Source organism: Catharus ustulatus, chromosome 4 (assembly GCF_009819885.2).
Source record: "Catharus ustulatus isolate bCatUst1 chromosome 4, bCatUst1.pri.v2, whole genome shotgun sequence".
Classification (NCBI taxonomy): domain Eukaryota; kingdom Metazoa; phylum Chordata; class Aves; order Passeriformes; family Turdidae; genus Catharus; species Catharus ustulatus.
Genome location: NC_046224.1, coordinates 60,979,464 through 61,040,864, shown reverse-complemented (window position 1 = coordinate 61,040,864; position 61,401 = coordinate 60,979,464). Strand labels below are relative to the sequence as shown.

The following is a 61,401-nucleotide window of genomic DNA, read 5'->3' as shown; positions in this document are numbered from 1 at the left end:
CTGGAAGGTGAGAGTTCACAGCTCTTGAGACAGGCTGGGCAGACAGGGCTTGTATCAACAGCCTCAAGCATTTAAACCAACAGCAAAGAATCCAACCAAAAGTATCCCCTCTCTATCACCAACAAAACATTTTTGGTCATTATCAGATTTCTCATCTTACAGCTCTTGTGTCCTATCCTTGTGTCCCACAGAGCCAAGTGTGTGTGTGTCCATGCATGAGAGACAGCAAAATGACAGTTGAGATCCTTTGAGAATTGTCAAAATCGAACATGATTTCAAAACGATATTTTAGAGGGGAAAGAATAATAAAAATCCCCCAAAGAAATTCAGCTCTTTGTTCTTCTTTCCCACCCTCAGTTTGTCTGCACTCTGAGCAGGGTGAGAGCGGCTCTCTCAGAGCACATAATTAATATTTTCTGCCTGCATCTGCTGTACCCAGGCAAAAACTGCTCCCAGCCCTGCCCCAGCCTCACATCCCCCAGTGCAGTTAATGTGCTGAGAGGCGCTGGTTTGCCCTACTAATCTTGTTTACACACGTTCCCGCTGCATTTTATTTTCTGCGTGCCTGTGCTGTAATCTCATTTACCAGCCTGAATGGTAAAAACAAAACAGAACGAGCTCCCAAGAACAAAAAAGAAAAGGCAGGAGGCTCGCAGAGGAATGCCCCTGCTCATCTCACGTAGGCAGGAATGTGCTTTTCCACCGCTGCCACGTGAGGAATGGCACCTCAGTGCCCAGAGCTCCCCGGGTGCTGCCTGAACTCCCGAGTGGGCAGCGCAGAGTGCAGGGATTTGCGGGCAGTTCATTCAGATAATTGTATTTTCCTGCTGCCCATGGTACGGAGCGTGGAGCTCCGGGGGCAGAGGATTCCACGTGCGCTCGCCCGCCGTATGTAGTGCACCGTATGCCTGCAGCTGCCCTCCTCCAGTCCCATCTGTTGGAGATTGATGTTGGTTTTGCTCATCCTGCCTCCTGAAAAGCCAGCAATAATAATGAATGAACTCGGCGTTCAGCAGAGTGTTGGCAGCCGGACCGGGCTGATGGCAGGCACGTGCGCTGCAAGGTTCCTCTGCTGCACACACGCTCCAGGGATGTGGGAATGGATCCTGGGATTGAGAATCCTGCCCTGGACAGGTCTTTGCACCTTCACCTCGGTGGATTTCAGTCTATCACTCTTCTTAGCATTAGGAGGCTTCTGTTGTGTTTCCTGACTGCCTTGGACCTTTTTTCCTGTAACTACAGGCACAAAGTTCAAGCACTGAGCTAGGAGCTGGTTAAGGACAATCGACTTCTAAGCAAAATCCCCTTTTCAGGTTGAAGATATTATCATCTAAATTTAATCTTTTATTACAAATTAGAAGCTGATAAATAGAATTAAAACGATTTGCTTAGCCCAGTCTGAAACTCAAGCTTATTAAACCACGAGCTTGCTTCCCATGCTCTAATAATGACAAGGAGAAGCTGGAAAGAAATTAATGAACATGCTTTTGGCAAAACAGCAGCAGCAGCTCACCTAAATGAAGACAATGTCCTATTAATAGAAGCTGTAATTATAAGCCAGCCCCAGCTGTTTGTTTACAGGAACATACCTTGTTTCTGACTGGAGATGTCTAGATGTGTGTACTATGCCTCCAAGATGTGAGGGGAGTCAGGAGCTGTCATTTTGGGGTAGGTGAGCAAATGGACCAAATGCACTCCACTCAGTTCAGCGATGGAGGTGTAGGTAAGTCAGACAAGTCACCTGTCCCCATCACCTCTGTCACCACTCACAATCCTCAGGCTTCTCCCTGGAGGGCCTATTGCCTGTTCCCTGTGGTAAACAGCCCATAGCTTGAGCCGGTTCAGCTTTCATTCTATTTAAATGGAATATTTTGCAATTTGTATGATTTAAAATTCTGAACAGTGGCTTGGCATACAGCATTAAACAGACAAGGACAAGAAATGTCCTTCTCTCTCTGCTTTGTAAACAGCTGTATTTGATGGAGTCTTACTTCCAGCAAGGACATGTTCCCAACACACTGAAAGTGATAGAAGTGACTTCACTAAACCTTTGAGACCCAAAGGAATTTTACAGCAGTAAGAAGCCAGCACTGTACAATGGCCTCGAGTTCCTCCCGCCAGTGAATGTCTTTTCCAAAGAAAGCCAAAAAAAGTTGAATCTCCCCAAAGCAGGAGAGACATTGAATGGTTTCATGTCCTTGCTCTGAGGGACTTTAATGTCCATGAATGCTCAGAGCACTCAGAATTTTGATAAGTTCACTCTAAGATCAAAGCCTGTTCCCAGAGACTCAGAAATCGCCTCATTAAAGCCTCAGTCCTGCATCCATTTGTGCAACTGTTCATGTCAGTCAGGACTATGCCTCAGCACAGAACTGAGCACCTCACTGGATCCATCCTGAAAAAGAAAATCAAGGGAGTTTGAAGGAATGGGAAGATTAATGTGACAAGGGTGAAGTTCTCCAGTTAAAGGTCTAAGGCTTGCATCAGCCCACAGATCTCCCAGGTCATGGCACTCTTTTCCTTAGTAGAGAAGTGGTTTTTTTTTTTAAAAAAAAAACAAACTACAACCAAATTCCTTTAAAACAATTTGTGATTCACAGAAACAAGTTTCATTTAAATGCAGGTAAGCTCTGAGGTGTTCAATGAGCAAAAACCAGAGGAGCTCCACTAATGTCAAGGAAATGCCAGCTGAGAATCCGCCTAAAGGACTCTCACGAGGCAGGGCCAGGTCCTACAGCATCCACTTCCAGGAGCTGCACAGGGAAATACTGTCCTCACACAAACTTCTGGTGAAATGGCTGACACTCTACTGATTCATGCAATATCAGTTCTAAATTTAGCCATGGATGAGAACTGAAATAAAGAACATAAATCTTTATGGAGCAGAAAAATTTACCTTTCAAGTCTAAACAGACTTATGAAAAATTATTCCTGAGCTGAGCTTACCACTCACTGGCAATTTTTTCACCATCTCAAATCCCACATCTGAAGAATTTCAGGCTGTGACAGACAGATATAGATATAGATACAGATATAAATATAGGTTAACACATCTAAAATTATCAGTCATTATTATTCAGAAACTGTTATCAGTGTCACGCACACGTGATATGGTTCTGAAGAACAGGGACGTTATTTTATTGAGTTATAGATGGGGAAAAGGCATAAAGAATACAGGTAATGCACATATTTGAAATAGCAATATAAACATAAACAGAAAAATGTTCAAGTCAAAGTCACATGGAAAATCAGACTAATCTTCAGATGCATTCTAGACTTGTATGTACAGCATTTTTATGCTAAAAGTAGAAATACAAACTCCAGAGATGCAGCACATCTCAAGAATACAAAATAAATAAACAAAGATGAGTGCCAACAAAAGAAAGAATCTTCTTCCAGAAAGATGAGAAAGTTCGATATGTAAGAACCACGGGAGAAGATGCCCAATCTATGACAAGAACTGAATTTATTTCCAAACAAAAGCTCAAATAACAAAGACTTGTGCCTGGGAGTGAGCCCCAAAGCATTTAAACTTTGCTCACTCCTGTTGTGAAGCTGAACAATTCCTCTATGAGAGAAACCTCAGAGCAAACCAGTGTTTCAGCAATCCCAGTGAGGAAATCCGCTTCTGGGGATGATGGGGACATCACAGTTATTTATCCAGAAGGAAGTTTTTCAGCAGCTTCCAACCCAAGATGACCTGAGAACAAGGAATAGGCTGGTTTGGTTTCAGAATCTGCAGCAGGGTCTTCCTGATGGTCAGTGTCTGCAGAAGGAAGGCAATCAGGAGAGTGTCATGCAAAAAGCTGCAGCAATTAAGGAGGAAAAATCATTAGGCTCCACACTGGACACAAAATTATGGCTTAGAACAAAGTGCAAGGTGTCCTTTCCCATGGCAGGGGGTTGGAACTAGAGGATCTTTAAGGTCCCTTCCAACCCAGGCCATTCTATGATTCTCTGATTCTCTGAAAGATTCACCATAATTTCACTTTCCTTTGCAGAGTGTTACAATTAATTGAGTGACACTGAGCACCACCAGCGGTTTTCTTGCTGGAAGCTTCTCCCTCATCAATTTGTTTGCATAACCAAATATCCTAGAGAAAAAAAAGCAGCCCTGTTTCCACTCCCACAATCCTTGCAAATTAGATTTTTATGGTAGATTTTTCCTCTCCAGAAAAATAGGTCAGCTCCCCCTGCAGTAATGCACACAATCTGAGGCCCCGTTTCTGCCTGGAATGAGCGCACATGGAATGCAAGTGCCCCTTGGAGCTGGGCATCTGCACATGCCACCCTCCACTCCAACTGGTCAAGTGACTATTTGCAGATTTCCCCTGACTTCAGAGCTGAAGTGAGGCCTAAATACTTAAGCCTTTTTCTACTTCCAATCTCCCTCTCTGAAAATATGGACCATAAATATCCTCTCCCAGGAGATTAGTCCTGGAACCTTATTGGGCTTAAAGTTACGTTCAAACAATGTCCTAATAAAAACAAATAGTAAATAAAGTGCGTTCCAAGGACATCAAATCATGATTACAATGACTTCCATTTTTGTAGAACTTCCAAAATAAGTCTTTCTTTCCTTACGCATTGGAAAATAAAAAAGACTTGGTATACGGGAATAAGTTAAATAGATGGAAATATAAAAGTAAAAAATAACAGGAGGTTGCTTAAGAAGAGTATTTTAAACCAGAAAAGTTATTCCCAAGTAGCTTCCCAGGCAGCTTCTGTAAGACAAAATAGAAAAGAAAAAAAGCAGGGGAAAAAAAAGGAATTTTTCAGCTTAGTGGGATCAAAGAATTTGGTTTCAACAGGGTCTGAAAGGGAGCAAGGAGTACTCTGACCATAACTGCACACCCGAACCCCATGATTTTACACACACCCCCCTTAAATCCATCCCAGTTGAACGGTGCCTTCTTTCAGTGTGGGTGGAAATGCTCCACTTCATAAAGTAGCCCTGAAAGAGGAGAGGGAGCCCTGCAAATACTGTTCATCCACCCTGTGAGCCCTGCAGCGTGGGGACCGCACAGCCACCTCCCTGCCTGTCTCAGAAGGCTGTTCCTCAGTTCTGGCAAAATCTTACACACTCTTGAAGGTGAAGTTAAGCACAGAGGTGACTTACACACAAAAAAAAACCCAACAACAACACAAAAAAAGCAGCAAAATGAACTCCTTTGGCAAGGTTTTGAAGCGAATCTGTGTGCAATGAAATAAACAGTTCTCCCCACTGTGAAATACCAAAGGCAGTTTCTGTCGAAGAGCTCCCCACGTGTCAATCTGCAGTGAAGCCTCAGTGCCAGAGCTGGCACCCTTTGAAGTTAAAGCAAAAGCTCTGGGTGTCTTTATGGTGCCCAGATTCCTGACTGGATTGAAAAATACCAGAGCAAGAGGCTTCCTAAGCTCCCAGGAGTTCTCTGAAGATCACTGCCCAGTGCTTAGAGGCGATGCCAAGGGGACTGGGTTAGAAACCTCACGCTGGCTCCCTAGAAGGGATCCTGATTTTGCTGTGAGTGATCTCAGAATGAAGCTCAGCAAATCTGATGGCAGATTCGAGCAAAAAAAGAGAGATTCACATCTCAAAATAAAATACTTGGGGTTTTTTTTATAATTTTATTTTACCAATTCTACTTTTCCTACTTTTATTCCCTACTGATTTATGTTAGCTAGAATCAAACTTGAATTTTATGTGGCTTTTTCATGGTATTTTCTTTTCTCCTTTTGAAGAAAGAAGGAGAGAGAAGAAAAAAAAAGAAGGTTGGAAAATGAAAGGCACTTATTTAAATTTTGAAAGAAATTTTTTTTCAGCTGATGTCAAATTAACTAAAATTGACGTTTTCACGTAAACATGAAAAACACGAGCACAGCAATTTTGACGCTCTTTGATTACGTATTTTCTACAGCAGGAATTTCTTGATTAAGAATTTTCAGCCAACTTAAAGGCACGAGTATTAGGAGTCCCTGCAATCTGGCATCCTGAGCCATAATCTTTCTGAGTAGCACTGAGGGATCTGTTTGGAGCAGCAGAGCATCTACGCTACAGCAGAGCGGTGCCTGTAATACAAGCGAGGATAACACAGGGCAAGGATTAATATTCTGCATCACACTGGGCTCTGTTATTTTTATCCTGCTGTTTCCTTCACTCACCGTCTCATGACTCACACCCTCCCCACACTGGAATTTCTGCCTCGGTCTCGTGGCTCACTGGTGTTAGGGAAGACGTGGAGAGCTGTGTGGAGAACACTGCTCCTGCTTGAGCTCCAGGTCGCTCTGGAAAACATAGAGAGGCAACAGAATTGAGTGGTTTGTCACACACCTGCTCTGGCTGGTGCAGCCTCCTTGGCAAGTTGTCTCCAGCACTTGTGAGGGTTGCAGTTCTTCCGTGTTTTTACAGCCTTAGTGATGTGTTGGGATGCAAGTCCCAGTTCCAGACAACCTCCTGGAAAGCTGGCACTGCACCAGCCTTTAGTGAAAGTTCAGGGCTCAACCTGTGAGGTGAGAAAGGGTTCTTGAGAGACAGGTGAATGTAATGCAAGATGAGTAAAGAGCTGCTCCGTACACATTTCTTGGTTATCACCTCAGGGATATGGTCCTCAATGCCACACCAGGCAGAACATCCAGGGTCAATGCTTCCTAAGGCCAAACCACAGTTCACTGATGTGGGATGGGAAGGCCAGGTCACAGGAGGAATTAAATGTCAAAATCCTTGCTAACTGCACATATAGCTACCATGATCCAAAATGCAGAACATCTAAAGCCCAGTACAGTCTGCTGCTATGGAATCCTGCACTCACATTCCCAGTGCATTCAGTTCCCCAATGCCTGGACTCTGGCTTCTCTTTAAATCCAGAAGTAACACAGAGTTTGCTAGTTAGGAACCTAAATTCTAGGTCCTCCCAGAAATGAGGCTGATCAGAGCAAGCATAATTACTTTCTCTTACCTCCTCATTGAGTGGCAACAGCCCCTGCTCAAGAATCACAACTCGCTCCTTTTCCTGTATCTGAACTTCCACCTCCATCTTCCTGGGGGCATTTCCCAACCAGTCAGAAGCCAAGAGCACAGAAGTTTCTCTCTATATAAACAAGCAAATATTCTCTAGGCTAGAGGGAGTACTTCAAGCAGCAATTGGACACCATGTCACCCTTCAATAAAAAATATTCATACCAGAAAATAATGGATAAATCTCACTCTAGGTAGGAGTCAGCCGGTTCTGGAGTCAGTTTAGCAGAAGGATCACTTGTGATCCATTGTGTTATTCCAGCTTCCACAGGAAAACTTAGCAAAGGACATCAACTAGTGTTGTCTCAAAAGCTTTCAGATCCCCTAGCCTCCTGTTTTTTCTTTTTGCTCCAATCTGGCGCTCCAGGTAACACCGGAAAACATAAAGCATGTTTTATTTCTGTGGATGTTTTGTTCTCCAGATTTGTCCTGGGGCAAACTTCCTACCCCATCACATCAACTCAAGTGCTTCACATGGACTGGTGATGACTCAGAGCAGTCAATGAGCCTTTTGTTGGTGAAACAGCCTCATCCAGCAGAGACTTTGCTGCTCAAACCCAAACACCAGCTCAAGCCACCCGTGACATGCTCTGCCCTCTGCTCTTGTCCCTCCCCAGCTGCCTGGAGGGGGGCAGATGTGCACCATGGAGCAGGAAGGCTGACAGCTTGCACATCCACACCACATCCAAATGTCAGGTCTCCCCCGAATCCAAAGGGCAGAAGCTTCCCTCAGTCTAGAAATGTCTCAGCACAACAGTCATGCCCTTCCTCTCAGACAATTCCCCCAGCTGGAGGATGATCAATGTGAGAGCCCCAGGAGAGGCTGAGGAGGATGTGACTACTGACCTGAAATGAAGCACACTGCGGGAGAAGCTTCCACTAAAATCTCTTCCACTGGAGTCAGCACCTCAGGACAACAAATGTTGCTGCAGTTTGAAAGACGATTACCGAAAAAAAAAAAAAATTAAAAAAGCTAAAGGGAATTGGAGCAGCCAGAGAAAATCTTGTTAATGCAGCAGTGTCCTGCTGTGAGCTTTCTGTTTAAGAGAGGCTCCTTGGTACTACTGAGTTAAACAAGTTTTTGCTGTCAAACACCTGTCAGGAGTCCTTTAGAGTAAGGTTCGTCCTGAGCTGCAATCTCCTGTTCTGAACTTTGCAGCTGCTCTAAGCAGACTCTATGAATCCAGAGGAACCCTTTCCATATCTTACTTCTCAGCTCTGTCTTATCACCTGAGGTGCACAGAAGGTCAGGAAAGGACACATAAATATCTCAAAGAGGGTGTCAAGAGGATTGTGCCAGGCTCTCTTCAGTGGTGCTCAGTGACAGGACCAGGAGCAATGGTCACTAATTAAAAACAAGAAGTTCCACCCCAGCGTGAGGAAGAACTTCTTTCCATTGAGGGTGGCAGAGCACTGGAACAGCTGCCCATGGAGGGTGTGGATTCTCCGTCTCTGGAGGCATTCCAAACCCACCTGGATGTGTCCCTGTGTCACCTGCCCTTGGTGACCTTGCCTGGACAGGGGGGTTGAACTGGGTGATCTCCTGAGGTCCCTTCCAGCCCCAAGGATTTATTCAGAACAGTCAGGAAATGACTTGCAAAGAGCAGCTTTCCATTCACATGGAGCTGGTCTCTGCACTTCCTCCTACTCTTCTCCAAACACAAGGAAAGAAAGATGCAGGGACACTTTGTCTACTGGAACATGGGCTAGACCAAGGCAAGGGACTTCCTCCATGAACTGTTTTTTCTGGAGGATGTTAGGTGGAAGAGACAGCTTTTTTGTGGAAACCTTCCTGATTCAATCCTGAGTTCTCTGGTAAAGGTTTCCTCAATCATAGGGGAGATGAGCTCTTTGCCACCTCTCACAGATGGTAACACGCAGTTCCTACAAGTTGGAGCAGGGTGGTTCATTTTAAATAAGACTTCTAATTTTAAAAAAAACCAAAACAAAACAAAACAATCCCCCCCAAAAAAAGCCCCCCAAAAAACCTAGTGTGATTTCCTTCTAGTGATTCAGAAGAAGGAGTTGCAATCCAGAGGGTAAGCTAAATGTTAAAATGTATATAGTCGCTATAATTTCTAGAGAGCAATGATCAAAATTGCCTCACATCTGTACACTGCATTCCTGGAACTCAATCTGCATGGCAAATGGATGCCTACCATTGGATAAAAATGTCATCTGGCACTGAAAACAACAAAGGATGGTAGTTCCTCACTGAGAGCATCACTGAAAAGCACTTAAAATTACTGATGTAAGATTAAAGCCTTAAAAATAAAACCACATCATTAAAGAGCAGGAATTTTGCCTTGAACACAAAGTGTCACCAGCTTCAAGACAAGTACAGTTCTACATTTGGAACAAGAATTAATGGGAAAGGAATCTGAAAAACCCAAACACCACTACTCAATATTTTGTCATGAGAAACTTCTCCATCTCACAAAGCGTTTCTGTCCTAAGAGGAAAGGTTCACAGTTTGCTTTTTCAAGAAACTACAAGTTTTGTACTTTCTAATATTAACTGATTTATGCAAATTTTATACTTATCCTGCCCATGAATTAATGAGTTGCCAATCTTGCTGTATTTCAAGTCAGATCAGCACCAGATGGAGAGCAGACTTGCTTAATAAGGAGTTTTATCAAAAGAGTAATTAAGCAAATACATATCTGAAATCCAGTGTCAATACTGACAAGTCTAACAAACTCTCCTAAGGAACTGCCTGATTCTGTGGTGCCTGGATTCAGTTTTAAGCTCTTGGCAGAGATCAGTACCCTTTACTTGTCCAAATGTCTAAACTGAGACCTGAGCTCAGTTCTGACCCCTGTGAAGTCAGTGGCACCACACCAAGTGTCTTCCACTGCATCAGGACTGGGACTCACTGTTTTTGAGTCAGACACTGGCAATCACTCAAAGTGCACCCTTTGGCTGCCCTGGCAAGGCCTAGATTAACTCTTTCACCTCCAGCTTAATTAAACCAGCCTTGGTATGTTCAGCAGTATTAGAGCAATCTTTCTGTAGCACTGCCTTTCCTCTCTTCCTGCTCCTACACAGGCTCTGTGAGCACAGACTTTTTCTCTGTGAACTGAGAATGCAGACCAGGAGCACCTTCCCATCAGAAAAACACAGGTTTTACTGAAACGACAGCAAATCCCCCCATAAACTGCAGCATCAGGTCAGGTTTGCCTATGGCAAAGGCAAATTTAGGCTGGCACAAGGCAGTGTTGAGTCTGGCAGTGTGTGACTTCCACAGGTGTTGCTAGAGCTGGTGGGAGGTGTTGCTGTGACTCATGGAGGCTGGCAGAACTAACAGGGCAGCCTGGGAGACAGTCCTGCTAATGATTCCGGTGCTTGTAAGAAGAACCAGACCATTCACAAACTGAAAAGGAGCCACAGATGTTTCAGCAGCAGCCACAGCTTCTCTGGGCACCCTGTGCCAGGACCTCCCCATCCTCACAGGGAACAATTTATTCCCAATATCCAATCTAACCCTGCTCTCTGTCAGTGTGAAGCCATTGCCCCTTGTCCTGTCACTACACTTGGAAAAAAAATCCTCTCTATCTTTGTCCCTTCAGGTACCAAAAGGGATTTGCTCCTGTGCAGCCTGCACCTCTTCAAGACAGGCTGAATGTCCCCTCCCAGTGAGTGACACCCCTGGTGTAGCCATGGGAGAAGACCAGGCAAGGCTCCCTGGGGCTCATGTTCCACTGAATATTTAAATTTTCTTTGGAAAGGTAGAAATGAGACAGTACCTTTACAGTAGCTGGGACAAAAGGAATGTTGAGATTCTTCAGAGAAAGAGGAAAAAGCTGGGTGAACACACAGCAAAATGGCCAGTAAAACCTGCAGCTGCTTAATGAGTAAGAAAAAATCCTCGGTATATTACAGAGCTCTAAACTTTTGTCTGTATTTTGCAAAACCACATTCTGGGTATTTACAGTGATGCTGGTTAAAAAGAAGCCAGCCCAAATTGAAATCTGACTGAAGCCTGACACTTAAACAGCAGTGAATATTCAAGAGACCTGGCTGCCACGACTTAGAATTTAGAGTCAGTGCTCTAAATTCTACTTGTGAGAGACTCCAGTGAAGAGTTTCACTGCCTGCAAAGTGAAGGCTTGAGTTCACCACACAGCTGTAACAGTGACAGGGTGTGTGAGAAAAAGAGTAAAAGTGAAAATATCCTTACAGTAATATATGGATCAGCCCATTTTAGGACCCAGCTTTAGGTGCTGGAGCTGAAAACTGACTAAGAAGCCTTACAGGAGATGTGTGAATGATCCACAGCAGAAAATATGAAAGCAGAAAAGGAATTACTTTTTAACACGAGATGTTATTGGGCTGTGGAACTTAGTGACACAGGTAATCAGAGAAGCCACAAACTGAATTGGATTCTAAAGGGCCAGGACACTGAAGGAAATATCCAGATTATAAATTACAGAAAATAAAAACATGGAACAATTGCTATTCCAGATATCTTTTCAAATAATAAGCACTAATCTGGCATTCTGTGATGCCACACAAGGTCTTTACACATCAGTTCAGTACTTACAACCCCCCAGATAAGTTTTCTTACGGAAAGTCCAAAAGACCTAGAATTGTTCCCACCTACTCCCGCTCCATTTTTCCCAGTGTAATCATTATGGACTGACAGTGATACCCAGCCTTATATAAGAGACCACAGAACAGACTGATTCATAATTTAGGCTCCAAGCTGACAGCGAGGAGTAACTTCCCCAAAGTGATTTTTGCCACTAGTTCAAAACGACTCAGACCAACCCCTGCTCCATCCAACCAGCAGTGGGAAAGTTCACCAAAACCAGCAACAGCTCTATTTCATCCTCTCTCTGTCTGCTGAAGCCAACTGCAAAACCTCCACTCAATTCTACAGCAGAACAGATCGTCAGAGTCCAAAACCAATTTGAATCAAGTAAGGGTGACATGGGCATCTCTCTGGTCCAAATTCCAGTCATAGAATCACAGAATGGTTTGGGATGGTAAAGCCCATCTTATTCCACCTCCTGACATGGGCAGGGACACCTTCCACCATCCCAGGTTGCTCAGAGCCCCATCCAACCTGAGCTTGGACACTTCCAGGGATGGGGCAGACACAGCTTCTCTGGGAAACCTGTGCCAGGGCCTCAGCACCCTCACAGGGAACAATTCCTCACCAATATCCAATCTAACCCTGCCCTCTGTCAGTGTGAAGCCATTGCCCCTTGTCCTGTCACTCCAGGCCCTTGTCAAGAGTCTCTCTCCATCTTTCCTGTGGCTCCCTTCAGGCACTGCAAGGCCACAATGAGGTCACCCCAAAGCCTTCTCCTCTCCAGGCTGAACAATCCCAGTTCTCTCAGCCCTTTTGTAAAGACATTTATCATTCCTGGGATCCTGAATTGATCCCAGGGGTTAATGCTCTGCAAGTAAGAATGGAAAAGGTTTTTTCATCCCTTTCAGGATTAAGTTACTCTTCATTCAATGCCCATGAAATTTGATACCAGCTATGACATAACTGGTATTGAGCAGCACAGGTCACCCCCAATGCCACCTGTACTTCACCATGGGTGATACCAATGGCCCTCAACACCCACAGGCGATAAAAGGAATGCAGCACACCAAAAAATTGCTGCTCAGCACCTTGATGAAGTGTTCCCTTTGTGGACAGCAAATTCTGGACAGATCATCTCTGTCTGCAGTGACATCAGTGTCCTCCCTGATTTCTGAGATGACTTTTAAAAATGGGGATGATCTACGTAGGAAAAAGTCATCTTTGTCCTGGTTAGTCCCTGCAAAGCCATTCTCCTTCAAAATAATAAAGATTAAATTTGTTTTAGTATTCCAAAGTGGACTCAGTTATACATAAGACAGGCCTATCCTTATTCCAGATGTGATTACCCACAAAGGAGTGTGCAACAATTTGAGTCATCATAATTAAGAATGATTTTTTTTCTAATTCCCATTCAGATTACACTCCCCAAGTGTTCCCAGGTAGGTGAAGCCTTACAGATTTAGAAAAAAATCCTCTCCAATCTCTGGTCATTCTCTAGAGAAGAGAAATTGCTGTAAATTCTTGCCTGTAAAATGTGAAGAGTCACAGTAGTGTCCTGTTTACATGCACTGCATCTTCCCCCAACAAATGCAGCAGGAGCAAAATAGGTCAGAATTCTGCAACAGGAACTACAGGATGATTTTCAGAACTTACATGTGCTGTGGCAAAGCCCCAGATACACCTCTGTTCTCAAATACCTTTTGGTTTATCACCTAGGGTATAACAAAAGGTAAGGCTCAGTTATTGCAGATTTTGCCTTTCCTTTTTTCTATTTTCTTTTCTCCCCCCCTTTTTTTTTTTCTTCTGGAAAATATGCTTTTGTAAGATGTTTCTTGCTTTTAGCCTGTGTACTTATAGCATTATTTTGAAAAGCCACTGGGCAGATGGTCCCCAAATATGAGTTAATAACTTGTAGGTAGCTTTTGGGGAAGCTTTTTGAAATCCCTTCATGCAAAATGATTTCACAAACTGCCTGCATGCCATTCTTTGGCTATTTGAACAGACTGTTTCAAAATGGTCAAGAGAAAAAATGGCAGATTACGTTCCATTTGTTTTGCAGCGAGCTCCTACACTAATTTTACCATGGTAAAAGAACATAAAGGGAAAATAAAGCTTTCACTGAAGATTTTTCTAGACCTGGAAGGCATGACAGACTTGAAGGTGAGGATGTTTGGGCTCTGCCTCTCTTCTGCAGCAGTTCTTACCTTTCAGAATCAGGCTGTTTTTTGAGAGGCTGAGTGTTCAACGATGATGAGTCAGACTTCACAGCATCGTAAGATCAATGTAAAAATCATATTTCCACCAGGAGGTTCTTCCTGTTCACCACTGCTTAGGTAGAGACACCGTGGGCTTTGCATGGTATAAAGTCAGCGAGCATTTCATCACTGGTTTGGAACAGATTTCACCAGAAATCCATCCCTGACAAAATTCTGCAACCTTTCTTAACAATGGCAGCACATCAAACGCCCTCTGATCCTCACCCTGCTTTGCCTGTGTGTGCACCAACCAAGCAAGACTGCCCTCTCTCCAGGGTGAGTCACAGCTTTAGAAAACAGAACAAAAAAATATAATATTTTCAGTTGGAAAGGTCCAACTGTCTGAGCACTCCTCTTCAGTGTATATTGAGCCCAGCACTGCTCTGTTCCAGGTGCAGAATCCAGCATTTGTTGTTAAATTTCATCCCATGGCTCACAGAGCAAATCTCCAACCTCTCAAGGGCTCCTGGCCCTTACAAAGTCAACAGCACCTCCCAGTTTGGTGTCACCAGCAAATTCCTCATTCCTCATCCTCCTGCATCCAGGTCCTTCATGGATAACTAAACAGGACTGGCCCTAGACACGTTTTATACGGCATCACTGGAAGGTCTCATCCAGAGGATCTGTGATGAGCACAGCCTAAGAATGTGAACATAGATCCATTCTTCTTGTGAAGCCTTCCCTGGCAAAGCCTTCCTTCTCTTCCTCCTGCCTCTCCAAGCTCAGCTCAGCACTGCAGTGAAGCAGAAAAGAATATGAGCTTTCATATGAGCTTTAAGCTCAAGGTGTTCTTTCCTTGGTCTTTAAAAGAGGGAGGGAGGGAGGGAGGGAGGGAGGGAAGGAAGGAAGGAAGGAAGGAAGGAAGGAAGGAAGGAAGGAAGGAAGGAAGGAAGGAAGGAAGGAAGGAAGGCAGGAAGGAAGGAAGGAAGGAAGGAAGGAAGGAAGGAAGGAAGGAAGGAAGGAAGGAAGGAAGGAAGGAAGGAAGGAAGGAAGGAAGGAAGGAAGGAAGGAAGGAAGGAAGGAAGGAAGGAAGGAAGGAAGGAAGGAAGGAAGGAAGGAAGGAAGGAAGGAAGGAAGGAAGGAAGGAAGGAAGGAAGGAAGGAAGGAAGGAAGGAAGGAAGGAAGGAAGGAAGGAACTCTGCCTCAAGATACAAGGCACTGTTTGCCTTATTTCTAAGCAAAACTCTACTTCTTGCTGATACCTTGTAAATCCCATCTAATTAGCATTTGCAGCACCTCAGAGAAGTCTGTGAACATTCCATGGTCTCTCCTGTGCTGGTAGAACAACAGTTTAGGACAGGTCATGCCACAGCTTTTGCCCAAGAGAAGCAGTTTTAATTCCACTCTTTCTTTCCCCCAAGCAGCCAGCTACCCTTCCAAAAGCTGTAAAAAGAAGTTATCCTCTTCAAGGCCAGTGTCCTTTTGCCAAAATTGGTTGTAAATGACTAATGAGTTCAAAAGCTACTGATGAACTAAAGAGTGACTAAAAAACCACCAAACCCTTCTCCAGACTGAACCCAGCTCAGTCCAGTGTCTGATATAAATCTATTTCTGCAGTGCTTCACAGAGCCAACCATGTGTGAAAATAGCTGCACCTGAACTTCCTGCTGAGAGGAATGAGGGATTTGTTTTTACAAACAAGCTGTGGATCTGCTGGTAGATAAGACTAGCACTGAGAGATAAAAGAAACAACGCGATTGATTGCACTGATTGATAAATGGAAAAAAAAATATATTTGCCTTTACAAACTGTGGGTTTGCTGATAAATTAAATTGGATATTGAAAAAATGAAAGAAACAATGGGGAAAACCCATGAATTTTATAAGAATTAAAAATTAAAAGGGAGGGTTGTGCATTAGAGGGGAATCTCAGGTATCAGGTGTTCTGGGAAGTCTGTGCCTCTCATACCTCAGCCAATGGGGAAAGAGAGAGGGAAATGTGGCCGGAAAAACAGGATAAAAAGGAGGCCTCCAAAAATTTGAGAGACCCCAGGGGAATGCCCCATGACCTCTCCCTTTATTTGAATAAAGTAAAAGGACTCTTCTGCCTCCTTTTTGGATATAAACCTGTGGTGTTTGTGGCTTAATTTTCCTGACACTGCTAAGGCCACCACTAAGCCACATCCCCAACAGGAGCCAGCCCTGGGGGCCCTGCTGAACCCCTATCCATGGCACCATGGCATCCTGCCACCCTTCTGAGGGTGATTTCAACTCCTGCATCCAGGTGGTTGACAAATAGAAGCCAACTGTTCCATAAGGAACACCAGGCACAGCCCCATCCACCCAGCCTGGAGTATGGAAATCAGGAGGGAGATGACGATGAGGCAGAGCTTGCTGAGCCTGCAGAAGAGACAGAGGGATGGGACAAGGGTGGTGTGCACAGCAGCAGGCAGCCACTGTGCTGGGATGGCTGATGTGCCCACCCAGGCTGTCTGGAGCGCAGAGCCAGGGGCAGCTCGGCACATCCTCATCCTCCTGGACAGCAGGAGCTCAGCACGGGGCTCTGCAGGACCCTGCCAGCCCCTGCCAACAAGGCATCTGCTCTGATGAGGCAGCAAACACAAGCCCCCACCATGCCCATAAAAATTGCTGACATTCACAGCACCGGCAATCAGCTGCACTCATCCTCCAAATTCCACCGGCTCGCCGGGAATTAGAAAAGCTGCAGGTTTGGTTTGCTGCAAACCAGCTCAGCAATAAGCTGGCTTGTCCCAGTCATGTCAGCACCAAACTGGAGGGAACAGCCACAGGTCAGGCAGATTTGTCTGCACCTCTTCCCAGTTAAACCTTGAAAAATCCATTTTTTTGCCAGGAACTCCTCCTGTCTCTGTACTTCTCTTTGGGAAAGATGCTAATTGGCTGTTTGTCATCTGATCAGAAAGGGGAATTGAATAGTGCCTGGCTGAGTCACAGCCTGCTGAAATTCACTCCTGCCCTTTCTTTAAGTTGAGAAGGCAAGTCTGGTACACACCTGAGCACGACACTTTATGAGAAAGGCTTCTTTTCAGTACAGGTACATCATGGTTCCTATCCAACAGAGACTAAAACTTTACAAAATCAGCCACTGGCAGCACTCCCAGGATATTTTTCCATTCGCACATATTTCTAAAAATGTCAACGTCAGTCTAACCATTCTCATCTGGGGAGCCTGACATCAGATGTACATTAGCTCGGGAAAAAAAATACCCAAAATGCAAGCCCCTTCTAAAAAGGAAAACAAATTCCAAGTATGTTACACTGGCTCCTGCCTCTGGGCTCTCTGCAAAGAGAGGAGGAAATTTTACAGTGTGATTTTACGCCCATGACAGTTCAATTAAAATCAGACAATAGAATGGGGATGGGTTTTACAGGGATGAGAAGTGGATGACATGTGAGACTCCTGTTGAAGCCTGACTTCCTGTTTGTTTGGGTTTGCTACCCAACAGCAGACAAAAAGTCCCAGGCAGGACCTCAAGAGCCACGTGCAGTCCTGGAATGAAATCCAGACAGCTAAACAACACTGCATCTGGCTGTGGGAGAGCTTCCCTAGGGAGAAAGCATTTTGGCTTGAGCATTTTGTTCCAGTCATCAGTCTCTGATTATTTTCTCTTCCAAATTCGGACCCTTCACACCCCTCCCCAGCACCACCTGCCTTGCCTGACAGACAGTGCAGCCAGGACGTGCCACGCTGCCATTTGGCCACGCTGAGTTCACGCAGGAAAATGATTGTTTGCACACCGTGCCCACAGCACACACTGCCAGCATTCCCTCCCTGTTCAGAGAGATCTCCCTTTAATTTGGGCTGTCAGGAGTCAAGCAAAACAAAGGATGTGACTGCAGAGCTCCAGTCTATCTGAGCAGGATTCCTGGAGTGGAATCCAGTTGACTTCAGTAGGACTAATCCTCAGCTACAGAGTGAGCAGAGTGCAGAGTGTGCTTCTGAGATATTTTAAATATATATTTCCATGAATGCTGCAAAAATGACTTCACAACTGCTCTCCCTTGGGGAAATAATTACAAATCCCTCCTCCCCTTACTGACACTGATGATTGCTCACCTTCAGGATGTGTTTTGCACCTGAATTACACTTTTGCTTGCTTGCAAATCTTCATGTTTTCTACATGTGCATTTCTCTTTGTGTCCTGTCTCTAAATATTAACTCATAAATGCAATAAACAGAGTTTTCAGCCTTACTTGACAAACCAGACCTCAAGGAGTGATACCATGGCACAAAAAGTTCCATCCTTTTTTCCCAGGTGGTGCACCTCAGCATTCCAACCTCCACATTCTGGTGGTCTTTTCCTTATGACACCCACACTAAACCATGTGCCCACTCATCTGTTGAAGGAAAAATCCCATCAACCTGTCCTTAGTTGCCCCTTCAGAGGGATTTACTTCTCACCCCCTTCTTGGGGTGGTTGACAGCATTAACATCTTAAACTATTGTAGTTAGAGCTGTCAAGACCCACGGATTACAGAAAAGATCTTAAGTGGAAGTTCACTTCTAGACACACACCCTTTCTTCCCCCTCTGACTGAATTTCACTCATGTTCCATTCCCTGGGGACTACTGGCATGTAGACTCATCTTGAAGCCCACAGAAGAATTCTAGTGCTGATCCACTTTCTGCCTGTGCTGGGTGGTCTGTGGTTTCTTCAGCCCTAGAATGCAGTGTGTCCCCACTCCTTCCTTGTATTTTAATTGGTTTTTTGTTTTTTGTTTTTTTTTTTATTTTAATGTACAGTCATTCCCTGATGCATCCTGCTGGATAGCATGACCAGGGGATGTGCTTGGCCACCAGGGCCTCAACTGGAATTCCAAGCGGAGTTAAAAGATGCAGCAACTGAAACACACGATACAGCCCACACTAGGGCCAGGCAAACAGGAAAATCAGCCAAAAACCAAAGCAACAGCATCCCCCTCCCACTGTCAGACCCACTTGTGCTCCTCTGTGTGCAGTTGGAAGAGTGTAGTGATTTTTAGTCAGAGTTGCATATAGATGAGTGCAGGTGGAAGCAGAATTAGATGAGAACACATTTTGGCAGGAAAAACCGTTCTCACTGAATAGAGACTGATTATTGTTTAAGAATGTGCCAGTAGGGGGAAATGTGTAAAGCTTTTAAGATACCCCAAAAATTGCCTGAGGGCAAGAGGCATCAAAGCTGTATCTACACTTGCCACCTCAAGAGTTGGAGGGAATGTTCCCAAGCAATTAATCACAATCAACCACACTTAAAGGCTGGTCAGGCTGGTAAGTCTGCAGCCAAACACCCTCTCCCAAAATACTTCCTGGGCAGGATGTGGGAACGAGCAGAGGGCAGAAGGGAGCCCAGCAGGCTGAGTGCTGAACACCTTGTTTCAGAGCGAGCCTCTGGCAGCAGGAGCTCAGCCTGGCTCCTGCCAGCTGGCCTCAGTGCCAGGGAATGGTCCTGGGCACATTTCGTTTTCTAATATAGATGCAGTCAGGATGTCTATGAGAATTTCTGTCTCCTCCTCAGTGCAATACCCAGCTTCCTTTTTAAGAACAGAGCTACCCCGTTTTCCACTAGCAAGAAGCGGTGCAAATGCTATTTTGAAATGACCCGTGTTCCCAAGCCTTCCAGAGAGATTTCTCCCTTGAGCTCCAGAATTCTGCACTTCTCAGCTTCTGCTCCATTGCAAGTGTGTGTCCCTGAGATGGAGATGCTCTGGGAGACAAGTGGGAAAGGGGAATCTGACCACAATTTTGTTGGTTACTGGAACACAGCCTGCCAGACTGCAGGAAGATGCCAGTGCCTGCTTTGGATCCACACTTGAGCACATTCTCCCAAAAAGCAGGTACCTGCATCCTTTCAAGGCACAGAGTTTTAAAGCATGATGCTGAGAGATCCTGTGCAGGTATTCTGCCCAGTGGCTGAAATCCAGAGACAGCTGTGGGAGCCACCATCCCCTTCTCAGTCAAATGCTCTGACAGCTCAGCTGTGGATTCCTGCTCTCCCCTTTGCTTCCTCTTTGGCTCAAGGAACACTGTCTGCTCCAAAGCACAGAGGCTAAGCTTAAGCTAGAGGGCATTCCTTCCCAGAACAAGCTTTGTCACCCTCCAGACTCCCTGCCTCTTTGCACCATTCTCTTGCATAATAAAACACCATGTATTTTCACAATACCCTTCCTTTAAACAGCCCCCTTGAAAATTACTGTGTTTGCTGAACTGAGAAACTCATACAATTTGCTCTGCAAATTCATGTTAAATGAATCACATTCAAGCACACCCCATTAGATTTTTCAAATCATTTTAAACAAGACAGAAAAAAATATAAGGCTATGTTGCTTAAATAATTAAAATAATTTTTCACCTCTCCACTTGCAGGCATTTGTGCCTATAATTAAGCAGGGAGGAGGGAGAGGCTTTACATGTGTTGAACTTGCTTGAGAGAATTAAGCATGGTATAATGCAACTAACCTCTACTAAATGAAGGGAGCAAAGCAAGCCCTGGTATGGATTTTGTGATATTTTCTGGGGGAATTACCTCGTGCTAGGACACCACCACTGGAGTGAAATCATGCAAAGGAAGAAATTCTACCTGCTCCTTGTACACACCAGACCATTAGATCAGTGTAGTCTATTTAAATCACAGCTTTTCCTCCAGCATCTTCATGGAAACATCAATCCTGACATGAGTATTTATTAAGCAGCTGTATTGTCATGAGGAGAGCTGCAAGGTTTCACTGCACTCCTCACCCACAGGAGTCAGGAAAACCACTCCTGGCTAGGGCTGGACAAGGGATTTGAGAGAAGAGACCTTGTATTTTAACATTTATGTCCAAACTCACTTTGTCAGAAAACCAGAGAAGGTCAGAGTAACCATTGTCTTGAGAGGGAAATTATTACCTGTTTCCATCCAACGTGGCTCCTCCAGCAACATTCTTTCCAATGTCAATTTTAACACTACCCCAGCCGTTTTCCACAAAACTGCCAATGACAATCTCCATAGCACACCACAGTTGAAGCACAGAAATATCTTTCTTTTTTCTTTTCTTCCTGTCAATCAAGTGTTAAAACCTACACTGATTTATTTGGAAACATCTCCCCGATGACTGTGAATAATTTATATAGAAGATAACTTGCAGATGACTTTTGGTAAATTCTAAATTCTATCAGGAAAATTATTAATTCTGCAGTAGCATAAAGACTCTGCTAGGAAGCCCAAGCTCTACTGAAAACACTTTTTTGCCATCTCGGAAGGATATTAATTTTACTATTAGGTCAGGTTATTTCTGGGGCATCCACAGCTTCTCTGGGCAACCTGTGCCAGGGCCTCAGTACCCTCACAGGGAAAAAATTCTGCCTAATATCCAATCGAAACCTACTTTCTGTGAGTTTGAAGCCTTCTTTTTCTTTAAACAAGTTGGTATTTCTTTTTAAAACTTCTAATTCCAATTAATTCCTCAGTCATACATTATCAGCTTTATTTTTTCCGATTCCAATTAACATAAAAGTTTTTATTTCATATTATTTCAATGGTTACTATAACCACATTTTCACAGTATTTCATTATACAAACATTAGGTATGTTCTGGTCAATGGGCTCACAGAGTTACTGGAGAATTTCCAAGTTTATTCCTCCTAGGAGCTGACACACTGAGGACAGGTGGCAGACCTAGGTCCACTGAAGAGCACCCTGAGGTCCCAAATTCAGGCCAGAGAAACAGAACTTTAACAAGCTGACCAGGAGAACTGGGGACTAGTTAATGCATACAGAATGAAAGTAAAAAAACCCAAAAAAACCCAACAAACTACAAACAAATCATCCAAAAACCAAACATTACAGAACCTACAAAAAGACTAAATGGCACAATCTAAAAAAAAAATACTTAATGGTCCTGGATATAGCAAAAGTCATGGCAGAATGATTTTGGGACAATGATTTTAATAGGTCATAGGCTATATTATTATAAAGACCTTTTCTATTTAATTTTTTGGATATCTGTAGCTGTGGAGTGAGGCTGGTGGCCACACAGTGACATGGCTAAAGCTGAACCAAAGGCAGGCAGATGCTGTCAGAGCTTCATCTCCCAGTTTCCTTGCTGCCCCTCTGTCCTGCATGGGATCAGCTATTCCTGAGGCTTCCCCCACACCCTGCCTGCCACACAACATTCCCATCCCACTGCTGCCCAAGTGGCAAGGCCAAAGTCTTGATGAGGTGCTTAAAGCCCTCCTTCTGTTATTCCCTAAATATGGCAGCAACCACCCTGAGGCCCCTGCCAAATTCCACTCCTGTCCATGGCATCTTGCTCAGTGGCTGCATCAGATGCCACTGAATGCTCTCCTCATTTGACCTCAGCTTCACTGGCACTGAGCAGGAAGCAGAATTTCTTCACAGAAGAGATTGTCAGGCATTGGAGTGAGTTGCCCAGGGAGGTGGTGGAGCCACCATCCTCAAAGGTGTTCAAGAAGCAACTGGATGTGGCACTCAGTGCTCTGGCTCAGCTGACAAAGTGCTGATCAGCCACAGGTTGGACTTGCTGACCTTTGAGGTCTTTCCCAACCTCAGTGATTCTGTGAGAGGTTTCAGAAGAGCCAGACCTGCCAGCACCACCTCCACCAGAGCAGCACTGTCTGCAGGGAGCAGCCAGCAGGAGTGCCACCTTCTTCCTACAGAGTACAAATGGAAAGAGCACACAGAAGAGGGATCTGTTCGTGCTGCTCAGAGCAGCATTAAGTCCCCTCTGTGTTCAGTGACCCCACCAGATGGGTCATGGTGCACAGCTGCTGTCCTTGCCTGCAGAGCCCCCCAGAGCCATGCAGCCCACAGCAGGAATCTCTCTTCCCTGAGATCCACATTTCAGATCTCTCTATTTGTGCCTCTCTGAGCCTTCTCCCCCTTTGAAAGGCTTGGTCTTCCCTTCCACAGCCTTTTCTTCACTCTGCCTGTACAGAGAGCATGGTGCAATTGTTCCCAGAGCTCTGGCAGATGAATGGTGTTATATAACTGCTTGCTACTGTTTTATCGTTTTTTAGGATGATGGAAAAGTAAAAGGGAAATGTGGACTCCCCTTGGGGCCAGGCTAAGCAAACGAAAGTTACATTACCAGTGACCCAAATGAACATTCACTTCAGCACCCCCAAGAAGGCATTTCAGTGCAGTGTCCCACGTGAGAGGACAAGCCATCAGTAACTACAGCATGTGTGGGGTGAGGGAGCTTCTCTGTTGCAGCTCCCAGCCAAAAGAGTTCACAAAGAAGTGTTGCTTTGTTGTTTGTCAGGGTTTGTTTGGGTTTTCTGATGTCTGCAATGATTTGCTATTCATTAAGCTCTGGTATCTTGATGCTTTTGATACGGCAGAGGTCTGATCCAGCCTGCTGTTCATTCCAGGGCAGCTAACATAAAAGCAGCAGTGGTTAGGACATATTTCCTTCCTATGATGGGCCTGGAAGAGAAAACTCTCTTCCTGTCTCACATTTCCAGGAGCCTTCTTGAAGGGATTCAGCTCTCTCTTACTCTCACACTCTTTAGCAGCACAAATTTGCACTGGCACATGATGTGACTGTAGCATGTACCCATGTATTTGCCCCAAAATCCAGGAGGAACCAATGGCTCTAAGGTTTCAGCCTGGCTTGGAACTCATCTTTAAATAACCATCAGAGAATCAAAGGATACCCTGAGCTGGAAGGGACCCACAAGGAACATCCAAGTCCAACTCACGATCTCAAACCTCAAAATCATTAAGACCAATGCATCTAAAAGACCTGCTGAAAATTGTGTTGGTTTAAGCATGTGTCCATGCTCCTGATCACATTACTCTGTGTTTGGCAGCAGTACCTCTCATTAGAAAGCAAATTTACTGTCCTATATGCCAACAGAAATTATATATTTATTCATAAAGGTGTCAAAACCAAATTTTCCTGAACTGTGTTTATCAACTGTTTGGAAACCCAAACCAAGCAAATATATTTAACCATACTTTGAGAATTATTTGTTTGCTTTCCACTGGAAAGTTCTGTTGTTTTGTTATGAAAAAACACAACATATTCAAAGAGAAGGCTGAATTTAATTTCCTGTCAGATGAGTGAGCTCAGGCAGCTCCAGGAAGAGAAGGCAGCACTTGAACTTCCTCGAGGGGAGAACCAGTTCAGTGAAAGCAACGAAAGGACACATGGTGGGAAGAAGAAAAGTGAAAAAGGAGGAAGGAAGACCATGCCTTCCCTTTGTGTCACCAAGACCAGTTTGACCCACACCCCACAGCCCTGATCTGCTTTCACCTACATCAGCTTGCTGCAATTACTACAGAGATGTAATCCAGATCCCTGAAATCCTTACACAGGATTCCAAACAAGTGGCTGTGTGGACACAGCTCTGAGGAGCCCACAGCCCAATCCAACACATGGTGTTGGTGGTCAGGAAGGTGGGGGGAATAGTTAGAGAGAGAGCACCCCAAAACTTTATCACTGCAATTGTTTGGTGCTTATTCAGGGGAGTCAGATGGATGTGATCACCGAGAGCAAATCAAGGCACTTGTCTTGAGCAAAAAGCCTTACTGCAAGTCCGTCAGTGACCCAGGTCTCAGCACATGCAGAGGAGTTACACCACTTCTTTGTTTCATCTGAGATTCAGCCTCACCAAAGAGCTGATTCTGCACTTCCCAGCAAAGCAAGCTGGAGATCTCCCTGAGTCTGGAGTGCAGCTGCACTGGGCGCTTTTCTTGTCATTCTTGTTTCAGACAGCTCCTCAGCACATTACAGCCTCATTCCACTTCTAAACAAACAAGCAAACCACCCGAGAAACCAACATTAAAATCCTAAAATTAATGTGAAAGACGCTGCTCTCTATTATAAGATTCAAATTCCTTCCCCTCAGCCCTGGGTTTTGGGCTGAGCACTCTGTTCCTGAAAAGTATGACTTGCTTGGCACTTATTTTACTGACTAGGAAGGAAAAAAATCATCATGCATTTGGGCATTATCATTAAAGAGCACGGTTGGGGACAGGAAAGCAGCACTTGCATCTGGGGAAGAGAATGTCACAGCCCTGCTCTGCAAAGCTCAGTTTATCGCGGGACATAGATGAGGTACTTGAATAAATCACAAACTCAACTGAGCACTTATTTATATTAAAAATGTGTTAGAAACAAACCTTGAGCAATGCTGACAATCAAGCCTTCTCTGCTACTCCTGCTGTGCCACAGGATGAGGGAAAGGCATGGAACATCCTTCAGCAGTACAACAGAAGTTGGAGGGGGAAACAGAGATGTCCTTTGCAACAGAAATGGTAAGAAAGCTCTTTGAGCTAAAGGAGCAACTTTGTGTCGGTCTTCGGAGCCAGCTGCGATCTCCATGAAGGTAATGTGTCACTCGTCTCTCAACAACACCTCAACTGTAAAATCCACAGCGCTGAGAAGGTTTTGTTTGGAAATAAAAGAAATCAGGGGTGTGTTTTGATGAGAAGATGGTGCTTTCCATCCGTGTCCAAGAGAAAAGCCGTGGTTATTCGAGCAGCACGCCACGTTCGGCTCCTGAAGTGCCATCCACTCCTGGTGTAAGGTAACAGAGCCCAGAGAACTGTGTACACCAGTGGTGTGTGCATACATAAAGGTGATGATACACACGCTCAAGGAATCGTACAGTGAAATCAGTTTCGCAGATATTGCACTCAGTATTCTACTCTCTCATTCTGCCTATCCACTCCCTCACGGTTTTGATCTGTTGTGCACTTGAAAATCTGTTCAGATCACTTTTGATCTGTTGTGCACTGGATTGAAACCAGTAACAGCAGACAGGGCTTTTTTTTTTCCTTTCAGTCTCAAAAATATAACAAAGGTATAAAACTGTAAAATCACAAAAAAAAAAAAAAGCTGCACATACTTTTTTTGAGTGGGGTCAGTAAGCACATGACTGAATTACGTAGAAATTCTGAAACAGGAAGGTAACTAATAAAATTATTTATAAAGAAGTATATCTACAATATTTAATAATTTAAGGCTCACAAGAAACTAACATATCAATGACAACAGAAGTTTTCTGCTCTAGGGTTCAAAGCACCAAATTCACTTCACATACAAGATAACCAGATCTGTACTGATCACTAGTGGAAAACTCAGAAAGTGCTGATCTGCTAATATTCCTAGTGCTTTAATGATATATTTCACAGGAATAAGAAATCTCCTTTCAACCATAAATACAGTCATACAGATACAAAATATATTTGAATAATTTCAATTTGAAACTACAGTACAAAACCCCTCAACCTCCCCCCTCCCATCCCCAATCCATTCATTCTCCACACACACATCCCCCCAGTTCTTTATACTAAACTTGGAGCAACTGAATTGGTTACAAATTACCCATTCAAAACCAATGACCATTTGCTAAAATAAGTTTCTACAAATTAGATTTTTCACTGTCATAATTTACCAGCTCCTGCATCATGGAGCGTAGCTTATTCTTAGTCTATTTTAAAAATAGGTGACCCTTTGTGCCATGGAAAAAGAACATAAAAACATGTATTCCTGGAGGACTGCTCAGGACAGTGATCAATTTATAAAATACAGCCTGACTTAAAAAACTAATTGGTACTAAAAGAATAATTATAGTAGCAAGTTTCTGACACCAGAAAATCCTTCTGAACTCTAACTGTCTCCTCTCCTCACAGGTCTGTTTCCCTATTGGTGTCCAGACAGAGAGCATAGAGGGATTTTCTGAGATCTACGTTACTTTTCGCTTTGATAGTGGCTTTCTCTAAGGAGCTGGTGCCACTGTTGAACTCCTCACTGTTTTCCAAGTGCACAACAGATTTGTCCAGAGAGTTTTTACTGGGTCTTCTCTTCACTTCTCCCCCCGCTGTGCTGCCCTGAGCACTACTGTGTTCATCTTTGAGGATACCCTGCTCTTCGTGGTCAGTCTCTCGGTGGTAGAAGTAGTTGAAGTTGGACACGATGACAGGGACAGGCAGGGCAATGGTGAGCACACCAGCGATGGCACACAAGGAGCCTACGATTTTGCCCCCCACAGTGACAGGTCTCATGTCCCCATAGCCCACAGTAGTCATGGTTACCACGGCCCACCAGAAAGCATCAGGGATGCTGGAGAAATGAGACTCGGGGTCATCGGCCTCAGCAAAGTAGACAGCGCTGGAGAAGAGGATCACCCCGATGAAGAGGAAGAAGATGAGGAGGCCCAGCTCCCTCATGCTGGCTTTCAAAGTCTGTCCCAAGATCTGCAGCCCCTTGGAGTGCCTGGAGAGCTTGAAGATCCTGAAGACTCTGACCAGGCGGATGACTCTCAGGATGGCCAGGGACATGGCTTGCTGCTGGCCCCCACCCCCATTGCTACTGCCAGCCCCGGGCTGCTGCTGCTCATGGGCCAGCTCGGTGCCCAGGGTGATGAAGTAGGGGATGATGGCTACGATGTCGATGATGTTCATGATGTTGCGGGAGAACTCGGGCTTGCTGGGGCAGGCGAAGAAGCGCACGAGGAGCTCGAAGGTGAACCAGATCACACAGGTGGTCTCGATGATGAAGAAGGGGTCAGCCAGGCTGCTGGGAGGCTGCATGGGTGGGGAGTCCCCGGGCGTGCCATTCAAACCTCCGCCTTGTGGGGGCAGGGGTACGGGCATCTCCCTCTCGTCCCTGAACTCGGGCAGGGTCTCCAGGCAGAAGGTGATGATGGAGATGAGGATGACCAGCACGGAGACGATGGCAATGGCCCGGGCTGAGCTGGAGCTCTCGGGGTACTCAAAGATGAGCCAGACCTGCCGCTGGAACTCATTGCGGGGCAGGGGCTTCTCCTCCTCTTTGATGAAGCCCTCGTCCTCCCGAAAGCGCTCCATGGCCTCCTCACCCAGCTGGTAGAAGCGGATCTCGTCGGCGAACACGTCGATGGAGACATTGACGGGCCGGCGGAGCTTGCCCCCGGACTGGTAGAAGTAGAGGATGCCGTCGAAGCTGGGCCGGTTGCGGTCGAAGAAGTACTCGTTGCGGAGCGGGTCGAAGTAGCGGATGCGCTTGTCGGGGTCCCCCAGCAGCGTGTCGGGGAACTGGTTGAGGGTGCCCAGCTGCGTCTCGAAGCGCAGCCCCGAGATGTTGATCAGCACCCGCTGGTGGTGCATGGCGCCCGGGTTGGCCGCCGCCGCCTCCTCCTCGTCGTCGCCCGCGGCCGCCATGGCCATGCCCCGGCGGTGTCCCCCCTCCTCGGGCGGGCCCATCTCTGCCGCGGGCCGCGGGGCGCGGGGCGGCGGCCGCGGCGGCGGAACGGGGGCTGCGCGGGGCTGCGCCGGCCGCTCCTCGGGGCCGCCCGCTGCTGCTGCTGCTGCTCCCGCTGCTCCTGCTGCTCCTGCCGCGCGGGGACCCGGCGGGGGCCGCTCCCGCTGCTCGTCCCCCGCGGGCGGCGGGGCCGGCGGGGAGCTCTCCTTGCCGTCGCTCAGCTGCGGCGAGCCGGCGAGGTGCAGCAAGTTGCCCCGCCAGCGCGCCCGGCCGCCGGCGGCCGCGGCATCGTCGGCGCCCGCGATGGCCGTGGTGCCGCCGTTCTCCAGAGTCACCAGCGCGATCTCCATGGGCAGCAGCGGCGGCGGCGGCGGCAGGCAGGCGCGTCTGAGGCGGCGGGCATGCTGCGCTCGCCGCTCCGCTGGCCACCTCCGGGCGGCCGCGCTGCCCTGCCCTGCCCTGCCCTGCCCGACCCGCCTCCCCTCACTGCGCCGCCGAGCGCGGCCGAGCGCGGCCCGGGGGAGCCGCCCGGGGACCCGGATATGAACGAGCCATCATTATATTATGGTCGCTTGACGTCAAAGAGGATCCCTCCTGCTCCGCGCCCCCGCGCAGGCAGCGGCAGCATCCCCCGGGAGCCGGGATGCCGCATCCCCCCGCGCCCCGCCCCGCCCCGCCCAGGGGATGCTCGGGCAGCGGGGCCCGGCCGTGGGGATGCCCGCAGGTGTGCGGAGCTGCGGCTGGAGCCGGGGGCTGGGGCTGCCCTCGGGGCCGGGGGCACAGAGCTGCAGCCGCGCCGGGGATTACGGAGCGGCCCCCGCGCCGGGATTTGCTCGCTAAAGGGATTGCGCGCAGCGAGCGCTTCTGGCAGCGAAGCCCCGCTCACCTCTAGTGAAAATCGGAACGGAAAGCCCCGGAGATTCCTGTCGCCTCTTGGCGTGTGTCCCCCCCCTCCCCATTCCCCAGCGGAATAAGAACAAAGGAAGGGATTGGGTATTTTTTTTTTTTTTTTTCCCGCTTTGCGTTTGCTCTCCCTACTCCCGCTCCCTCGAGTTTCTCGCTGAATTTGTGCGGCTCCAAAAGGTGCTTCCCAAGCCACCAAACGACATTTCTGTCATGCTGCTTTCATGTTAACATTCGCAAACACTTTCCCGTTGATGCATTCCTAGACCCGCATCCAAACGTTCCAGTAGAAGCACATTTTGTTAGAGAGGAGCAAGCCGCTTTAGACAATGACTTCAATTACAATTCAGTAAAAGTATCGATGCTAAGATCTTACTTTCTATATTCAAGCCATGGACTCATCCATTCTATTCAAGGTCTGCAGGGAAATGCACTAAATATGTGTGTGTGTATGAATCGTACACCACTCCAGTCTTGTGGAGTTTCTGGTTTTCTAACAAAATTGAGTGTGACCATTTTGCCTTCTGGTTGGCATCACAGTGACATTTTTTCCTAAATCCTTATGTTACTACTCGCAGCTCCATCAAACACTTCACCTAGATTCACTGTGACTAGTGGCTTTCCCTTAATTTAAAACATTACCTCTGTATATGAAATATGCCCAAAGATATTAAAAGCATAAATAGAAAACCGTAATTGTATTAAACGCTTTCTGTAAGTGGTGGCTTGCATTTTATCTCTGAAAACTGAGCACAGAATTGCCAACCTGTTTTGGCACCATGCCAGTGAAATAAAGGACAGCTTTACTCACACAAGTAATTTCTAGAAGCAAAATTATGTAGAAGATAAGTTCTCCTTTGAAAATAACAGCCCTTTGATTTACAGTTATTTAATGGGATAATATATTAAACCTGCAAAATGTGGGATAACACCCTTTGAGACTAGCAAAGCCCATATTAAACACAGACACACCACTGACACACCTGTGCACCCCAACAAGGAAAGGCTTGCACACTCGAAAGCTATTCTGGTTTTCCTATTCTGTCAGCTCCTGTTGTGCCAGGCATTCTCCTTCCAAATATTGCCTCAGGAATAACACATTTATTTCAGGAGAAAACATCCTCAGACATCTGTGATGGTGGGCACCACACAGAGCAGAAAGAAGTGTACAGAAGAGCAGTAACTTGCTGCCTCTCAGATGGTTGCATCCATTATTCCATTCCTTCATCAATAGCAGGGGATGCCTGAGAGGGACCATGCCAAATTCAAGTTCTAGTTCAAGTTTCTAGCCTTTCTAAGTATCAAGTTGCAGTGTTCATATCCTGAATTTGAAGGCAGATGGGATTATGCTAAAGTGCAAAGAAAGACTTGCCCAAATTCACCTGGAAGAAAGCCTTGCAGAAAACCCTATGAAGAAAATGTACATTATTAATTGATAGATCTGAAAAATGCATCTGCTTGTACAGCATTTGAGTAACCTGTAGCTAGTTTCTTTGCAGCTTTAAAAGGTCTGAGAATCTATTGCGGTGTTTGTATGTCTGGGTACAAAAGAAGAGCTGAGAAAAGGCACAAGAGAAAGTGGGAGGATGATGTTAAAGGGGAAGGAACGTCTACTCCAAGCAGGTAATTTTAAAGGACATTTTTTATTTAATAGCCTTCATTTTTTCATCTCAATGTAAAGATCCTTTTGAAAAGCAGCAGAAAGCCAAGGTACTTTGGAGAGAGAAAACAATTACATATAGACTAGGGAAGAACAGTGCTGAGATATGTTACTAATGTTTTAACCAGGCACTCCCTGGAAAGAATTTATTTGTCCACGTACTTGTGATTTAGACAGAAGTATTTTCTACTCTGAGCACAGAAAATCAGTCATTTACTCTCCAGCACATCCACAACAAAACCTAGCATTCCCTGCAGGTCCCAGTGTGCCATCCCACAGCAGGTAAGGCTGCTGGAGCTGTCCTTCCGTGTCCCACAGCAGGTGGAAGCCTCATCGCATGGAGAGGTCCCACACGCTGAGAAATGAGCCCTGGGGATGGGCTGCATTCACCTGCCCACCCCCAAACACACATGCACACTCTACACCCTCGGGTACCTTGGCCAAGGACACCTTGGGGACATCAGCCTTCTCACAAATGCTACTCTTGGGCCATCCCTGTCACTGGCGGGGCGTGGCAGCATCACAAAAATAAAACCGCGGTGCTGAGAGGTGAGAGAGGCACACCAAGCTCTCGAGGCTGCCCACAGCCCTCCTCCTCCTCAGTGCTGATGGGACTCCCTTTCTATGGGTACAGTGACTCCCTTTTTCCTCTTCATGTGTTGACTAAATAGCGCGGTTGCGGCAGATGGTGAGGAAATCACCTGAAGCTGAGAGGAAACCGAAAGGGTTAAAGGCAAATCCGTGCCTCGGCCACTTGGTTAATTCCTCGGTAGCCCGATCCTGGGTTGAGATGGTTCAGGGCAGAGAGAGGCACTGCCACAGTCCCCAGGGGAGACCCCAGAGGAAAGGCTCGTATTTCCTGTCCAGGAGGATTAAGCACCAGGCCATTGACAAATCACAGTAAACATCTGGATGGGAGCACTCCATCTATCAAGCCCTAATCCACGAAGCTATTCATTAATGAATTCAGCACATTCACACTGTTCTAAATATAGAGCTGGCTGATCTTTTTAAATGTTTGGTTTCTAGGTGGTTTACATCTGTATCAACAGATTTTTTTTTTTGGTGAAGCAATCTACTGTATTCTGCTTTTGCTTGTTTAATTGCTTAGAGTAATTCTTTTGCCTTTTAAAAAAAACCTAAAAACACAGACATATTTTCTGATAGTACATAAAAAATCCAATAGCTGAAACCCAACCATGTCCCTGCATTTTATATTGCTTTGCAATTTTAAGCCTAAGTTCCTCTGGAAACTTTCCATCACACAGGGATGGAAAAAACATTAAATAGTAATTGATTTTCTTTTCTGTATTTTGTTTTGATTAAAACGAGAATCCCTCTCATTTATCTTCAGAGAGAAAGTCAGCACTGAGTAAATGGTCTGGTTAATTCAAAAGTAATTTGATCAGAACATCCATAATTTACATTGACTGGAACAGCAGGAAAGATGCTGAGCACTACCAGATATCAAGCTTATTCATTTCAGCAGCCTACTTACACTGTGCTTTACATCTTGTTCATGTAAACTGCTCTACAGACATCTAATGACCCACATTTTACAAGGGGGACTTGCACACCGCCGTGCCCTCAAAAGTCATCTGTAGAGATTGAATAACACTCAGCCTGCTCCCAGCAAGCACAGCTGTGGAGCTGAGTGTGTTGTTTTCCACGCAGGAGCTGTGCCAGCCTCCTTTCAGAGCAGTCTGCAGCCTTTGTCCCTGATATTGGGAGAAGCAGCATTTGGCCCAGAGGTTTGTCACAAATCCAGCTGTGACAGGGTATTTCCAATTCATCCTCAAAGCTTTGGACTCTACCAAACAGCATGATCCATCCAAGCTTGCAATTTATAATTTCCTTCCCTTTTGCCTTCCAGTGCTTTGGGTAATCTTTAATTTCCAGGGACTTGATTTTAGAGGGGAAATCCCATTTGGTGCCTTTATTCTCTGTTAAATTCCAGGAGCACATAGCTGTACTCTCAGGGGTGTTTTTTGTCACAACAGGGTGGCCCAGGTGGACAGTTCCAACTGGGATAACCCAGTTTTAAAACAGGAGAATGAAGACAAGCAAGTGCAATCTGAATGAGCCACTCAGCTATACCACTGCTGTTTTTTCCTTCACTGCCAGTGCAAATGCCCTCACAAGTGAATTTTGCTTGCATCAATGCTTCTGTAACAGCTGTGCTCCATGCCAGTGTCTGTTCCTGTATGCAAAACGTGGTGTTTCTCAAAACTCAAATCCTTCCTTATCAGTCAACTGAAAATACTCCATTTCCATCCTATGCCATCAAAGTCACACCAACAAAAAGCTCTTACTCATTCAAGACGAGGCTGTGAGGAAGAGGAACAGGAATAAATCAAAGGTTTCATGTCTAGAACAAATGGTGACAGCAGTGTCGGATTTAGGTGATCAGTCACTTCAAGCTGTCAGGCGACAGATTTGTACTTTCATGTTTTGTTACCACCTACATGGCCAGTGACACTCCAGAATCCACTGCTCTGTCACTCACAGATTAAGCTGCGCAGGCTGCCTTAAAAGAAGCTTAATGGTGTGTTTACAAATTCATATATTTTAAGATTGAAAAAGCATTGAGTGATCTCATTCAGATTTCGTGCTCATTTCTAATTTTTAAGCAGTCATTGACCAAAGAAAATCAAAATGCATGATGCTTATTCTGGTAGAAAATTACGAGAGGACTTAGTTACTACATTCTGAAAACATTAAAGGGAAACTGAGGTTGAAACCTACTCATGTGTAGGAAAAAGAGCATTAGATTGCTTTGTAGTGAGCACAGGTAATTTAGCCAGCTGCAAGAAATGCTCTACCACAAAACTAGAGGGCCAAATGTACTGATGGTGTAAGCAGGAGAGGGCCGTAAATGAATCATTAAGTGCACAGGAGTAATGAAACAGCTTTCCTTGATCTGAGTCTTCAGGCTCTGGACTCTTCAAACCCTCCCCATGAATATGTCAGATACACACCAGATCCCCTTTTCCTGTCTTTCCAAACAAAGGGAGGAATGAAGGACCCACCCAGGGATTTGCTAGTTAACATTCTGAGAGAAGTAGAACTCCAGTATGCAAAAGTGTCACTATTTCTTTATTAATTAGCATGGGAAAATATTTGACAGGAAGAAAATCAGCTAGCACAGATGCAGTGACTCTCCTTCTTACCAGTGACAATCAGAAGAGAGGCTGCTCAAATCAAAGGAAGGACATTTATGATGTGTCCTTGTGACAGTGTGAACAAGTCCTTTGTGGCTGTGTGTGCAGGGGAGGAGGGTGAGGAATGTCAGGATATTGTTTTACCTTCCACATGTGTGTGGAAGGGCTGAAGGAAAGGCTTGGGGTATGAACACAGAATAGTGAGGAACAAGTTGAATTTATTTTTTATAGCCACTGGACTCCAGGCCTTTTGGGGTACATCTATTTGCTCGGTTCAGGCTAGCTCTAGTCCCCTGGAAAATCCCAGAGTTGGACTTCTTTATATTTGAGGTGGATTTGGCTCGGCAAAGCAATGCACCATGTCACTAATTCCATCCCTTTGTATTTCACAAAATACCACTGCTCTGTAATACCTGTTTTAATCAACTGAGAAGGATTCAATCAATAATTACCACTTTGTAGTTTAATTAGGATTTTCAAAGCATTACTATATTGAAACTTTAACAGTATTAACAGCCTGAAGATGAATGTAAATGCCAAATTCTAGTTGTAATTGATTTAGGAGCAAAAAAAGAAGCCAGTGAGTGATGTCTTAAAATCAATGGGACTATGCAGCTTTGCACTACTCAATGAATTGATTTTATACATTTTGTATTAATTCTTATACAATTAGGTAGTGAAGGTGGTTGCTTACAGTGGTGTTAAACTCTTTAGGTTTGACAAGAAGCAAAATTTTAAAATAACAGTATTAAAAATAATAACAAATTGGAGAAAATAAGTTATGAATAGGGAACAGTAATCTATTCTTTCTAGTTCAATTATGGCATCTATAAGGAGTAATACCAAGTATCTTTATGCATTAAAATCCTCTGTTGGTGTGAGAACAACCAAAGGGAAACAAACATTCCAGAAAATGGGACGTGGTGACTCTTATTAGTTTTCATAGTTTCTTATTAGGGTGAAAGTTCTAATAATGCCTTTTTTAGCTCCAGGGCAGTGAAGACACTTGCCCAGCCAGACAACCTAATGTCCAGTTTCCTTGCTGATGTTCCTGATATGAAGTTAAACCATCAGGAGCACCTAGTAGGAGCTCCCTTAGCAGGGCAGAGTAGGATGCAGTGTACAGCTGAGTGTGGATTCCTGGCTGCTGCTGCTACCTGGACATTGATTTCCAGGCTGGAGGCACATGACCCTGCCTGATCTACAGGCTGGGATAGTTTTGTGGATGCAAAGAAACCCTCTACAGCCTAAGGAATGAGGCAGGGAGCTCTAGCTGGCTGCTAGACCTTGGACACTGAGTTAAAGATGGAAGGGAAGGAGACCTTATCTTGCAAATGTCCCAAGGCTTGCTCTGCTGGTGACTACTTGGCTCATCTTGGCCTCAGCTTAATTAAGTGTGCTCCTCAGTTCCTTAATCCCTGAGTTTACATCATTCCTTTCTTCTCCCTAACCTGGGATATTTGAAGGCAAGACATGAGCCTCACACACACTCCCCAGACACATTTTCTTCCTGCAAGCACGTCACAAGCAGCAGAGAACACGCACGTTCCTCAGACTCTGCTCTCTGTGCCCTCTGATCTCCTTTAAGCCAGCTTTTCCCTCTTTCCCCTAATGTAGGTCCTGTAGTAGAAGTGTAGGAAGAGAGCCAGGAGGCTGAGGCTGTAGAGGAAGACTGCAGTGTTGAAGCCATCAGGGAATGGGCACTCTGTGAAGAGGTTGTAGGAAGAATGAGCAGCAACAGCCACAAACTGGCACTGGAAGAGGTGGAAAAAAGAAGCAGCCAGATTAGGGACACCTCGTCTTGGTCATTGAGACCATCACAGCTATCACAACATCCCAGCAGTGTCCTCAGCCCCGAGGGTCAGTGGCTTGCCTCTCCTGACATCCCTGGGAACCTGCCTTTCAAGCCCAGCAGTGTTTTCCCACCAGGAAAGATGCCCATCCAACTTGGAGGTTTAACCAACCCAGCCTCTCCTGCCCTTGGCCCATCTCTCTGTCATAGTGCAGTAACTGAGATGTTGGGATATGGAGACTAAAGGTGGGAGATTACTCTTCCCCAGTTATTATACCCTAATTATTTTGTTTTGTATTTTAGCTTGCAAAGAGGAACTATAGATACCACCCTTATTCATTTAAACATTAAATAATTTTTTTTTTTTTTTGTATTTTACTAAGTCACCTGTCTCAATGCACTGAAGCAATGGGTTCTATTAAATGTTGTTCTATTAAATATTTCTTTCCCTGTTCTACAATTTACATTATAAGTACCTTTTTATTTTATGCAATGCTTTCTTGTTCTGCTTTGCTTTGCAGGCTACGTTAGGATTCTGGAGCAGCCTTCACTGCACCACTGTTTTACACATATCCTCTTCCCTTGTAATTGCATACTTTTGGTTTGCAAAGCCTCTCTTTGAGTAGAAAAAAATCTCCTACAACCATTGTCCTTGTCTGGACCATTGCATTTATGCTGGATCTTTGAAAAAATAGGGTTAGCTGGATTTGTAACTTTGTCAGAGACAAGGAAAAGAAAATCCAAAGGGATTTTCTAGAGAAATAATAAAATTCACAGATTTCTCTTTAACTTGCCCCATGGAGGGCAGGGAAGAGCCCCTGGAGTCATTACCAGCTGCAGGATGGTCAGGTAACGCTTCCACCACAGGTACGGGCGCATCTGCGGTCCCAGGCTGGCCAGGGCGTAGTAGCCATACATGAAGATGTGGACAAAGGAGTTGAGCATCCCAATAAAGAAGGCTGAGGAGTGAAGAAGTGAGGGTGAACAAGGCACACGAGCCATTCCAGGCTAACAGGGCTCACAGCCACTATGGTGATGGCTCCAAAACACATCACACCCACTCCTGGGCATGAACATTCCACCCAGGCTCTGCCCTGGAGGCACATCAGCTTCTGCCTTCCTTCAGCAGCCAGAATCATTGGAAGGGTTGGGTGGGAGGGGCATTAAAGACCATTAGCTTCAACCCCCAGGACACATCTCCCACCAGAGTTGCCCAGAGCCTCATCTGATCTGGCCTTGAACACTGCCAGGGTGGGGGCATCCACAATACATCCATCCTATATCAAGTGTTCAGAGACAGAGAAGGCTTCAAAGGCAGAGGAGAGACTTTGGTTGTCTGACCTGAGCATCTCACACCATCATGGTGTCAAGGCCATGTAGCCAAAATGACTTCCCAAAAAAAGAATGCCCCAGCATCTTGTATAGGGCCACCTAGGGTGGCTTAGTACCCAGATGCTTCTCTTGCAGTTGAGCAAAAAGGGGCAGTGTTCTGGATAGAGCCCAGAAATAGGCACAGCCAGAGCAGGAGACAGAGCCAGAACCTGGGCTGCTGCCCCAGGGCCTCTGAATGGGGAGTGAGGGAGCAGTGCTCTGGGAGGAGATGTACATAGACCTTCTGTAGGATGTTATTTTTACTGTTTGCACCCACTCTGATGGCACACTCTCATTCTGGGTGAGGCAGTGAACGTGGCAGCCTAAATAGCCCCCAGATCTGAGCAGATGGGATCATCTGAAATGCACACGCTTTTTCTCACCTCTGGAAGGAGGTGAATTTCCTACCTGCCAGCCAGCCCATCTGCACTGTTAATGCTACCTCCACAGCCCCCAAAAGCCACGAGAAACACAGGGTTTTCTTGCAGCAGCACTCCTTACAAGCATACCTTGTCCTCCAGGCACGTATTTGACTCCTGACCACCAGTTGAAGAGCATGGAGCCGTGATGGTACACGTGCAGAAAAGTCACCTGCTCCTGTTTCTTGCGCAGAATTAAGAAAACCTGAAAGAAGCCCGCAAAGGGAAAACCTTGAATCACTGTGCTTAGACAAAAATTTCACAGTAAAAAGTTATAAAGCTAGCTAGTGATGAGTCTGAATCTCCCAAACTCACTCATTTCCTCTGCTGTTGACAAAAACCGGTGAAACACAATAGAAATTACAGGGGGAACTGGAAGACAGAATTTCTTCCACAAATATTTTTATGTCTGGATTCAGGGCCCAAAGTCCAAAGAGGACACATCTGAGACTGACTGAGCTTCCATACAATTCACAGCAGCTTGGGTCTCCTCCTTTTCAGGGCACAGGTTGTATATTTACTGCTACCAGAAAATAACCCACAGAAAAACCACTGTGTTGAATGGCCAAAGCCTCCTGGAATTTGCATTAGTAAAGAGAATGGTTTTGCCAGGTGAATGCGTGTCAGGTCACTGCATTTCACCATGCACGTGCACATACACACACACCAAAAAGTGAATCTGCTTTTCAGGCACTCAGGACTGGCAAAAAGCTGCTTTTGTTGTTGATGCAAACAGAGAGGGGATTGGCCAAAACCCTGGCAATAGGCCTAGGGTGGATCCACCTTTTTATTCACATTTTGCTGGGTTGTCAACTTACACCCCAAAAAGCTGTGAAGTTTTGGGCTAGGACACAGTTTTATTCTGCAGGCCTTGTGCAGTCACTTAGTTCATTTACAGTGCAGAAGGAGCCGTGAAGATGAGCTATAAAGAGATGGACTTTCAATTCCCCCAGGACACAAACCCTTAGCACACAGCTCCCAGATAATCCATGGCAGCAGAGATGCCAGGACTCATCCACTTGCAGCTCGTTTTCTGCCTCACTGTTCATCAGCCAGCCAGGCAATAGCAGAACTTGCAGCTGAAATTTTGGGGGCCCACCTGGCATCAGGCAGGGTTAAAGCCTCTCCCCTTGCACTCAGGAAGTGTGATGGAGAGGGAGTGTGTGCAGAAAAGGATGGAGACAGGCAGGGAATCAATGCAGGATCAAGCCAGGACATCAGTTCTGGCACTCTGCCCCTTTCTGACAAGGAAATATCAGCTCCTGCTGAGGAGCTGAGCTCTCCTTACCGTATCCAGCAGCTCGATGACTTTGGAGAAGAAGAACCACCAACACACTCTTGCCATCTGCTGGGCAGCACAAGGCAGCACAAGGTTAGAGCTTTACCCAAAATCAACACGTTTTCAACCACGCCGTATCCCTGCCCAGCTGGAGTCTGCAGCAAGGGGGAAATTAAGGTTTTTGTGTTTTGTTCTGTATTTTTTTTTTATTTTTTTTTTTATTTTTTGTCCAGATGGCAAGACTCTGAAAAACTGAGAAGTTAATATGATGCTGGCATCTGTTCAAAGCAAGGCACTGTGACTGCAAATTCAAAGAGAAAAAACTCATGCAGCATTTTTGGAAAGCTGATGCTGGTGGGACCCAACCCCCTGTGATGGAATAGTTTTAGCCAAAGCCCTCTGCTAAAAGAAGTGTTGAGTAAGATTTCTGTCATGCAAGGCAGAGGACATAAAAACTGGTTTTCTTGTGGGAAGCAATCACCCAGATTCCTCATAATCCATGCAAAGAATCACATCTATTTCAGAGGTAATTTGCAATATTGATACTTCAGCTGCTAAGATCATCCTCTCTGCAGTGATCGAAGAGCAAACTTAGATGGCTGGGTTGGCTGAGATGATTAATTTTAGAGAACTAAAGCAAAGTGCACCAACTGTTGAAGCAGACAATTTAATGGAATAGATTTCCAGGCAACAACAAACTGGAGTCAAAGCCTTCTTAGCCATGCAAATTGCTATTTATGTGCAAAAGAATCTGCATAGCCATGGAAGGGCAGGGCCTAAGGCAAGCATTTTCCAGAACTGTACCCTCATTCCCAGCTCACTCCGGCTGTAATCCACTGGCTGGCACAGGTAGCTGTAGTTGGCCAAGACTGAAGTGACCAGAAACTGAAACAAACAAAAAGCAGATAGAAATCAATTTTCTGTTCAATGCCATCTGTTACAAAAAAGATGGGCATATCAATGCTAAGGTTATAGGGTTTCAGTATTGTAGTTACAGACAGAAAATCCATGAACAAATAGTAAAAACCTAAAACAAAATACTTCACATCCTGGTTGGAATATTAAAAAAAAACCCCAAATTTGGCCTAGGAAGATTTGTAACTCTTTGTGTAATCATTGGAGGGCTCAAAACCAATTCAACAAGAATAGTGAATTCCCGGCTTCTGAGCCTCTCTGAGAGACTCTGTTGTTTGCAAAGATCACAGGTTGTTCTGTTTTGGTTGGTTACATTTGCTTGTTCGCTGGACCAAGTAACCAGTATAACTGAACAATCAAACACAGAAATTTTCACACCTGTTCTCAGATGGAACAGCATTTGTTCAAAAAAAGCAAAAGCATTTTGGGTTAATGCAACACTCATGACACAAATTAAAGGGCATATTTGTTGGCATCAGAATGATTTTGAAACCTATTTGGCCATGTTCCCTCGAAGAGTTTTCAGTGGCCTACATAAACTAGGGAGGACAGGCTTGTGGAAAGGCTTATGCATTAAGAACAAGCAGAAAAAAATGTCCTTTACACTCTCAGCAGCAGGATGACAGAAGGTGCTTGGCACACCTGGAGAGAACTGCCAACTTTGGAATATCATAGAATATTAAGGGGTTGGAAGGGAGCTTAAAGATCACCTAGTCCCATCCCCCTGCCTTGGGCAGGGACACCTTCTTCTAGACCAGTGGCTCTCATCCTCAGAGATGGATCCATCACCAGCCAGACTGGAGGTGAAATGAGGCCATTCCACATCCTCCACACACTCTGTGCCTAATGGGGAGCTCTGAAGTTGAAATCCATTCACTCAGGATGAATGAAATCCTTTTTTAATTTCATGAATGGCAGGAGGATTGAGAAATGGGAGGAAATCAAGTACAGCAGGACAATACTGCTCCTCTTGTGGCAAAACAGGGACATGTCCCAGCCAGCTCCCACTCCCTTCAGGAGAATCCATCAGCAAAAGCTGGAACGTGGGGTCTATGGAATTCAAACCCTCCCCAGGTGCTTAAAGGAGCCACTGCTGCCTGCTCACCTCGTAGAACATGTAGCTGGACAATGCCACCATGGCCAGGTTGTAGGCGAGCAGCAGAGCCCGCAGCTGCAGCTGCCGACACTGCCGCATGCAGGATGGCCCCAGTGCCACCAACAAGAGGTAGGAGGTGAAGACCAGGGTGACAGGAACTGGGGAGTAGACCAGTGGCCACGGGTCTGTCCTTGGATCTGGGAAGCAAAACACACAGCCACAGCTGGCACCTCCACATGGCACAAGGGTGGATATATTTAATTGTATTTTATTAATGCAACAGAATTTTGCAGAAAGAATTTTGGTGTCTCTGTGTCTTTGCACAGCTGCACCTCAGTCCTTCTGCTCTGACTCTGCCAAAAGGCTTTAGCACAAAGGCTTTAGCACAAAGGTTTTAGCCCAGGTTTTGGGTATGGAGTGCAGTACTGGAAGGCAGATCTTTCCTGGGATGAGCTGGAGCCCTCCCTGGGTGAAAGGAGCGATCCCAGGCTGTGCAGGGAGGCACAGGAGCAGCCAAAGCAACAGTGGCTCTTCAGGAGTGTAAATCTTTACAGCTAAATAATAAAAGTGTTTCAATCACTGTGTTATTTCCTCACAATCCTCAGGACATCTGAAATTCTCCACTCCTTCATTTGTATACCTGCTGTCTTAAGAAGCATGAATTCACAGGGAAATGCCAAAACACCTATCCCTGCTGACACAGCTCTTCAGTCCTACAGCAAGGTGAAACTCAACAGATTTTCTGTCATGCCACCTCCTCCTAATCCTGCTATCACCCAGGATATGTTATATCATCAAAAACATCCCAGGTGCCCTTCATGCTTTCCTTTCTTGTTCCCACTGTGATCAGTGCTCTGTCAAACTCCTTCATTTTTTTGTAAATGCCATAACAGTCTGGACAACTCTGTTAGTTCTCACCCTTCTAAACCTCCCAGCTCTTTTTTGTGGCTGTTATGGGCTGTGTCAGGAGCTGTTTGATATTCCATTTCTGGATTTAGCAGTTTGTCAGAAGTCCTGAATTCCAGTTTACGCTCTCTTATGAAATTTAAGTCCTGAAACATTTACTGAGCATTATGCCCCATGACCTCCTGCTGCCAAAGCCATCATGCAAGCCTGCTGTTCTACCTTCATGGCATTTTGTGACTTTTCTTTACATCCAGAGATACATCAGTGCCCTTTGGGACCAAGATGAGCCTCCAAATACTGAAGATCTGATGTCTCCTCACTGCAAGGTGTCAAATCTCAAGCACTGAGGAGTGGTTATTGCCAATATTTCATTTTACAACAGGTTTTACTGGCATCACAGAGTTTAAACCCCAAAGTATTAACTCTTTAGTCAACTAAGCTTTCCCATGACACATCAATATGCATAAAAAACAATCACTTCCTTTAGTGTTCCACACACTCCCATGTATTTATTACTTGTAGTCTTGTCAGAGCCCAATGGAAAATCCCCCATCCTTTACTCCTTGCTGTGATTCAATGGGAGGGTGTTGTTTCCTGGGATGTTTCAAGACTTGAGGGAAGTTTGTGATCATGGAGAAGTAAAAGTGGAAATCTGCCCAGTGAAGAAATGTGGGCTAGTATAAGGATTACATTCCTTCTAGGTTTGGTTTTCATGATCCTGCTATTCATGCAGAAATTCCCATTTTAGACAGCATCTCTTACCTACCTCCACTTTCAAGAATCCAGTTGTAGAATTCCTGAGTTTTCTGCCAAGTTGAAGCCATCCCAAGTTCTGAAAAGAAATTAACCTGACTGAGTCTAGAATGGGGAGGGTCTTTAGACAAAGGCTCAGGACTACAGCTAATGAGAGGACAATAGTTAGCATTCTAAAAATTTAACTTTTAGACCAAGATTAAAATCCCCTTTGAAAAAGGAAGAGACACCCCACCCTCCCTGCCTACAACGATTAGCTACTTAACTTCCAGATTTTATTTATTTATAAATCTAAATAACTTGTTATTTAATTTCCAGATTTTGATATTTCATGGAGGTTTCACCTCTAAAAAATGCTCTGAGCGTTGCATGTGATCTGCCAGAGCCAGGAGGGAACTGCCAGTACCACTGGAAAATCAGTCACGTGGCATTTTTTCCTAAAGCAGTGTGGGCACAACATTCACATGAGGACTCACACCAGGTGTCATAACTGCATCCTTCTGCAGGCATTATTGGCTATTCCCAGTGCTGGAAGGCAGCTAGGGATTCATTCAGCACTGCTGCAGCTCCAGAGGTGTGAACAGAGCTGGTTGTTTGGTTTTCTGAGGCCTCAGCTCATACATTAATTTTTTTGTATCTGTATAGACTCTGTAATATAGTATATAAAGTAGAATACTCATACAAATTACGGTGATCCTCCTCTTCCCTTCTTTCCTTTAGCAGGGAGATGTTTTCAATGGCACTTGGAAGTTCTCCTAGAAAACACTTTTCTCCAGTTAATTTCAACAGCCTGAGCTACCTGCTCCAGTTCTGTCCATCAGCAAACACACAGGACCAGCTCCCTCCCAGCTCCATCTCCTGCTGGCATGGAGAAAAGGAGTCAAAGTCTCCTCACAGACTGTGACATCCATGCCCAACATCGTGCTGGTGACAGACACCCCCAAATTTCTCTCCTGCAGTTAATCCCAAGCCCCTTTCGGGGTGTTCCTGTGACCCAACCCCGAGCCCCCTGAGAGTGTCACACCCATCCTGACACAGAGCCACACGCCCTTGTAATCCGGGCGCGCTCTGCCAGCACCCAGATTAGTCGGCGATTATCAGCCGGCTCAGAGTCAATCCAGCAGGGATTCCACACGGTTACATGCCCCCCCCCCCAACACTCCCCTTCCCTCCCTTCCCTGCCCAAGCGTGGGAAGGGGCAGGAGAGGAGCGGACTCACCGCAGCTGGCTCCGAGCATCCCGGTGCGCTCCAGGTGTGTCCAGCCGGGGCGGCGCAGGGGCAGCGGCAGCACAGAGAGCTGCACACTGCCCTCGGCTTCCCTCTCACCGGGGAGGTGTGCACATCACCCGCTAGGGTCTCCCGCAGCCCTGCTGCATCTTCACGCCTTCTTCTTCAGCCTCCCAAACTGCGGCGGCCACCAGAACCCCGGGGCGAGCCGCAGGCACCGTGGGCTTGTGGCGAGGCTTGGCCGCAGTCAGAGGTTACATCACATTCTCCTCCCCCCTGTCCTGCCTCTCCCCACGCGGTTTATCAGCTTAGGGGGCTGGAAAGAACAGGGAGACCAGTGCACAAGAGGACTGGGATTCCACAGGAGTGAACCTCTGACCTTTAGTGCCACGCTCGGGAGCGCGGCCAAGTGGGAACTGGGCCAGCATTTCTTCTGCAGGTTTCTTCAGGACTTGCCAGGACAGCTTTGGAGATGCTAAAAGACGAGGGATGACGGCTAGGAACCAGTCTGTTCGGAGCACTCCTTCAGACCAGCACAAGGGGATGGCAGCAGGTCTTTTGTGTGCTCCAAATAGGTCCAGACCGCCAAATGAGGGGGCAGAGAACAGTGGGAACACTCACTCACTCATTTATTCACTCACTCACTCACTCACTCACTCACTCACTCACTCACTCACTCATTTATTCACTCACTATTCACTCACTCACTCACTCACTCACTCACTCACTCACTCACTCACTCACTCACTCACTCACTCTCTCATTCACTCACTCACTCACTCACTCACTCACTCACTCACTCACTCACTCACTCACTCATTCACTCACTCACTCACTCACTCACTCACTCACTCACTCACTCACTCACTCACTCACACACTCACTCACTCACTCACTCACTCACTCACTCACTCACTCACTCATTCACTCACTCACTCACTCACTCACTCACTCACTCACTCACTCACTCATTTATTCACTCACTCACTCATTTATTCACTCACTCATTTATTCACTCACTCACTCACTCACTCACTCACTCACTCACTCACTCACTCACTCACTCACTCACTCACTCACTCACTCACAGCAGGGAGAACTCAGCTGGAGTCACCCCTCATATCCAGCCTGTGTCCCTGGGGGAGTCACATTCACCTTTTTTAATGAGACAGGAAAATACGTGGAGGTGTGTGACTGATACCAAGTGATCTCCAGCAATTATATCAAGTGAAAATGCAGAGAGCCGCAGTGATCCAGTCCCATGTGGGGGGAGCAGTGCAGAACCAGGACCCTGCACCCCCACCCTCTAAGAAACAGCCCAAAGCCAAGTGATGGGGTGTGGATAAGCCCTCTTCTTTTCCCAATGGGCACAGATTATTGACAAACTCCAAATAAAATAGAGGGTTGCACCATTTCTCGTGCCACTGCATTGTGTCTGTCACCAGCCCCATGACAAACCTCTGTGAAGGGCAAAGCACCAAAGATTAGCTTTTCAAAGCAGCTTTAGGAATTAGGCATATCATGTGCTGGGAGTTTTTCACTGAAACACATCACATGCTGATGCTGCTGGGCAGTTACTGTGTGTCTGTGATTTATGGAAACCATGAAAGAGTTTAAACAAATATTTTTGGCAAAGGTGATTTAGGATGAAGGTTTTGAATTGGAGGGGCAAGGGGGTTAGAAGGGCAATCCAGCTTAGAAGAGGGTTTGACCGAGCTTTAGTATTATATTGTTTTTTTGCTGACCCAGGGTCAGGGAGACAATTATAGTGAACTTTACACACTTTTTTTTTTTTATTTGGGGGGGAGGGTGTTTGTTTGTTTTTGTTGTTGTTTTTTGTTTGTTTTTGTTTTTGTTTTCAGAGCTTCCTATAAAGACCTTTCCTTGAATTTTTCTAAGTGCTCATGAACCAGCAGGTTTCATTTCTGTATTTTTGGTGCCCCAGTCCTAAAAAAATGTTCAATGATTTATCTGTGTGAATCAATGGAAGTGATAAATCAGACAAGTCCTGTCTATCTCTCACCTCTAGATGGGATATATTTTATTATATCTATCTGGAAATTTAAGTAACTTTTCCATCAAATATTTTACCCTGGTGAAAAAAAATCACGTGCAGTGAATTTTCACATATTTCATTTGGGGCAAACTATTTAACTGTTCACATAAACTAGATTTTTTTTTAATACCATGAAACATATTTTATTTTGTTTAAACCTTCCCTGTTCCTGAAGTATTCCCAGTGGTGCGTTGCAGATGTTCACTAGCATGGCTGGCAGATGGAGAGATGTCATCAGTGATGTAGTACTTTTACACTCCAGGAATGGGTGTCCTTTGATGAATTTCAGTACAGCTGAGAGGGCAGCTCTGCAGGGACTGCTCACAAAAGCCTCAGGGCTTTCACTTTCAGCAAGAACTCAGTAGAAAAATAACCCCCAACATTGCTCCTTCACTGTCATAGTATTAGGGGAGCTCTGAATGCCAAAGTGAATTGGGTTTTTCATTCAGTGACTTGGCAAGAAAAGAGGGGATTACAGGGATATGAGTGACAGGCACAATAATAAGGATCTCAGTGATGCAGAGTGTGTGACAGCTCAGACAACTCCATCAGAAATTAAAAAATATTTTAACTCAATATTTTCATGAAAAACCTGGCTATCTCCAGCAGAGTTTAGAGGTGGTTGCCACAAAATCCTTCTCAACACCAAATACCAGCAGCAAAACAATCCTGAGGGCTTCTAGATGGTGCCCCTGCCATGGGATGGGACAGACCCAGCCTCTCAGGGCACCCTGTGCAGGGCCTCCCCACCCTCACAGGGAACAATTCCTCCCCAATATCCAATCTAATCCTGCCCTCTGTCAGTGTGAAGCCATTGCCCCTTGTCCTGTCACGCCAGGCCCTTGTCAAGAGTCTCTCTCCATCTTTCCTGTGGCTCCCTTCAGGCACTGCAAGGCCACAGTGAGGTCACCCCAAAGCCTTCTATTTCCCAGGGAGAAGAAGAACAAGATGATCATAAAGGTTCCTTCCAACCCAAACCATTCTGTGATTCTCTGGTCCCTTCTTCAGCAGAATATACCTGCTCAAATCAACAAAACACCAAATAATAGCAGGAATTTCAAGCTGGGTCGAAGAATGTCTGACCTCTTCAGGTACCACAACCTTAGCTACCAGCAGACTCTTAAAGATTTGATCTGGCCAGATACCTTCTCAAACTTGGCCCTTGGAAGTCCTGAATGGCATCAAATTCACTTTCTGTGCAATTCAAGTGGATCAAACTGCTCAAGAGAGGTAACTTATGTATGGAACTGACTCCAGTGAGAGGTAAATATCAGAGCTGAGGATGCCACAGAACAGGAAGGAAGGTGGCAAACACACAAATCTCTTACTCAGCTCTTATCTACATCTGCACTCTTGCTAAACAAGCTGCTCATGGGATAACACATTTATGAGTCAGAAGTTCAAGGATTGTATCTGCACTTACAGCAGATGAAGCACTTCTTTCCTCCTTGGCAAGAGTGTACCCCAGAGCAAGCTCTGAACTGCTGAAATGGTGTCTTTGTGAATATACTGTCAGGGAAGGTTTGTGTCATCTCCCTTAATTCAAACTTTTTAACAACCAGGTCTCAATAAAGGTTTTTTAACCTCAGCTCTCAATTGCTCACAACAGAAACAAATGACAGCTGGTTTTATGAGTACTCTCTCAACAACGGGGAATACAATAATAGATGTTCTTACAGCAATGGAATTTCCCAAAGAATAATAATTGAATGGCTGAGTAAGTTTTGGTAACATGCAATTACCAGCTTATATATGTTTGTAGGAATTACAGTGTTTTCAGGTGACAATCAGCCATCACTAAAACACCCTGAAAACCTCACCAAACTTTCCAGTACATCTGGGTCTAGTCCACAAAGCTCTTGTGCGTGAAAAAATCCAAACTCACACAGATTTAGAGCAGAAAGAAGCCCTAAAGAGGCACAGTGAAGCAGCTGAAGATGCTTCTGGCACAGGGACTCTGTTTCTTGATTGTCTCCCTTATGCACCATGCAACCAATTGCACAAACCTTGAAAGGTTTGGAAGAGATTACAGGAAGGGATTTTTGGCAGAGGTACTGAGCAGCCTGTCTCTGTGCACAGGACTGGGAGATTGCACCAACTCTCATGTAAATTGCAGTCTTAAACCTCAGTATTTTAATTTTACCAGCATAGATTTTTCATTTTAATTAATCCTTGGGGGTGTCAGAAAAGTCATTCAGCCTCTCCTTCCAAGAGCTGTAAAGGGGAAGGAAACCTTGTCTGTCCCACAGGAGTGTGCTGAAGGTGATGTGCAGTGAGTGGAGAGCCAAATCTGCCATGTTCCACCCATCTGGGTGCAAACTGGGGCACTTCTGGCTCTGGGGCTGCTGTCTCTTGTGACCTTGGGCAGTGATTTCAAGTGTGAATCATCTAGCAAAAGCCTTAAATTTAGGTGACTACACCTAATGAACTCCTGCAAGGCTTAAGGGAGTTCTAAGGGCTGATCAAGCTGTCCACACAGAGGAACAGTGCTGACAATTCAGGGTGCCCCCAGGTATCTCACCTGAGCTCCCACAGATCTGGCAGGCAAAGGATTCCTGCAAGTTCTGTGCCATATCTCTGAGATCCACGTGGATATCAGAGCTATCTTAAAGCATCTCCAGTGGCACTGGGCACCTGCCTATGTACAGGCATCTTAACTGAGTCCTCTTTGCTTCCAGACCCACCTTTTGTCAGCCTTGCCTACTTACTTGATCCGTTATTTGAGATAAGAACCTTCTCTCGTGATGTGCTTTTGTGACAAAGCAACAGTCTTGGCTGTGGGAACCTGAAACAGCCCTGTCTCCAAAAACACATTCCCAAGTAAATCCCAGGCCTAGAGAACTCAGAAACCTTTGACTTTGATCTCAAAATCTGCTGTCTTTAAAGCATGTCTGGAATCAGTGTTATTTCAAAGTGACACTGACTGGCAAGGAGAAGGGACTTAATGCTGATCCCAAGCATTATCCAAAAACCTCCCAGAAATGAGCTTAAAATTATGTATTGATCAATTGGGTAATAACAACCTCTTACCAAAAAAACTCCAAATAAACCAAAAAACAAAACAAAACCCACACCTCAGGAATCATGGTAGCAACAAGGTTTTTATGTCAAGACCTTGGCATAAAAGGAGTGAGAAGCCAAAAGAAGGAGAAGGTGATGAGCCTTCATTTAGACATCCAAGGGATGCTACGAATATTGTTCTAGTCCTAGAGCTTTACAAAGAACACAGAAAGATTGTCCAAGGGCTCCAATAGAAGCAGCCTGTGGATCTCCAAACCCATCCTCATGGTATTTCCAATGTGCTGGAGCCATGGGTAGAGCACAGATTTAATTCCTGCTATAACTAGTGCAGTACCCACGTAATGAGAGTGCAGTGCTGATGACTGCTGTCTCTTGTTTTCCCATCGGAAATCAAGGGAATACAAATCTCCATATACCTGTCTCAGTAATATTTGAATGTTTCAGTGCTTCTGAGAGCTTTCCTCTTCCATTTCACTCCCACACAAACCCACTAACAGCACTGAGCTGAGAAATTAACTCTGACCAGCTGTTCCTATCAAAGGGAGAGCACATTGTCAAACTTGCCACTGAATATCCACTGCCACTGGAGAAGGGATTATTTTCCTTCATTTTTTTAAATTTTTTCCCTCTAGTGTCTGATATTACTCCACTATGTGCACTCAGCTGATCAAACATGCCAGTCATACCAGATGGTAATTCAGAAGCTAAAGAGAGACATTAAATGGTGCACAAATGTTGTGCAGGATACCTGCAAATGTCTGGGGTTCACACTATAGGAAAGAGGATGCTCTTGTAATTGAAATGCTGCTGTTGAAAGAATATAATGTGCATTCTCTGAATTGCCACACCAACACGTGTCAGCTTCATGGGCATTCTGGAAGTCTAAGACAACTCTTCCTATGTTTGTTGGTTTGTTTTGTTTTGTTTGCCTGGCAAATACCCATCTCATCCTCCCTCTGCAAAGATTTGTCCACCAAATTAAATTTACCTGGATCCCTCTGTGATGGTACCATGCTTCCATCCCTCTGTTCCTGCCCTACACCTGGAGAAACCTCTCCACAGAAATTAGTATGACTCCTTTCCATCATCAAACCCTTCACCCTGATTATGGCTGCAAATCACTGACATGTGGTGGTCAACCAGCCTGTGATGTATCCCCAGCTCTTTCCACTTCACCTTTTATTCCCATTTTCCCTGCTCCTGCCATTCTCCTTCCATGCCTGCAAAGTACTGGATCGTGTCTAACATGCAGATTGCAGGCTCTGCAAAGTCTCACTCCCTGTGCAGTGACTACCAAAGTATTTATGGCAGCAATAAAAATTGAGGATGCAAAATCCTCTTTCCTCCTCTAATGATCTGGTACATCTGCTCCCAGTGATCTGGAAGCCAAATAGAGCAGATATTTATAGGTGCCAGCAAATGAGCAGTTCGACTTTCCAACTTCCAATGGTGGATTTTGGAGCCAATAGGCAGCACAGAGTGTTCTGATCTCTGTCCTCTAAAGCAATTACTGTATGGAGAACAGCAGACATCTTCCTGAAATTGCCTTATATTTACAATAGCAAAAAAGATTCCATTTTTTCCTGGTCCATCCTGAATCTCTGTGAAAAAGAAGACTTCACCTTGAGTTAAAGTAACTCATGACAAAAGACAGTGACGTGAAATCCTTACTGAGGCAACAAATTCCTCCACATCAAAAAATGGCAACATCTCTACTGGGCAGGACTTTGGCTGGATTTTATGTATTGCTCTCAAAGTAATGAACACTGTGTTCAAGTCCTCGAGGCCAGGTTTTGCTCAGGGGCTCTCAGCAACCTGGGCTAGTGGAAGGTGTCCCTGCCCAAGGCAGGGGGCTGGAGCTGGATGATCTTTAAGGTCCCTTCCAACCCAAACCATTTTGGGATTCTCTGAAAACAGCGTGGGTGATTCACTGGAAAAAAACTGCCATTGTCTCTCCATTTATTGCAGAAAAAGAATGTGCTTGGGACTCCTCCAGTTCAGATTCCTTGGGCCTGTGCTGAATCAGTCAATAATAGAAGGGCCATACACAGTCAAACAGCTGCAGAGCTGCATCATAGAAGTGACATGACTCCTCGAGGCGTTATGAGGTTTAATTACTGTTTTATTCTTAGGGATCCTTGCAGAAAGGCCATCTGTTCATGGCAAGAACTGTTAATATCATTGCTGCTGCTGGCAAGTACAGTCCTGGTAAAGGTGGCAATAAATGAGCCAGAGTAACATGCAGGAATTCCTTCTCCTCCTGTTTTCCATTTCCCTGTAACTGCATTTCGTACTAGGGAAAGTTAACCTGGTCTGCAGGCACAGGTGTTGTCATAATTCCAGGCTACAGGCCAAATCCTGAGGGATGATGTGGGCTAGCTCAATGTACTTCAATAGACTTCATCCTTCCTTCTTATCTTGACTACTGTGGGAAGTTTGGAACTGATCCATTTGGGATTGTACACGCTGCTTTGGTTTGTGGGTTAGTCCTTGTTGCCCTGCAGTGCTTTTGAGACACAATCTTCTACACACCAGTGTGGGAAAAACACAATGATAGACTATTCTCCTAGCTGGAAGACAACAAACCACCCCTCTGAGAGGAAAACACTGATCTCTGCCACGGGAGGCACGATGGAGTACAGAGCAAGCAGTGACCTTGGAAAGAGCCTGATTCTGAGCATGCAGGTCACACACCCCTGTCTCATCTGTTTGTTAAAAACATGGAGGGTGTACAATTTGTCTTTATCTCTCTTATAGCAGATGAAGGAAGCCTTTTAATTATTTCTGTCAGGAGGAGATTTAGAAAATTAAAATATGATACAATGACTCTGTAGGTAGCAAGGCCCAAACTAATGATATAAAGAAAGCAGATAGGGAAAAACAAGGAGTCTTCTTTAGCAATAAAAAGTCTACATGGCTCATGGGTTTCCTTAAGACGACAGAGATTGTGCACTGAAATTAGGATAGTTTGCTAAATTAGTTACAGGCTGATAGTTCAATCTGTCTGCTAAATAGGTAAGGAAGAAGATTTAAAGGGAGATTTGGGGGGTTCCTGCTGGGTTTTCTCCAAAAGCATCTCCAAAGGCATGAATTTAGGACTCTGCTGAGTGCCAGCACAGGCACAAAACCAGGCTGGTTTGTGCAGTGCCAGAATTGCCCTCCACACAATTCACCAACAGATCCCTCCCATCTGCTTACAGAAGTATTCACTGCAGGATTTCACAGCCTCACCTGCCCAGCCTCCCGCAGCAGCAGTGTCTCAGCCAATATACAGCTGCCACCAGCAGAAAGTCATGAGAGAAGGGCCTTGTGTCACATCTGAGAGCTGGTGACACTCACTCAGCACTGTGGGAGGGGTGCAGCAAGGTTTCCACCCCATGAATGGCTCATAAAGAGGAATTTCTCATAAAGAGGACAGACCAGCTGTGGTCCTAAATTAATAGAACAACTCCCCCCTCAGCTCTTTAGCCATGTCTCAGGCACCACACTCTCTTCTTGTATACTTGGGAACACTTAACAGCTGCAAGAAATCTGTTTAAAATGTTGATTTAGCAATAGAATCATAGACTCTCTTGGATTCTTGGATCATTGAGTCCAGCTCCTGGCCGTGCACAGACACCCCAACAATCCCACCCTGTGCATCCCTGAGAGAGTTCTCCAAACACTCCTGGAGCTCTGGCAGCCTTGGGGCTGTGACCATTCCCTGGGGAGCCTGTTCAGTGCCCAGCACCCTCTGGGGGAAGAACCTTTCCCTGATATCCAGCCTGACCCTCCCCTGACCCAGCTCCAGCCGTTCCCTGGTCACACAGAGCAGAGATCAGAGCCTGCCCCTCTTTTTTCTCTCCTGAAGAAGATGCAGAACTGCTGTGAGCTCTCATTCAGGATGCCCTGCAACTGGACTATTGTGCTGGATGGAAGATTATCCTTTTTTCACTGTGGATCATGAGAGGAAATTTTTGAGAGATGCTGGCACTATTTGTACCAAAATGGTCCAACTCACACATCCCCTGGACAGGACTGGCAAGTGTAAATCACAGAATGGCCTGGGTTGGAAGGGAGCTTAAAGATCACCCAGTTCCAGCACCTCTGCCATGAGCAGGGGCACCTTTCACTAGACCAGGTCTCTTCCATAGACTCAAGAGAGGGCCTAAAGACCCTTAAGCCCAAGATGATGCATCTTAAAGGAATGCATTCACTTCCGAATATGATGTTCTGATTTGCATTTTACCCTCTTCTGCCATCACTTATTCCATGGTCTTTGTTCACACAGAGATTTTGATGATCTTAATCTTTCCTCCACATCTCTTTAGTCCTCAGATGAACAGCATTTCATTTAACCTCTTCTGAAGCCTTTCAGAAATTTGCCTGCACTTCCACCACAATGTAGTGACCGGACACCAAACCCCCAAACCCCATTGTTTTCCAATAAAAAACACCTTAGGGGGGAAAACCTTCAATCACTTCTGTCACTTCCCACTTTTTCTTTTCTTTTTTACATACTGTACTCCTCTCCACAGTGTTAATTCCCTTAAAAATATAATAAAGTGCTGAGATTTTTAAAAAGCATGTTTGCATCATATTTTTCTCAAAAATGAAGAGTTTGAGAGTATTATTAGTAATCTTAGTAAAAAATATAATTAGAAAACACAACATTTAAAAACCCAGAAAACCAAAACCAAACAACCCTGTGGGAATTGCTTAGTCACTGCCTTGTACAAATTTGTGCTGAGTAAATCAAATGGTAAATGCTGTGAGATCAGCCCTGGCAGGAGGATATGCTCCTTTTGCAAGGGTTGAAAGGAGAATGCTCCTGGACAAGTCTCACCTGAATTTGTCAGGGAGGTGACAGCAGGTTTTGAGATGGGCTGGCAGAGTCCTGTGCCCACACAGACCTGGCAGAAAAGGGGTGTAAGGCTGGAGCCTCGGTGGGGAGTGGTATCGTTGTAACCTGCCAGACTCACAGCATTCTACCTCTTTTGGCTACTGCAATTAATTAATTGAGCAAGACTAGGGCTATGACCCTTGTGCTAATTGTCACTGACATTTCTGACCTCTGCTGAATTTCCATTTCCCCTCAGGTGAGCAAACTACGAGGCCAATTCTATAAACAGAAAGCATTATGCAATTTATTAAGACTGGAATTGAGTACCATCAGGAACTGTTACAGTTAGGATGGATCCTAAGCTAGATTTTTTTAAATTTTATTTTTTTATTTCTACCACTAGAGGCCGGTAATGTGCTGCACATTTGGAAAAATCCACATTATGTCAGTGGCACAAGGGTACCACGAGTACAAATCTGCACCTTGATTGTAAAGAAGTTTCTACGAATTTAACTTCAGCTTCTGAAGACAACTTTCTGCCAATGGCAGAACAAGTTCAAATAATCAACTTTTCAGCAGTTTAACAGGAGAAAACACTTAATAAGCAAATAATTTAATACTTATAAACAAGAGCAACTTTCCTCAGCTCTCTTTAAAACCTGTGGACTGAGCTCTTGTGTAACATTGCTTAGATTGGGATTTACTGAACAGACACCCAGCCAGCTGGTTTCAAGTTAGGAATAAATAGAAATTTAGGAACAAATATTCACATCTAGTGTGTTTATGTATTTGTTTTGACAATACAGCATATCTGACATTTTCAGTGGTGTTATAGCCTGGAAGAAGTACCTCACCTATGCATGAAGGCTTAATGCTATTAGAGAAATATTTTTTTATTCTAAAGTAGTCATAAGAGATGAGTATTTCCTAAAACAATAATGCTGTTCATATCATGTTGGAGGGTTGTTTTGGTTTGCTTATCTTTCATGTTGATTTGGCCACCTGATGTCTCTGCTTTACTCTGATAGGCAAATTTTCTGCAGGTGTGGAGAAAACTTCACTGTGGATTTCAGAGTAACCCCTGAGATCTGTCTGTAAGTGAATTTCTGTGGGTAGAAGCAAGCTCAGCACTCAGACTGGTGGTTTTCCAGCCCAGTCCAGGTCTAATAGTTCTTCTTACAAGCTGGCCACAGGTCCATGGGCAGAGCCACTGACATTTCACAACATTCATTTCAGAGCTGCTGCTTCATCCTGAAGAGCACATTTCTTCACAAGCCACTGCACACCTCTCACTGGAGATGTTTGCAGAGCAAGGCAAGAGATGGCAGCAGAAATTGCTTCCTGGGATAAGATTCATCTCACCTAAGTTTACCCACCTGAAAGCTGGATGTCTTCAGCAAACCCACAGACCCTGGAGACAAACCAGTGTTATGGGGAGGTGAGTCACTGTGCCTGTCAGCTCTACCATGAATCACCAGTTAGCAGTGCCTTGGTTTTGTACTGACAGAATAAAGAGCCCAGACAATTAACTGAGATTTTATGTCTGAGTGTCATCGTTCAAATAAGGGGAAATGTCCCTTTTGCTGCCCCAGTGCTGGCTATTGATGGCAGCACTGGAAATATGCAGCTGTGAACTCTCAGCTGAGGGCTCTGTGAGGTAATTTCTCTGTGTGGGACAGCAAGCAAGCAAAATGGAGTGTAAAGAACTGCAGATGCTTTGGTGCTGCCTCCCCCAGTGCTGTGAGTGCTAAGAGCCTCCATAAAACATGAGAGTCAGACCTAGCCAGAGCCCTGCCACGGATGGCACAGGGCTGTGACATCCCCACAGGAGGTGCTGTGCTTTCCTGCCCTGACCTTCCCACTCTGGGCACTGCCACTGTCCTTCTCTGAGCCCAGAACTGGAGTCACTGCTGAGCCTGAGCACAGCAAGGCAGTGAAAAAGCAAAGGGAGGAGGCGTTTTGGAGGTGGAAGCGCTTCCCTTGCCACCCAAGCCAGAGCTGAAGGTGACTCATCCTCCTCTGCACCTGCTCTCGCACAGTTCCTTCGTGTGCTGTTCCTCCCTTCCTCTCCCTCCTCGTAGAGGTGATCCAAAAAGTCCATCTTTCCCCAGAAAATGTTTTTTTTTTCTTTTTTTTTTCTTTTTTTTTGCTTGGTCACTGGTGTATCCAGCCCTGTTTTTGATGCATTGCTTCAGGCACTGCAGGAGTCTTTAGGCATTGACTGCAGAACAGGGCAGCAAATCTGACACACTTGGTGGAATAAGCATTCCAAGTCAGGGGCTCAGCAGATATAAACTGATGTGGCTCCAGAAAAAAGATGACTCTCAGTCCTCCCTTTGTCTCTTGGGACAGCAAATGCAAAACGCCCCTGGTGCAGACTTTGAAAGCAGACTGGTTTAAAGTGGGCACAGCTTTGCTGATTTTTCAAACTGTGCTGCTTCTAATTCACACCAGCATGGGAATGTTCGATAACAGCCTTATTGTGCCCAGCAAAACCCATCCTCCCACACACAGAAAGGAGGTGTCTGCTAAAATTAAACGTCATCTCGCTAGCATTGTAACACGCTGAATTTTCCTGCTGAAATGTGGCATGTGGAAGAGCTGATAAACAAATCCTCCAGGCTGAAGCTTCAAACAGGAGAAGGCAGTAAAGCAGAATTATGCTGCCTCTCCCCATCTGTAGAATTGGGGCTGTAAGTCTCTGGAACAGAGACCATCTGAGCCTTGGTGTCCCTGGCACCTCATCCTAACAAAGCTGAAGTGCCAGAGGACTTGGTGACCCTGGAGCTTCTCCCTCCAGGAAACTCTCCCCATGGGCAGCCTGCATTCCCTACCTAGGGTTGTTAAAGGATACACACATCCCTGGAGTCATCAGGGAAGGCTTCCCTCCTCTCTTTCGCAAGGCTACATCAGTAAGCTGATCTAAACATTTCAAAAAACGACATGGGAAGTACAGAAGCATCCACCCCATCCTAAAACAAGTCCTTGAGGCTGGCTGAGGCTGCCCTTCAGGCAAACAGCTTAGCTTTGCACTCAGGGGACAGGCTGCCTCAGCTGGCCTGGGCAGGTGTGGCTGGTCTGGCATCAGGGGACACCACTGAGGCTCAGGCTTGCTCCTGGCCATGTGTTTCACAGGACACCAGGGCCATACTGCTGCACCTGAGCAGTATGAGTCACTCAACTCCTGTAATTAATGAAAAGCAAAATGAGCCTTCTAGCAATGGAGGAGGAACAGCTCAGTGTGACTCCGTTGCAAATTGTTCTCCTCCCTTAAAAAACATGGGGGATCATCAGAAAAAGGGAGCTGATAGCAATCCAGCAGCCAGGGTCGAGGATGAGATCCAGCACCCAAATTTCATTTTCAGCACCAACTCTCCAATGAGAAGTTTGCTTTAGCCCTTCTGGAAAGTCCTTCACTTCTCATGCAAGATGGATATTCACAGCAATATCCATTAGACAAGCTCAAACCATCACAGAAATATATTCAGTATCACCTTCTCTGCTCCTGTTACCCCTTCTTTGGGAGGGGAGGTGTTCCTCCTGCCTCACTGCAAGCTTAAGCATTTGTGCTCTGGAGACTTCCCCTTGCTCCTCAGTCTCTGTACAACACACCAAGAATTTAACATTGGCTTTATGAGTGGTTTCTAAATTAGGATTTCAACACAGATGATGAAAACACCTGCACTCACAATCACAGAATCCCAGGATGGCTCAGGCTGGAAGGGACCACAGAGGGTCACTGGTGCCACCTCCCTGCTCCAGCAGGGCCATCCCAGAGCACAGGGCACAGCATTGTGTCCAGCTGGCTCTGGAATATCCCCAGTGAGGAGACTCCACACCCTGTCTGGTCTCTGTTCAGCACTGCCCAGGGAAGAAGTTGTGCCTCCTGTGCAGGTGGAACCCCCTGGGCTCAGTCCCTGCCCGTGGCTCTGGTGCCATTGCTGGGCCCCCGGAGCAGAGCCTGGGCCCTGCTCGGAGCCCTCCCTGCACACAGGGACACCCAGGGCTGAGGTGTGAGTTGGAAAGGGACATTAAAGATCATCCAGTTCCACCCCCTGCCATGAGCAGGGACACCTTCCACTGTCCCAGGTTGCTCAGAGCTCCATCCAACCTGGCCTTGGACACTGCCAGGGATGGGGCAGCCACAGCTTCTCTGGGAAACCTGTGCCAGGACCTCAGCACCCTCACAGGGAACAATTCCTCCCCAATATCCAATCTAACCCTGCCCTCTGTCAGTGTGAAGCCATTGCCCCTTGTCCTGTCACTCCAGGCCCTTGTCAAGAGTCTCTCTCCATCTTTCCTGTGGCTCCCTTCAGGCACTGCAAGGCCACAATGAGGGCACCCCAAAGCCTTCTCCTCTCCAGGCTGCACAATCCCAATTCCCTCAGCCTTTGCTCCCAGCAGAGCTGCTCCATCCCTCTGATCCCTTGGTGTCCCTGCTCTGGCTCCAGCAGCTCCCTGTCCTTGCTGTGCTGGGATCCCAGGGCTGGAGGAGCTCTGCAGGGCAGGGGGCTCAGCAGAGAGGAGCAGAATCCCCTCCCTGTGACCTGCTGGAGTCCATGCAATTAACGGACATTGGAAAAAATGCCAAGCTTCATTTCCCCTCCTTATTTCAATTTCTTAGTTTATGGGTATAACTAATAAACAATTCTCCTTAAGCTGATGGAAGTTCTGCTACGAGTGGAATTCTGTTCAGCACACACCCTCAGACAGGGTACAGCTACTGAACACAAAAAACTGAAATGCGCTGCATGCAAACACAGCTTCTGTCTTTTCTGGAAGTGGAAGCCTGCACAGGGAAGTGATGGCAGTCTCACCACAGTGGCACCCTTCCTGTTCCCATCCAGGAGCAGGGTGGGAAGCAGAGGCTGAGAATCCTGCTGCCAGCCCACTGAGCAAAGTCACTGAGGTAAAAGGCTTGGATGCAGGACAAGGGGAAAGGGGGAGAAAAGGCAAGTTCCTTCTGGCTTTCAAAACTAAACACCAGAGTTAGAACTCATGAGCAGCTTATGCATTTGGCAGGCAGATGCTGGGTCAGCAGCCTCTGCAGTGCTGTCAATGCCTTTCACTCCTGATCTGCACTTCCTTAACATCTTGGCATGTGGGGACTGCTCTGGCATCCACCTCACTTGAAACCTGCTGCCCACAGCCTCAGAGAACAGCCATGTCCTCTGGGACCTTCATTCCCTCTTTTCTCCCTGTTCACAGAGAATACAATGACTGCAAGAATGGAACAGAACAGAATAGAACAAAATATTTCAGTTGGAAGGGACCCACCATAATCATCCAGTCCAACAGCCAGAGCACGACAGGGTGACCAAAGGTTAAGGATATTGTGCAAATTCCTCTCAAACAATGACAGACCTGGGGCACTGAGCACCTCTTCAGGAAGCCTGGTCCAGTGTCTCACCACTCTCTTGGTAAAGAAATGCTTACCAATGTCCAGTCTAAAAATCACACAGGGCAGGGGAATATGCTGCATTTTCTGCTACTGCAGAGGCAGAGAACTGGGAAAAGGAAGGATAAATGTCCCCAGAAACCTTTCTCTGAAAAACAAACTTGGATATTTAAGCTACAGCTGCTGTTGTGTCATTGTTTATGCTGATATTTGTTGTTGTGATCAACTACTAAATTCAGGTAAGGAAATTCTCAAGTAAAGGTTGAATGAAGACCAGAAGTTTCTCATCTTTCCTTTGTTTTTTTTCTATGCACATATTTGAGGGGAAGATGGCAGAGAAATGACTGCTTTCTTTCCTTTCAACCCTTTTACCAATCTAGGAATTCTGCCACTTGGCTAGGTTGAATAAGAATTTTTTTCTATAATAAATAAGATTTAGCTGAAGCTGCTCTAGTGAGCTAGGCATGAGGATCTAGAAATGAAAGACTAGTTGTTACTGTGAAAGCTGTTATTACTTCAGTATCTGACCCTGATTGTGCTGGCCCTCAATTTCTTGTGAGTAAAAGACATCCAATCCTCATGGATTTCTGACTATCCGTGTCTGGGAAGAGACCTGCTGCACTTGCAAACTAAAATTAAATCTATCCCTCCTCCAGAATAATAAATGCCCCAAAATATTGGACACCAAGACCTTCTGGGACTCCCATGCATTTGTAGAGGATGTGTGTATGCTGAGAGGGAATGCTGAGAGGGAATCCTGTTGCCATCTCAAAAGCACAGGAAACATTTCTTTAGTGGATATGAACCCTTCTGTCGCAATTCTCCACGCATAGGAGGTGGCAGGATTTCCTCTAAGAAGAAATGAAAGTCCTTGCATGCCCCCACACTGATCTATCCTTCAGGATTCCCATAAGGACTTGGAACAGCTTACTTGTTATTTGTTAATCAAACTCAAGGGGATTTTTAATGTGAAAAAAGTCCTTTGAATGAGACAGCCGAGCACATCCAGTGAGGGCTGCTCTGGGATGCAGACTGGCAGTCAGGACAGCTGATATTTGGTTCCAGAACTTTGACCCAAAGACTGACAACTTTTTTAGCATTTTTTGGAATTCTATGAAAACCCAGGGGTGTGGAAAATTGCTCTTTTAAATTCTTCTGTCTGCATGCTGCCACAGTGCTCAGAGCGAGAGACTCACCAATATTTGTGACTCCAGGGTCAGCACTGCTAACTGAGTTAATTGAGGCTGTGCTGATTTGCACTGTCAGAGAACATGACCCCAAAACATTGCATTTAAATTCATTTTCCTCATGTTTCCAGAGCTCTAGTGAGAGACAAACTGCCTCCCCCTCAGGAGTCATAGGGTAGGGGGGTATATAAAATAAGACAAAAACTGTTTGACTTTCCCTGTACCATTAGGGGCAGGGAATGAGGAGAGAATATAGATGGAGTGAGTGTGTTTGTCAAGGATGAGCAAGAAAGGGATGGAGATCCACTGATCCACATGATCTCCAGATCTCCCTGCAGCAGCTCACTCATCCCACCCCTACCAAGGCACCCCTTCCTCCAAATGGAGCACTTTGGGACCCTGCTGTGGTTTCTGTGCCAGAGCAGAATCACACACCTGTTCTGCTGCAGCAAGCAAGGATCCTCTTTGCTGTGCATCTCTCCAGGACTCAACCAACTCAACTCCAACCCAGCAACTCTGATAGTTTGTCCCTAGAGACTGACCACCTCCTGTCCTGCTGCAGATACAGAACCTTCTGACCATCCTTCTGCAGGCAATTGCTGGCTGCCCATCCCTCCAAGTGCTCTGCATCAAACCCAGCTAATGCCATGCACAGAGCCTGTAACCCAGGTGACCTCTGCTTCACCCTGCTACTGCTATCTGCTTACACCTCAGCTGCCTCCTCCAAATGGTGGCTGCTGACCTGGTAATTTAAGCCTGGTCTCCCTTCACATGATTATATCATTCCTAGAAACTGCAGTTGGCTTTGTAATGGAGCAGGTCCTCTGTGCAGGTCCAAGGGCGCTTTCTAGGATGCTGTGGTGATCCTCATAAATTCCTCTGTAACTCCAGGTGGCATCTGAGGCATCACCAGATGCCACCTGACTTGGATGCAGAGTGCTGTGCACACCATGGATTTTCCAAGTTCCCATACCAATAAACCACTTGCTCATTCCTCTTGCTGGCTGTTGTTTATGAGAAGCATGAAAACTGCAAGCCACAATTATAAACTCCTGTCCTTATGGGATTTTCATGAAAACAGCATGGGAGAACTTCTGATTGGAGGTGTCCCTGCTCATGGCAGGAGGGTTGGGACAAAAAGATCTTTAAGGTCACTTCCAGCCCACACCATTCCATGAGTTTTGTGATCTTATGGGCACAGGAAAGAGCAGTCTCCTCATATGCAGAAACTGAGGTGCAGGACACCTTCCCCTTTTTAAGAGGATATGGAAATTGGAGCTGGAGGTATGTAATGGACAAGGGATTTTCCACCCCTCAGTCCCTAGAATGAGCTCTGCTGAGAGAGGCCAACTCGAACTGCTGCCTGAATGCTACAGAAACAAACTGGCCAAGCTGGCATCTGCTGAACCATCGGTAGTCACACTTCCAGAATGGCCATCAGCTGCCACCTTGACAGGAATCCAGCACTGTTTGGTGGCATTTACCTTAGGGGACAGATA

At 45.7% G+C, this 61,401-nt stretch overlaps 2 protein-coding genes across 6 annotated transcripts; both read right to left on the bottom strand.

Annotated features, from left to right (window-relative positions):
• Positions 1-6,181: 6,181 nt before the first annotated feature.
• On the bottom strand, positions 6,182-28,285 carry LOC116995367 (potassium voltage-gated channel subfamily A member 5-like). Of its 2 annotated transcripts, none has more exons than XM_033058046.1 (2): positions 24,872-28,285; positions 6,182-6,264 (listed from the first exon to the last, which is right to left on the bottom strand). In XM_033058046.1, exon 1 carries the CDS (start codon positions 28,283-28,285, stop codon positions 26,381-26,383), a length of 1,905 nt encoding a protein of 634 aa, XP_032913937.1. In that variant the 3' UTR covers positions 6,182-6,264; positions 24,872-26,380. The 2 variants fall into 2 exon arrangements, with proteins under 2 accessions (XP_032913937.1, XP_032913938.1); XM_033058047.1 differs by lacking the exon at positions 6,182-6,264 and adding an exon at positions 7,841-7,920.
• A 5,818-nt stretch (positions 28,286-34,103) lies between these two features.
• LOC116995371 (elongation of very long chain fatty acids protein 4-like) lies at positions 34,104-44,106 on the bottom strand. 4 transcript variants are annotated; one of them, XM_033058051.1, is made up of 9 exons: positions 43,410-44,106; positions 42,867-42,945; positions 42,204-42,269; positions 40,541-40,728; positions 39,325-39,405; positions 38,530-38,589; positions 37,332-37,446; positions 36,283-36,410; positions 34,104-35,413 (listed from the first exon to the last, which is right to left on the bottom strand). In XM_033058051.1, the coding sequence occupies exons 2-9, from the start codon at positions 42,868-42,870 to the stop codon at positions 35,243-35,245; spliced, it is 813 nt and encodes a 270-aa protein (XP_032913942.1). In that variant the 5' UTR covers positions 42,871-42,945; positions 43,410-44,106; the 3' UTR covers positions 34,104-35,242. The 4 variants fall into 4 exon arrangements, with proteins under 4 accessions (XP_032913942.1, XP_032913945.1, XP_032913944.1 ...); XM_033058054.1 differs by having other exon boundaries at positions 42,873-42,945; XM_033058053.1 differs by having other exon boundaries at positions 38,530-38,586; positions 42,867-44,106.
• Between the last annotated feature and the right edge of the window lie 17,295 nt (positions 44,107-61,401).

Bases quoted from the DNA above. Each gene is read 5' to 3' on its own strand.
- LOC116995367 (XM_033058046.1), bottom strand. From the start codon at position 28,285: ATGGAGATCGCGCTGGTGACTCTGGAGAACGGCGGCACCACGGCCATC.
- LOC116995371 (XM_033058051.1), bottom strand. The intron at 38,590-39,324 runs GTACAGTTCTGG...TGTGCTGCCCAG, and splicing joins GGAGTGAGCTGGGAATGAGG to CAGATGGCAAGAGTGTGTTG. The intron at 37,447-38,529 runs GTAAGGAGAGCT...GGCTTCTTTCAG, and splicing joins TCATCGAGCTGCTGGATACG to GTTTTCTTAATTCTGCGCAA.